The 72089-nt window shown below is 44.2% G+C and overlaps 2 protein-coding genes across 2 annotated transcripts; both read right to left on the minus strand.

Annotated features, from left to right (window-relative positions):
* Positions 1–13776: 13776 nt before the first annotated feature.
* On the minus strand, positions 13777–22982 carry LOC138769624 (nicotinamide N-methyltransferase-like). Its single transcript, XM_069948217.1, has 3 exons — positions 22796–22982; positions 19688–19895; positions 13777–14309 (listed from the first exon to the last, which is right to left on the minus strand). The coding sequence occupies exons 1-3, from the start codon at positions 22944–22946 to the stop codon at positions 13895–13897; spliced, it is 774 nt and encodes a 257-aa protein (XP_069804318.1). The 5' UTR covers positions 22947–22982; the 3' UTR covers positions 13777–13894.
* A 15211-nt stretch (positions 22983–38193) lies between these two features.
* Positions 38194–41943, minus strand: LOC138769665 (nicotinamide N-methyltransferase-like). The gene is made up of 3 exons (XM_069948273.1): positions 41738–41943; positions 40754–40961; positions 38194–38711 (listed from the first exon to the last, which is right to left on the minus strand). The coding sequence occupies exons 1-3, from the start codon at positions 41886–41888 to the stop codon at positions 38297–38299; spliced, it is 774 nt and encodes a 257-aa protein (XP_069804374.1). The 5' UTR covers positions 41889–41943; the 3' UTR covers positions 38194–38296.
* Between the last annotated feature and the right edge of the window lie 30146 nt (positions 41944–72089).

Below are 72089 nucleotides of genomic sequence, written 5' to 3' on the forward strand. Positions count from 1 at the left end.
TCCAACACCACTCCAGGCTACCGTTGCAAGTGCCCAAGTGAACCTAGACCTACACAGCTACCATACCACTGTACCAACTGACCCGGCAGGGAAAAAAACACCAACCCCTCCGCTCCTCAAAGGGCATGATATGTGTTTGTGAGTTGGCTTATGCTTCTGATCTTAGAAGACATTAGCAATAGTTTCACTCTGGCTTGCTCACACTTCCTATCACACATCCCTTTATAAGAGTTTCCTGGTTTGTTCAGTTCAGAAAGCAGTACGTTTGAGTTGAGGGAACAGAGTTCCGTCAGGAGAGTTCCAGTTCCAGTGTTAGAGACTACAACAACTATGCACTGCTATACTCAAACTTGGGGTAACCAGAGATATAGGAACCACCCTTGCATGCGTTGTGGATCTTCACTTCAGGACAGTCACTAGAGATGAGCAAACCTGCCGAGGTTCAGGTTCGTATGAACCTGAACTCTCGGCGTCTGATTCCCGCTGTCTGCAGCCTCCGTAAAGAGGGTGGATACAGGCGGGGGACCGCCTGGAAAACTGGGATACGAACCCGAACCTCGGCAGGTTCGCTCATCTCTAACAGTCATCCCCTGGAGAGAAAGGCAGGGGGACTGATCCACAGTAGAGTACAGCTGTGTTGGAGCAGAACAGGTAAGTATACCGCACTGTTGTGGCCCCTGCAGCACCGTAGATTTGTACTTTATGCCAGACAACCCCTTTAAGGTGTATTGTTTGGTACCAATGTATAGAAATACTGTGTGTGTGTAGGCTTATGCTTCTGATCTTTGAAGACCCTAACAATGCTCCCATCAGGCCATCTTCTGATTTAACTATGACTATGTTGTGGTCCCACTTGGCCTAAAACCAGCCCTGCGTAAGTCCTAATACTGAGTGAACACTTTAGAGTTGCAATAGACAATATTGAAAGACATTGGCAGGATGGTCTATAAATAACACTGGTGAATGTGCTCTGTATGTGCCTCTGTATATTTTACGTCTTGCACACTGTGGTTGGTTTGATTGCCAGAAATACTTTTATTGGAGAAGACTTTCTAAAAGTCCATGAACATGTAAGAAGTAAATAAATGATTGTTAAAAAAAAAGATGTCTGTACACTTCTATCATCTGCCTCCTTGTGACCTGTAGCAATACATACATATGTACATATAAATCACAAGAACTATTAACTACCTGCTTACTTATGATGAGATGAGAGAAGACAACATAGTATAACCCATCAGCCTCCAGCAGTAACAGATGATTATAGTAGTAACAGTCACGTAACCTGTCATCTGTCTCTTATTGCTTTTTTTTTTTACTTATTTCAGTTATTATAGTAATTACATATTCTATCAAGATCCCATCAGTTTAAAAGATAGTAACATCCCTTTAAAGAAGTGTTTCAATCTAATAAAGTTATTCCTTATCAACCGGATTGGGAGAACCCTCCATAATCACCTACTTGTAGGGGTTTTCGTTAGATGGGAAAACCTCTTTAGGAATATAACATGTTTTTATTTAACGCAATCTGTTTGGAAAACTGCAGCCTCTAAAGCAGTCAGTGTAAATCAGATGTAAAACTGCACTGAGCCCTAATACACATTACAAAAATGCACCAAGTGGCTAATAAAAGGCAAGCGCCAGAGTATAAACAGCAATCACCCATCCCACTTTATAAGTTTTACCTAGCAGCTTCTACAGTGTCAGACTGGGGCACCTTAGGCCCACCAGGGAATTTACTTCTAGGGGCCCACTCTACATACACCAGATATAACCAGCACCAAATCTTTCACATTACTATAGCGACTTTGCATAGTGCTGTGTATGTGACCAGCGATGCTAGCTCACTGCTAGTAATTAGTCAGCAGGTTTAGGTACAAAAGGGGAAAAGCACATAACTCAGAGGTGTATGCGGAAGTGCTGGGGGATTACATGTCATCCTGGAGGGAGGGCCCACTCTTGCTCAGGGGCCGGTTGGGGGGTAGGACCCACCGGGGGATTCCCCTGCTCCCTTGTGAGCCAGTCCAAGCCTCTATCTATCTATCTATCTATCTATCTATCTATCTATCTATCTATCTATCTATCTATCTTACAATATAAAATAAAGGGATAGAAAAAAAAAGCCTAACTTCTTCTCTTTGTAAACAGGATCCTTTTCAAATCTGATAAGGTGTCTGAGAATTGTACAAGGATATATGGACATGTATCAGAGAAAAAAAAATTCAGCTGCTCATTTGGCGTACATGTAGTTGTAAACTGTTATACAGGAAAACAGGAACATTCTTGTTTTGTTTTCAAAAATAGCGCCATATACCTTCACTGGTTGTGTGTGTTATTGCAGCCTAATGCCATTCCTTTTTGTGTGGCTAAGCTGCAATACAAGCTACAATCTGTGTACAACTGTGCTATCAGTTACATCACTTTAAGGTTTTCTGGTGCAGGGATGCCAGTGCCACAGTCCTTTTTTTTAACCCGTGGCGCCGGTCTATTCCCGGGCACTGGCCCGGCTTGAAGCACTGGTGGCAGGCCCACCGACCCCCAGTGTGATGAAACCGCCTCCCTTCTGTGACATGGCTACTTTATATTCAATGGAGCTAGGTCACATAGGGGTGAACAGATCATCACTCTGGGGGTGAGCGGGCCCGCCTCCATTGCTTCAGGTCAGGCCGGTGCCCGGCATCCCCACATCAGCGCCATGTAGAAACCTTTAAGGATGTATCTGTTTGTACATTCGCATTAATAATGATCCCTAGTCCTGGAAACCCTTTTAAGAAGGTTTACTATACTTTCACTGATTGAAAGGTTAATTGCTAGGAAATGCAATCAGTGATCTCATCATAGTTGGTAAGGTTGTTAGTTCGACCAAAGGAGGAGATAGATGAAGAGATGGAGGACGGATGGATGAGTAGAATGCAACCCGGGAGGGGAAATTCATAAAATAAAGGAGGAGGAAAAAGAGAAGATGAGGAAGAGGGGAGAATAATGTGGAGGAGGAAGAGAGAAAGGACAAGAGCGAAAGGTAAGAGGAGAAAGTGGGAAATGAGAAATCGAATGTGGATGATGAAGTGGAAGATGGAGAGAAGAATTGAATCGAAATGTGGATAGGAGGGGGGTTAGGAGGGGGAGACATGGTGTGTGTGTGTGGAGGGGGGGGAGAAGATGAATACAATCATGGGAAAGAGTAGAGGAAGGAGAAGATGGACAGGAGGTAAATAGTATGAATAGGATGAAAAAGTGGAGGAAAATGGGAAGAGGATGAGGGAAAGAAGTAGGAGTAGGGGAAGGCCGAAATAAGGGGGTAACAGTAGTAGAGAGGGAAGAACAGAATGAAACCGACAGGAAGTGGATAAAGGTGTAAAATGATACGGAGAAGGAGGTCACAGTCGTTTAAATTTTAAATTCTTTATAGTATACCCTTCTAATTGGTTTAAAACATTACACAGATGTCTAGAAGCTCTGTCCCCTCTTTGCCGTCCATGACAGTATTTTGACTTCTCTACTATCTGCTCTCTACCTTCATGTCCATTTTCTCTCTCTCCATGAATGAATCGCCAAGAAAAGTAACAAAATACAGAGAAAATATGAAATGTGAGAAATCAATATTTGTGTATCAAGAATGGGGTACAGTCTGTTTGATGAGTTCTAAGATGGTCCAACCACCAGATACTGACACAATTATTCTGCTTCATTGAAGTTGGACATTTGCACATTGGTCATAGATCTCTACTTTCCCTTGTGAGCTGCGATGAATATGAGTCCTTCATGGTTAATAAGATCACTTTCTGCCTTCCTTGTGTGGACCTCACAATGGTCAATAGTTTCCCTGAAGGGTCACAGGAACAACGAGAAACCCCAGAGGAGGGTCAGCGCAGGTAAACGATGCTTGATAAAGATCTGTTACCCAATATACAGACCGAAACGCGTTGCAGCAACAAAAAGAATACTGAGTCATACCACTGTGCAATGGTTTGTTTGTGACCGTGCCAACATCCTGGACTTTTATCTGCGCTGACCCTCCTCCGGGGTTCCTCGTGGTTCCTGTGACACTTCTGGGACACTCTCCTGCATCTCCATACCCACCGCTGGTAGCTGATTACCCGAGGGACAGCTGCGGTTCATGGTCCAAGTGACACCATACGCCTACAGTAGAGTTGTGCCTATATCCTGCCCAACTCCACAAGGTGAGTGCCGCTATCTACCTTTTGATGAGACACACTGATTCACTATTTTATTGCACTAGGAGGCGCCCCTCTCTTGCTTTATTTCTCAATGGTCAATAGTGGAACCTTCATCGGTTAGAGCTTATCTTACATGAGCTTCATCATACTTCAAGACATGGTACGTCTCCTTCCCGACCGTCAGATTTGTTGTATCTTTAACACCACATAAAATAAAGTGTCCTCATGGTTTCAACAACTTTTAAAATTTCCTGAGATTCTGGTTAAAGTAAACCTACAGTGATCCCACAGTCTGCCTGGCATAAGATCTTTGGATCTGTAAGATTTTCCTTCTTAAGATCACATCCGCTTTATGGTAGTCTTATGTCTTTCCCCAGACTCAGATCACTGCAAATAGGATGAGGAGAGTTCAAGGACAATAGCAACCTCACATGTAAGTCACAGGGATTCAGGTGACAGTCATCTGCTGTAGACACCCATGGGACTCATGGGACTTCTGCTAGATGTGAGAAAAAGATATTATAACACGGCCCGATGACTTGGTATAAACAAGCTAAATCTGCTAGATTGGCGGTTGCTTACTGAGCCAATAAATGGCAAGGGCTGCAGGGACATTGTTAGTAATGTCAATGCAGCCCTTGTAAAATAATAAACTTATACATACCTCTCTGCGCTCCCTGATGTCCTGATTGGCCCACTCCTTCACTGTAAGTCTAGCGCACTGCTGTTTCCTGCATAGGACCAGGACTCCTGTCAAATTGACAAGGGTCCCTACTTTATATGGGGTTCTCCCTTTAAATCCTGAGCTAGACTTGTGACTGCTACAGCTTCGAGCCCAGCTTCTGCTGTGAGTATACCCTGTGAGCAGGGCCAGATTAGGGTTGTTTGGACCTCTAATTCCCTCCCCCCCCAAAAAAATATACATACAGCCATCCATACAAATGGCTGCCTTAATGTCTTAATGTAGGGGATTTAATACCTACCCCTCCTCACTCCTGGCTGTATGGCTCAGCATTTTCATCTGTTCTGCTGAAAAAAACTATTGCTTGCAATAAATACATTAGTGTGAACCTGGCCCTACCTACAGAAGGACGCCATGTAGGAGCAGGCTCAGATCCTGAACCTGCTCCATACCTCTCTAGTGTGCATTAGTTATATGTACAGCAGATGTCACCCAGGAATAGAAACACATACATACATATAACCACACACACAAACATAGTCATACACATACACACTCACACATACATACATACATACAACCCCAATCACATACATGCAACCTCACTCACATACATACATACATACATACACTACCATTCAAAAGTTTGGGGTCACATTGAAATGTCCTTATTTTTTAAGGAAAAGCACTGTGCTTTTCAATGAAGATAACTTTAAACTAATTCTAACTTTAAACAAATACACTCTATACTTTGCTTATGTGGTAAATGACTATTCTAGCTGCAATTGTCTGGTTTTTGATGCAATATCTACTTAGGTGTATAGAGGCCCATTTCCAGCAACTATCACTCCAGTGTTCTAATGGTACAATGTGTTTGCTCATTGGCTCAGAAGGCTAATTGATGATTAGAAAACCCTTGTGCAATCATGTTCACACATCTGAAAACAGTCTAGCTCGTTACAGAAGCTACAAAACTGACCTTCCTTTGAGCAGATTGTGTTTCTGGAGCTTCACATTTGTGGGGTCAATTAAACGCTCAAAATGTCCAGAAAAAGATAACTTTCATCTGAAACTCGACTGTCTATTCTTGTTCTTAGAAATGAAGGCTATTCCATGCGAGAAATTGCTAAGAAATTGAAGATTTCCTACAACGGTGTGTACTAATCTCTTCAGAGGACAGCACAAACAGGCTCTAACCAGAGTAGAAAAAGAAGTGGGAGGCAAGTTTGGATCACAAAGAAGAACGTTTGTGAGGCGCAGAACAGATGAAAAGATGCTGGAAGAATGCCTGACGCCATCTGTTAAGCATGGTGGAGGTAATGTGATGGTCTGGGGTTGCTTTGGTGCTGGCAAGGTGAGAGATTTGTACAGGGTAAGGCTATGTTCACACTATGTATCGGTGCGGCTGTATTGCAGGCTGTAAATCATCGGCCGTATTTTTCCGGTTCATGCGTACGCTGGAAAGTATACTATATACGGCTGAACAGTGCACACTATGTATGAGCCTACGGCCCGATCGTAAACGGACCCGTAAAAAATGAAGAAACCATTGTTTGCGGCTGGAACTGTGCAAATTCACGGCCATGGATTGACAGGTGGTCCGTACGGAGTACTTCAAAAATAGCCAGCAATAATGCTGAATGCCGATGCCTCTAATAGTTAATATATTAAATTAATAAAACACATTTTCTTTGTAATAAAGTTCCTTTCGTTGTTCAATAATTTAATTCTAACGAATCCATCATTGTGCAATTAAATATAATGTTAAAATAAATATATATATATAAATAAATGTATATTTATATATATATTTATTTTTTGACAGTATATTTAATTGCACAATGATGGATTCGTTAGAATTAAATTATTGAACAACGAAACTGATTTTATTACAACAAAAATGTGTTTTAATAATTAAATATTAATTAGTACAGGAAGCTCCATTAATTCATATTGCCGGCAATAGAGCATTCTGTACTAATCATCACTTTACTTTAAATAAAACATCAAATGTTTTTTCTTATTATGTTATCACAATAGCATTATTAGAAGAAACATTTTGAATTATATGTGCGCTCAGCTGATTGGCTGATTGGCTGATTGGCTGAGCGCACATATAATTAGTGGGTCCGCAGCACAGTGACTTCATTGTGCTGCGGACCAGCGAAGAGGACACATCGGGGTGAGTATAAGCACTGCACCCATCCCAGTAAGGAAGGGGGGGTCACTTAACCCCTTCCTTGCTGGGATGGGTGCAGTCTGACATCAGTCTGGCCCCCAAGGGGTTAAGGGGGATGCAATACATCCTCGCTTAACCCCTTGGGGGCCAGACTGTAAGCAGCGATCTGTAAAGATGCTGCATACTGTAAGGAGCACAACACCGCTCACAATGACGGGTGTTGTGCTCCTGTTTGTGTGTTTTTTGTCTGTTTCTCCCTTTTTGTTTTTTAGATATCGGTATCCTGTGGATTACGTCGGATTCTGTGGACTACGACGATGACCAGCGGTTGTTTGGTGTTTTTTTTTTTTAAATAAAATGGTCAATGAAGGGTGTGGGGGTGTTTTTATTTGAATAAAAAAAAATTTTTCACTTGTGTGTTGTCTTTATTTCTTTACTTTATAGACTTAGTAGTGGAAGCCGTCTAATAGACAGAATCCATTACTAAGTCAGGGCCTAGTGTTAGCCGGTATAAAATGGCTAACACTAACCCCCCATTATTACCCAATGCCACCAGGGGTACTGGGAAGAGCAATTGGTGCTCCCTGACTGGGGCGGCAGCAGGCTGGTAAGATTTAGGCTGGGGAGGGCCTAAACCAATGGCTTTTCCCACCCTGGTGTTACCAGGCTGCTGTCGCTTGGTTTTTAACCCGGCTGGTTATAAAAATAAAGGGGACCCTATGCGTTTTTTAAATTCTTTATTTATTTTAAAAAAAAAACCGCATAGGGTCCCCCCTATTTTTATAACCAGCCGGGTTAAAAACCAAGCGACAGCAGCCTGGTAACACCAGGGTGGGAAGAGCCATTGGTTTAGGCCCTCCCCAGCCTAAATCTTACCAGCCTGCTGCCGCCCGGTCCAGGAGCGCCAATTTTGACGCTTCGGGACCACTGGTACCGGCTCTTCCCAGTACCCCTGATGGCATTGGGTACTGGGGTAATAATGGGGGGGGTTAGTGTTAGTCATTTTATACCGGCTAACACTAGGCCCTGACTTAGTAATGGATTCCGTCTATTAGACGGCTTCCACTACTAAGTCTTTAAAGTAAAGAAATAAAGACAACACACAAGTGAAAATTTTTTTTTTATTCAAATAAAAACACCAAACAACCGCTAGTCATCGACGTAGTCCATGGAATCCGACGTAATCCACAGGATATCGATATCTGAAAAACAAAAAGGGAGAAACACACAAAAAACACACAAACAGGAGCACAACACCCGTCATTGTGAGCGGTGTTGTGCTCCTTACAGTATGCAGCATCTTTACAGATTGCTGCTTACAGTCTGGTCCCCCAAGGGGTTAAGGGAGGATGTATTGCATCCCCCTTAACCCCTTGGGGGCAAGACTGATGTGAGACTGCACCCATCCCAGCTAGGAAGCGGTTAAGTGACCCCCCTTCCTTACTGGGATGGGTGCAGTTCTGGGGAGGGGGTGGGGAGAGCTCTATACTCACCATCTGATGTCCCGATGTTGCCTCTTCGCTGGTCCGCAGCACAATGAAGTCACTGTACTGCGGATCGGCTCTTTATATGTGCGCTCAGCCGATCAGCCAATCAGCTGAGCGCACATATAATTCAAAATGTTTCTTCTAATAATGCTAATGTCATAACATAATAAGAAGAAACATTTGATGTTTTAATTAAAGTAAAGTGATGATTAGTACAGAAAGCTCTATTGCCGGGAATATGAATTAACGGCTTAATAAAACACATTTTTTTTTGTAATAAAATCAGTTTCGTTGTTCAATAATTTAATTTAAACGAATCCATACTTGTGCAATATACATTTATTTATATATATATTTATTTATTTTAACAGTATATTTAATTGCAAAATGATGGATTCGTTTAAATTTAATTATTGAACAACAAAAGGGACTTTATTACAACGAAAATGTGTTTTATTAATTAAATATATTAACCATGAGAGACATCGGCATTACTGCAGAGGATCGCAAACCGCGGTAATAGCGATTCCTGTAATACTGTTTCCCTGCTTTCCCAGATGCATCCAGAGGTGTTTGCATCACTTTCTAAAGATTTTATTTGTTATTTTTAGTTGAACCAGATTTCCAAGTAAATGACCGCATGTCTATTTTTTCCCACGGCCGTAGTTTCAGCCGCACATTTCCACTCACATAATAATTACAGCTGCACAGATACATAGTGTGAACATAGCCATAAAGGGATTCTGAATAAGGAAGGCTATCACTCTGCACCGCCATGCCATACCCAGTGGACAGCGCTTGATTGGAGCCAATTTCATCCTACAACAGGACAATGACCCTAAACACACCTCCAAATTGTGCAAGAACTATTACAGCAGAAGCAGCAGCTGGTATTCTATCATAGGTAATGGAGTGGCCAGCGCAGTCACCAGATCTGAACCCCATTGAGCTGTTGTGGGAGCAGCTGGACCGTATGGTACGCCAGAAGTGCCCATCCAACCAATCCAACTTGTGGGAGCTGCTTCTAGAAGCGTGGGGTGCAATTTCTCCAGCTTACCCCAACAGATTAATAGCTAGAATGCCAAAGGTGTGCAATGCTGGAATTGCTGCAAAAGGTGGATTCTCTGACGAAAGCAAAGTGTGATGTAAGAACAATGTTATTTCAAATACAAATCATTATTTCTAACCTTGTCAATGTCTTGGCTCTATTTTCTATTCATTTCACAACATATGGTGGCGAATAAGTGTGACTTTTCATGGAAAACACTAAATTGTTTGGGTGACCCCAAACTTTTGAACGGTAGTGTACATGCAATCTCACTCACACATACATAGAAGAACGGACAAACATGAACAGAGAGCTTGATAAAGGTGGCAGTACGTCGCCGATACGCCGAGGCTATATCAGCTATCTACAGTCTATCTTGAACTCACACATACATGCACCCTCACTCACACATACATGCACCCTCAGTCACTCATACATACATGCACCCTCACTCACACATACATGCACCCTCAGTCACTCATACATACATGCACCCTCACTCACACATACATGCACCCTCACTCACATACATACATACATACACCCTCACTCACACATACATGCACCCTCAGTCACTCATACATACATGCACCCTCACTAACACATACCTGCACCCTCACTCACACATACATGCACCCTCACTAACACATACATGCACCCTCACTAACACATACATGCACCCTCACTCATACATACATGCACCCTCACTCACACATACATGCACCCTCACTCACTCATACATACATGCACCCTCACTCACACATACATGCACCCTCACTAACACATACATGCACCCTCACTAACACATACATGCACCCTCACTCACACATACATGAACCCTCACTCACACATACATGAACCCTCACTCACACATACATGCACCCTCAGTCACTCACACATACATGCACCCTCAGTCACTCATACATACATGCACCCTCACTAACACATACCTGCACCCTCACTCACACATACATGAACCCTCACTCACACATACATGCACCCTCAGTCACTCACACATACATGCACCCTCAGTCACTCATACATACATGCACCCTCACTCACACATACATGCACCCTCACTCACTCATACATACATGCACCCTCACTAACACATACATGCACCCCATGGTTCCCATTAAAGAGTAATCTAAACAAGGCTGAAGTCGGTTTCTTATTCAGAGGATTTTTCTTTTTCCTATTTCAGCCATTATTCTTACAGAAAATGTATAATATTCATAACCTACCCGTAAGTGAGCTGCCCTGAGGGGATTGGTGATAAACATGGCCAAAAGGACCCCAGGGTTGGCATAAAAATGGGCATCAAAGTAAAAACACAAAATTATGATTTAAAAATAAAATTGATTTTGGGCCACTTTGGACCCCGCATCACACTGATACTACACAGAGAGGGGGTACCCCGCATCACACTGATACTACACAGAGAGGGGGTACCCCGCATCACACTGATACTACACAGAGAGGGACCCCGCATCACACTGATACTACACAGAGAGGGGGTACCCCGCATCACACCGATACTACACAGAGAGGGACCCCGCATCACACTGATACTACACAGAGAGGGACCCCGCATCACACTGATACTACACAGAGAGGGGGTACCCCGCATCACACTGATACTACACAGAGAGGGACTCCGCATCACACTGATACTACACAGAGAGAGGGACCCCGAATCACACTGATACTACACAGAGAGGGGGTACCCCGCATCAGACTGATACTACACAGAGAGGGGGTACCCCGCATCACACTGATACTACACAGAGAGAGGGACCCCGCATCAGACTGATACTACACAGAGAGGGGGTGCCCCGCATCAGACTGATACTACACAGAGAGGGACCCCGCATCACACTGATACTACACAGAGAGGGGGTACCCTGCATCACACTGATACTACACAGAGAGGGGGTACCCTGCATCACACTGATACTACACAGAGGGACCACGCATCACACTGATACTACACAGAGAGGGACCCTGCATCACACTGATACTACACAGAGAGGGACCCCGCATCACACTGATACTACACAGAGAGGGGGGACCCCACATCACACCGATACTACACAGAGAGGGATTCCCCGCATTAAATTAAATGAAAACTGACTGTTAGGACTAGGAATAACCGCTCAGGCCCATTGCTGGGGGCACGACGACGGCGTCCATAGCAGCCGGACTGCTGTGCATGTTTTTCACTTACTCTGCTCTGCTACTCCTTGTTGAAGCGGTGGCCAGGGTGCTCTCCCCTGGCCGATCAGCATAAGCTGTAGTAGGTTTCACTAATTGTTGATTGACAGCTGACACACCAGTCAGCTGTCAGTACCTGGGCAGGACCTGGAGCCTCAACCCCTATCACTCCTGGGGGCTGGGACTACAGGTTGCATAAGTAACCTCCTCTGTCTTCCAGCCCCTGCCTGTGAAAGTGCCTAGTTCACTAGTGTATCTGGAGCAAGTGTTTTCCCTGCTTTGTATTTCTGGTAACTTGACTTTTGGCTTCTGACTTATTGACTACCCCTTGGACACGTTTTGTACTGCACTGCTCGACTGTTACTGACCCGGATTCCTGACCTTGCTCTCATTGTGTTTTGTCTGTCTTGTTTCGTTTAGTGTTGCACTTTAGTAGAGCAGGGACTGCCGTCCAGTTGTCCGTTTGCCACCTAGGGCATCTGAGGCAAGCAGGTAGGGGCAGCGGGGCGGGTGCCAGCTTCAGGGCTCACCTGTCCTTGTGTCTCCCTGTCCCTATCCTGACACTGACAGTTTTCAACACTGAATTTGAAAGAAATAAAACATCTACTAATGCAGTGTCCCAGAACAGCCCTTCTCATGCTCATACTTTTATTATAAATAGTTCTGTTCTGGAAAGCTATGGTCCACTGCAAACTGCGTGTATTGTGTCACCCTTCTCAGTATTCAGGTCTGCTATTTCATTCATTTATTGCATGTGTATTCAGGTATCAGTGTCTAATGGTATTTTGTTGTCTCCTAGTGTTCAAGGATGGTACTCCTCATGTATATTTTCCTGTATATGCCTAATGGTGTGATGATGCAATGGCTGGATGTCATGTGACTGTGCCCTGCTTCCATGGTAACACCAATGGTCATCGAGCTTTTGGCTGGGGTTACCATGTGACTTCCTGTCCTACCTCAGTGTATTCCCTACCATCAAGGGGATAGGTTGAGTTAGTCCTCTCTCCCTGCTAAGAGAGAGGCCTGCGTGTGCTCTGCTGCTCCAGTCCACTGGCTGTGTTCCTGTCTCAAGTGTCTCATCTGGGTGTCGATTCTTCAGTCATTCTTCAGTTCCTCTCATCATCATCTTCTCTAATCATCAACAGCAAGTATTTCATTCAAGTCTCATTCCACCCAGCATCTCAGCTTCAGTATCACTACTACTCCCATCATTCAGCACGCTACTCTCACAGCCTATTGCAGCATCACACATTATTCTGCTTTATTCAAGTTTGCCTTATTCCCGGTTGCATCCGAAGAGACTGTTACTACTAGTTACCACCGTTACAATAAATATACAACTACCGTTGTTTCTGAACCTTGGCATTGGTGTGATCATTGGTGCCCTGACTAAGGACAACGAAGAATCGCATGCCCAGTATTCCCGCATGGTCAGGAGCCCGGTTTCCAGCTGTAGCACCCTCGTGCCTACACCGTGACCACATTATCCTACAGCTGCCCCGATTCCTGCACCCTCTCAACATCTCCACTGCGGAGTGGCCCTCAGGGGCCAGGGCATAGCGCTAACATTTTCAATACAATTCATGATCATTATAACTGACAGTACTTTCAATCGAACGCGGAATTGGCCCGGCCATAGAATGGTTTCTATGGAGCCGGCAGGTACAGGTACGTAAACAGGTACGAGCCACAGAATCCGCCGGAACTTCCGTAGTGTGAACCCACCTAAGAAGAGATTCTAGAAGCATTACCCTCTATAATAAATCTCAGGATGAGTTCATAATGAAATGTCTTTCCAGCTGATTGTCAGGAGAACTAGTTGTCTGCACCTCGCCCGTAAACTACTGGTAGCCTATCCCGTGGGCAGGCAAGTTGTTTTTTCATCCTGGACAACACCTGTAACATACTATAAAACTAAGGATGAAAAGGACAAAAGGAATAAGAAAAGTTTGCCTTTTAAAAAATAAATTATTAGTAGACGCCAAAAGTGAGCTCAGACATTTATTGGAGCATCATATCATAATATAATGGTTCGATAATTATATTTATTGATTCTATCTCCAAGTGGATATGATTTTCTGGTACATTTTTCTGGACCTTTTCTGGTTATTGTTTATGAGCTGTGAGGGTCATCATTGAGGTGTAGTCAGTCAGATCACTCTTTGCCGCCCTTGGGAAAACCTCACAGTCGTCTATGATGAACCCTTGTTTGATGAGAGCCTCTTTGACAAAGTTCTCGTCATATGTCAACACATGAAACTTCTCCTTACCGACCATGTAATATGATCCATTTAAGACCCCAAGTAATATCAGGTAGCCTCCAGGTTTTAGAAAGTTTACAATCTTCTTCAGGTTGTTGACATAATCTTCATGGTTTTGGCTGATGACATCAAGCAGCCATGCGCTGATCACACAGTCGGCTTTTGGTAGATCCAGTGGATCTATGAGATTATTTTTTTGAAGGTTACATTTCACGATCTGCTTAATTGCCAACTTCAGCTTCAATTCTTTCTGTTCATTGCTGAAAATGATTAGATATTCTAAATATATTTCAAGTTCTTTCATTGGATCGTAAAAAAATACAAAGTCCCAGAGTGAGTCTGTGCATTAACCCCTTAACGACCGCGGGCGTATATTTACGCCCTGCGGTCGTTAAGGACCCGGGTGCTGCTTGTAGCCCGGGACCGCAGGTATTAGCGGGCATGGTCCGATCGCCGTGCCCGCTAATACAGTAATCGGATGCAGCTGTCAAAGTTGACAGCTGCATCCGATTACCGTTTGCAGCGCCATCCCTGGTGTCTAGTGGGGAGATCGCTCCTCTGGGACAACGATCTCCGTTACTGAAGCCGGCCGGGGACCGCTCCAAGATGGTGCCGTCCTCGACTCAGCACTCGTTTACTTCCGGCTGCAGCAGCCGGAAGTAAACGAGTGCCTATCTCATGGATCTCAATGAGAGATCAATGCACTTATACTAGAAGTCCCCCAGGGGGGCTTCCAGTATATGTGTAAAAGTTAAAAAAAAGGGTTGTTATTAATAAAAAGCCCCCTCCCCTAATAAAAGTCAGAATCACCCCCCTTTTCCCAGGTTATTAATAAAAGTAAATAAATAAACAAACATAATTGCTATCGCCGCGTGCGTAATCGCCCGAACTATTAATTATTCACATTTCTGATCTCACACGGTAAACGGCGTAAGCGCAAAAAAATCCCAAAGTGCAAAATTGGTCGCATCAAATCCAGAAAAATGTTAATAAAAAGCGATCAAAAAGTCGCATATGCGCAATCAAGGTACCGATAGAAAGAACACATCATGGCGCAAAAAATGACACCTCACACAGCCCCATAGACCAAAGGATAAAAGCGCTATAAGCCTGGGAATAGAGCGATTTTAAGGAACGTATATTTGTAAACAATGGTTTTAATTTTTTACAGGCCATCAGATACAAGAAAAGTTATTCATGTTATAAAATAATCTGGGTGTAATGGTGGAGGGGGAAGAGGAAAAGGCCAATCTACTAAATACATTCTTCTCTACTGTATTCACAGAGGAGAATCCCATAACAGACGATATGACTAGGGATAATGTTAATCCTCCCATAAATCTCACCTGCCTAACACAACAAGAAGTGGGGAAACGCCTTAAAAATATTAAAATCCATAAGTCACCGGGCCCAGAAGGTATCCATCCTAGAGTTTTGCAAGAATTAAATACTGTGTTAGACAGACCGTTATTCCTATTATTTAAAGATTCTATTACGACAGGGATTCTTCCACAGGACTGGCGCATAGCTAATGTGGTACCAATATTCAAGAAGGGGTCAAGGAGCGATCCTGGAAACTACAGGCCCGTAAGTCTAACATCTATAGTAGGTAAAGTATTTGAGGGGATTGTAAGAGATGCTATACTGGAGTATCTTAATGAAAATAATCTTATGACTCAGCACCAGCATGGATTTATGAGGGATCGGTCCTGTCAGACTAATCTGATCGGCTTCTATGAAGAGGTAAGTTATAGACTGGACCTGGGGGAGGCTGTGGATGTTGTGTATCTGGACTTTTCAAAGGCATTTGATACTGTGCCGCATGAAAGGTTGGTCTACAAAATGAGGATGCTGGGACTCGGGGAAAACGTATGCAAATGGGTAAGTAACTGGTTGTGTGATAGAAAACAGAGGGTGGTCATTGATGGAACATATTCAGATTGGGTTTTAGTTACTAGTGGGGTACCACAGGGGTCAGTGTTGGGTCCACTTCTTTTTAATATTTTTATTAATGATCTTGTAGAGGGGCTACAGAGCAGAATCTCCATTTTTGCAGATGATACTAAACTGGGTAAAGTAATCAGTACAGAGGAGGATAATATCATATTACAGAGGGATTTGGAGAAGCTAGAGGCTTGGGCCGAGAAATGGCAAATGAAGTTTAATGTGGATAAATGTAAGGTTATGCATTTGGGCCATAGAAATAATAAGTACAGTTATGTGCTAAATAATAAAACACTGGGTAAAACTACTTCCGAAAAGGACCTGGGGGTATTGGTGGACAGTAAACTCAACTTTAGTGATCAGTGCCAGGCAGCAGCTGCCAAGGCTAATAAAATAATGGGATGCATCAAAAGAGGTATAGATGCTAAAGATGAGAACATAGTTTTGCCTCTTTATAAATCACTGGTCAGACCACACTTGGAATACTGTGTACAGTTTTGGGCACCGGTATATAAGAAGGACACAGCTGACCTAGAGCGGGTGCAGAGGAGGGCAACAAAGGTCATTAAGGGAATGGGTGGGTTACAGTACCAGGACAGGTTATCACGCTTGGGGTTATTTACGCTAGAAAAAAGACGTCTTAGGGGCGATCTGATCACAATGTACAAATATATGAATGGACAGTACAGAGATTTTTGTAGTGGTCTTTTTACTCCTAGGTCTGTAACAATGACAAGGGGGCATCCTCTACGTCTAGAGGAAAGAAGATTTCATCATCAGCATCGACGCGGGTTCTTTACTGTACGAGCGGTAAGACTGTGGAACTCTCTGCCACATGATGTTGTCATGGCTGATTCAGTAAATAAGTTCAAGGGAGGCCTGGATGCTTTTCTTGAACAATATAATATTACAAGTTATGGGCATTAGATTTCTGGTGATACGTTGATCCGGGGATTGTTCTGGTTGCCATTACAGTCGGGGGAGGGGGGAGGGGGGGGGGGGAGTTTCTCCCTGTGGTGGGGCGTTTGTCTTCTGCCTCATAGGGGTTTTTCGCCTTCCTGGATCAACACAGTAGGATTTTCCTAGGTTGAACCTGATGGACTCTTGTCTTCTTTCAACCTTATTTACTATGTTACTATGTTACTATGTAATTGTAACGACTTGTGGAACATATATAGCAAGTCAGTTTTACCCCAGGGTGAACGGTGTAAAAACACATATCCACTAAAAACACAAAATGTGGTTTTTTTTTTCAATTTCACCACACATTGAATTTTTTCCTGCTTTTGCAGTGTACTTTATGCAAAAATTCAGCCTGTCATTGCAAAGGACAATTGGTGGCGCGAAAAATAAGGGCTCATGTGGGTTTCTAGGTGAAAAAATGCAACTGCTATGGCCTTTTATGCACAAGGAGGAAAAAACGAAAACGCAAAAATCAAAATTGCCCCGGTCCTTAAGGGGTTAAAGATATTACTTGATACATAGCTATGAAGAAGAAGCTGCCAACATCTTTCTCATTTCTCTGTCATCACGTCCTGCTCTGCATCTATTAGCTGAAGCTTCACCTCACAGACGTCATGTTCCTTTCGCCACCATCATACACTCTGCATGGAAGGGTACGTGCACACTGAGCAATTCTTGTGGATTCTGCAAGGAATTGAAGAGGAAAGATTTCTGCTTGAAATTCCTCTCCTTTTCTGCACTGGCAGAAAAGGAGAGGAATACGGGTGGGTTCACACTACGGAATCCGCGCAGATAAGTAAGGATTCTTTTGCTCGTACCAGTTAACGGCCGCGTGCATAGATACCATTCTGTGGCCTGAACAATTCTGCTGTCTGCCGAAAGAATTGACAAGTCATTTCTTTTGGCGCAAGGTGGAATCTTCCCGGCCATAGAATGGTGTCTACGGAGCCGGCAGATGTGCGCTCGGCCGTCCGCCGTAACTTATTTGCACACATTTCGTAGTGTGAACCAGCCCTTTGAGCAGAATTCAAGCAGAATTTAAGCCCCCTTGACTTCTATAGGATTCCTCTAGCGGAATCCAGACAGAAATTTCCACTGTGTGCACTAATGCGCGGAAATACAATAGAAAATAATGGGAGCCAAGACTGTTCATTTTTTACGGGTGGAATTTCGAACAGATTCTGTGTGCCTTTTGATGCGGAATCCACTTGAAATTCCATAAGAATTGCTCAGTGTGCACAAACCCTAATACAGAGAGTAGTCTTCCGCTTCCTTCGGCTTTTTAGTCCAAATGTAGTAAGCAGCAGAAATGGAGCAGAGAACTTTCAAGTGTTAGGACACGTTCACCCACAGCGGGTTTGAATGGGTCCCAGTACTGTGAATTTGAATGGGTCCCATACCCCTTTAACCTCTGCGCCGCCGGCCGAAAGCATGCCTGTCCGCAGCCCGCAGCCCCGGCCCCCCGTCCACTCGCACTGCCTGCCGCTGCGAGCATACATTACCAGCCTGGTGCCGCGGCTCGATTCAGGCTCCCGACTCCCCTCGCTCCTCTTCAGCCAATCAGGGCTGCCGTGCACTGATTGGCTGAAGAGGAGTGAAGGGAGCCGGGAGCTTCACACAGCCGCGGCACCGAGCTGGTAATGTATGCTCGGGACGGCAGGCGGTGCGGGCGGATGGGGCTGCGGGCTGTGGATGGGCAGGCTTTCGGCCGGCGGCGCAGGGGTTAGAGGGGCCGGGTCCTATACACGCAGCGGATCTGCTGCGTGTATGGGACCCATTCAAATTCACAGTACTGGATCCGCAGCGGATTTTGCTGCTAACTCGCAGTGTCAAATCCGCTGCGGATCCGGGAGGTGTGAACGTACCTTTAAAGGGGTTTTCCTATAAAGAAATTTATATTATAAAACTGAATGTCTGTCTGTCATGCTCTATAGAAATTTAAACTCCTCAGCCACTTGACCCCAAATTTGGCATTTGGGTTCATTTTGTGCCTGGGAAACTTTATGTATAGGTTCTGACCTTGTCGGATGTTCACAGAAATCTCCATTGTTCTCTGTGATCATCCATTACTACAGCCTGTGCTCTAGAGGCATTAAAACAGCTGAACAGTGTGGAGGAGGTTTATTGTGCTGTCTTACAGTAAGATTTCATTTGTTTTCCAAATCAACCATTTAGAGCTCAGCTTTGATTTTGTCAGAGCAGTATGAGAAATGAAAGCTGAGCTGTCATTGGTTGCTATTGAGAACAAATAAACGCCTAACTAAGACAGCACCATATATTTTCCTCTATGGCCCCCAAATTGGCACATAAGTACATTGGGTGTCCAGGAAGACTTTTGTAAGTGCAAACCTTTCTGTAAGTAATGAGTTTTCTAGAATTTTTTTTTTATATTAGTATTATTATTTTTATTTTTTTTACTTTCTAGATTACTTTATTTAGCCCTAGGGAAGGGAGTAATCGAGGGGTCAAGTATAAATAATATGAGCTCAAACCATTTTGCCAACTTCTACACAGTCCAGGATGATGCAGCTATATTCTTAGGTGCTTCGGACCTGTAGTGTTAAGAGTTCCTGGGAACATTGTATTTGAGAAATAATCGAATAAAAATGATAATTGCCTGGGTATATGAGCCTGGCAGCTCCATTTTACCAGTTTCTACCGCTAGGAAAATAAAAAAAAAAAAAATCCATTACAGCCATTATAAAGAATAATATTGGAAATTTTACTTTACCTTTTTCCTTCAAGCTGTTTGACAATGTCTCTTGCGTGTGACCAGTCAAAACCTCCGGTTCGATCATAGCGCCACTTGTTCAGTTCCATGATGCATCTTTCCTTAAACCTCATGATAATGATATCGTTGAAAAATTCACAAACCGTATAAAGATGGTGAATGATCGGACCCATGCTGAAATCCATGAGAACAGTTCCTGTAATGTGGCCTTTAAAGGAAACTTACATTAACATAAACTGGACTCTGTGTGTAGGACATGCTTATAAGCATGACAATGCTCATTTCTTAGAATAATATATAAATTGATGTCATTTTATCTCTTTGCTTAGATTATCTGTAATCTCACCAATAATCCAGGAGAAAAATAGGGAGAGGGGAGCAGGAGCTGTGGGGCAGCATGGTATGCTGGAACCCTAGTGAATGTAAGTTGAGCAGTAATGCATACAGTGTATGTACTGCTACTTACCAAGGGTATATGAAGGATTTTCTCTAAAGGGAAGGGAAAGATTGAAAAATATTAAATAATACCTCTACACCAGAACCTTATATTACCTCGATAGTGACCTGGTAATTACCTGTTTTACCAAAAGTATTGCAGTAAGAGATAAACGAACTTAGAGTAAATTCTGCCTGTTCCAGATGAGTGCTGGAGATGTAAAGGATCTATTAACCCTTTGAAGACCAAGCCCAAAATGACCCAGTGGACCGCACAAATTTTCATTTTTGCTTTTTCTTTTTTCCTCTTCCCCTTTCTAAGAACTCTAGCACTTTAATCTACAGGGCCATGTAAGGGCTTTTTTTCCCAGGAATAGGTGTACTTTGTAATGGCGTCTGTCATTCTACCATAACATGTATGATGAATCCCAAAAATATCATTTATAAAAATATAAATTGGTGAAATTGAAAAAAAGAATGCAATATGGTAACTTTTGGGGGGTTCCTATGTCTACGTAATGTAATATACAGTACAGTAAAAGTATTCTATAGGTCAGTCCAAACACAACCATACGCAGGTTACACAGATTCTCTAATGTTATATATATTTTTTTTATGAAATCTGTCTTTTTTTTTTGCAATTAATTATAAATAAAGTGGCCCTATTGTGACTCTTATAACGGTTTTAGTTTTTCCCTCACGGGGCTGTATGGGGTTTAATTTTTTTGCGCCATGATCTCTAGTTTTTATTAATACCATATTTGTGTAGCTCGGACGTTTTGATCACTTTTTATTAATTTGTTTTTATATATAATGTAACAAAAAAAATACCTCTTTTTGTTTACACCCTTCGCAATGACGATTGTTATATTTTATTAGATCAGACAATAACGCACACTACGGTATATAATATGTTCATTTATTTATTTTTATGTGTTTTATTTATATAATGGGAAAGGGGGGGGTGATTTTAACTTTTATTGGGGGAGGGGCTTTGAAGTATTTTTAAAAACATTTTTGCTTTTTTTTTTTTTTTTTACACATTTTAAGTCCCCCTGGGGGACTTAAACATGCAATCAACAGTTTGAATACACTGTAAAATGCTATGCTATAGGCATAGCATTGATAAGTGTAATAGGCGCTCTTCTAATTAAGCCTGCCTGTGACAGCAACAGAGTGCCGATCGGACGGCATGGAGGAAGGTAAGAGACCTCCAGCGGTCCGTTAAATTGATTGGGATCCCCACAGTCACACTGCGGGGGTCCCGATTGGTAAGTGACAGGGGCTGCCCCTGTCACTTACACTTAAACGCTGCAATCACAGCGTTTAAGGGGTTAATGGCAGTCTGCAGTCTGTCATTAATGGTGAGGGCCGGGCTGCTCGCTGCAGCCGGCCCCAACCTGCTATGAAGCGCACTCCGCTTCGAAGTGTGCTTCATAGCAGCATAGACACCCAGGACGTACAGTTACGCCCTGGGTTGCCTGGTGACAGACTTCCAGGCCGTAACTGTACGTCCAGGGTCGTCTAGGGGTTAAAAAAAATAAATAAATATATATATATATATATATATATATATATATATCTTAAATATGACATTACATTCCTGCATGGTGAATGGCATAAAAAACCCGCTATGGCTCTTAGAAGGTGGGGAAGAACATTGCATTAATTTGACCCAGACATCCGTGCAACGATGGCCTTGGTCATGAAGGGGTTAAATAGTAAAAATTTGTTCTGTGAAAAAAACCTTCAATAAACATATGTTTAAAAAAAAAAATTCTGTCAAACATGAATCTGAACCTTCGGCTGCTCATTGCTTTAGTGTGCAGGATGACAGTCCCACGTTTCCTAGGGCTGTATCCATCTTTTTTAGGTCGTTCCTTAGACTGCATCCATGTTTTCCAGGCAAATTCGAGCTTCTGTCGAACCCAAACTTAGGCTGAATCCACACTGCGTTTCTGCTGTCCATTTAAAGTAAAGTTGGACTCCCTACTCCTTTTCAGTGCTCAGAAGCAATGTGTACAAAGCATGCAACGCCGCTCACTTTACATTCTTAGGCTATGTTCACCCGACGTATCTTTTGTATAAATCACGGCTGTTGTTGCCGATTTGCAACAACGGCCGTGATTAGTACAAAAGATACATTGCCATAGAAGTCAGAGGAATCCTGGCTGGAGCGTATACACATAGGATACACTATGTTTGGGATTCCAACCGGCCGTACGAAAAACTGACATGTCAGTTTTGTGCGGCCACTATTCACTGAACAGCAGCCGCACAAACCTGTCAGTTCATACTGTGGAGAGTGCGGCTCCAGCCACACTCTCCATTGTGTTTAAAGGTGAATTGGGATGCAGGCGCCCGTGCGTGCACCCACATCCCAATTCAACAGAAATGAAGTTCATCCGGCTGGTACTGCAGCACCGGACGGGATGATGTTCACTGTCATTGGCCGTTCTGTGACCCGGCCAGGTCACAGATCGGCCGGTGTTTCACGTAGTGTTAACCCAGCCTTAGGGGTGCAAAACCTGATCCGTCAGATTTTTCACCCCTGAAAATTTGGCACCTTAGGGCAACTTCTCCAACCTCTTCCATATGTTGAGCTTATAAATGTAAGAAAATAGGGAGAAAGAATTGAAAAAGTCACATTTCCATCACATTATGAATACATACCTCTGATTAGAGTCTGGTGAAGCTTCTGCAGGGGATTTTTCAATCCATCTTCCCCAAAGGCCATATCAGGCTTACTGGAAAAGTATGTATCAAGAAGTGTCCTCGTATCAAAGTCTTGGACATGATAGAGGTTTTTAGAGATGGAAGTCATCTTGTAGGAGATAATCTGCCTCTTCCTTAAGCTTAGCTCTATGGTCTATACATAAGCGTGCTGGAGATGTCCTATTTATTCAGTTTCTTACACACGTCACACACCAGTATAAATATACTCATCTTTATTTTCTGACCCTCGTGGTCTGGTCTTCAAACCTTGTGACAGACCTCGTGTCAGACAAGGTAACAAAAAGTTGACACATGTACTAACGTATTATGCAAAAATACTAATTTAAAATGTAAATTGCCAAGCTTATTGACTTTTCCATGTTTGATACCTCAAGTATCATGTAGACATATCAAGTGATAATTCACTCTTTATAAAGAAAGGTTCCACACAACTAGAAGGTACTTTTATAAAAGGTTGCTCCAATATTAGGGCCTCCTGCCTGTTCCTGGTCCTGTCTGTGAAGAGACAGGCCACTCTGTCTGGCCAAGATGGTACAGCACTGTGGACGGCGATTGACTGAGCTGTCACTTTACAGACAGGTTCATAAACAACTGCGGGGAAAAGCCAGGAGGACAGGGGGAGTGTGGACAGGTAAGTATAATCTTTTTTTATTTTATTCTCCACAGTCATCAGCTGTTGATCGGCTCCATGGCTGATTGTTGCCTTTATTACACGGTACAATAAGTGCCCGAATCGGCCTGATTGGGCAGATAATTGGTCTGTGTAAAAGGAAACTAAATTGATATACTTCTGAAGAAATAAACCTGTGTGTGCCCCCAGTTGTCTTCTAAAAATTAAGACAAGAACTTAAACGAGTATTCCAGGAAAAAACAACTTTCTCCTATCCTCCCCCTATCCCTGTGTGTGTGGGTGGGGGCCCACCGCTGTACCCCCGGCGATCTTCGTATCGGACCCTGGCTTCTGGGTATGGCACATGGCCCACGGCTTTATTCATTCCTATAGAGCTACGGAAAGAGCCTTGTACGCCCGAAGAATGCCATACTCGGCTCTTTCCATTGGCTCCATAGGAACGAATAGAGTCGCGGCTCTATTCATTAGACAGAAGCCAGGGCCTGATATGGGACCTGAGGGGTACAGAGGTTGGACCCCCCACGATCTCCTACTTTTCCTGTGGATAGGGGAAAAGTAATTTTTGCCTCTTTAACAGAAAGCCGGTCTATAATTAGGCCCCACCCCCTTTTCCCCAGCCGGATTCACTAGGAGCCCACGCCTTTTAGTAAATCCGACCAGCTGCGTGCAAGATCATGGATCATGATTTCCACCATGATAAATGTGGTGTGGCCACGCCTTCTCCCTACCTTGATTGTTCCCCGAATACCCCCTGCCCGCCCATCAGGTGAGCGGGGGATACAGCAGGCATACGCCAGGAATACTCCCTGGCATTAAATCCCAGACACCACCTTCATAAATGTCCCCTAAAATGTTATCTTCTGACATATATGATGGAAAAATTTCAATCGTTCAATATGAAAACAAACATACATGCAAACAGACAAACAAACAAACATTCAAATATAACCCAGCTGCTTGTACCCCAAGGGTTTTTTGAACTTAATGGGTGCATGTATTATGTAGCAGGAAGATTCACTACAAAGAGACCCCACATATTCTGTTGTAAATTCCTTTGGGATGAAGCAATCTGAACCAAGGAAATAACTTGCGTGTAATGTGTAATCAATAATTTGCATCACGTATGTTGCTGAAACTGATCTCTGTTTTTCTATGGTCACATTTAGATTTTCTGTGTTCCTCAACATATTGACAAGAAGAAATACTTGAGAGAAGAATACTTGTGCCCGTGTCTCGACCTGAATGTCGCTAAACCACCTTCTGCCCTGCAGTGTTGGACTACCCGTCCTACAAGGGTGACACATGCCCCAGTCTTGGTTACCTGAGTTAAACAAAGTGTCCGAGTATGTCCCAGTGTCACTTGCGCTGCAAGATAAAGTACGAAGACCTTGGTTATGATTACTTTGCTCTATCCGGGTCAGTTCCTCTCTTTTAGGATACTGCCCTGCACTGTTTTTAAAGATTCACAGAGTGGGCTGGGGTAATCTCTGACTTGTCCTCCCTTAGCTGTTTAGCACTGCATAATGTTTGTAAGTGTAGCTTTTAGAAAGAAAGTCTCTATGTTCTCCATATGTATCTGTTCACTATCACACACTAGACTAGACTGCACTGTGCCCTAAGGGTTGTATGTTGTGTATGTATAGAGTGCAGGGATAGGTAGAAAAAAAAGAGCATCTCTCATTGGTTGGCACAGACCATGTGGCACAAAAAACAGTAACCCTATAGTGACTACAGCTGTGCAAGACATAACGGAATCTGAACATAACACTGACACCTCGAGGTAAAACTAGAGAATACAACTTCAGGGATAACTTTCTGACCAGTGCCTAAAGCACTTAACTGTGGGACACCACACAAGCATATGAGGGGGATAGCAGCAATTTGACGTTGGAGGTTTACCTTCAAATCTTCCAAAGTGTGAGGCTAATTCTAATAGATTTTGCTTTTGAGCATACCCCAAAGGAAGATGTCTGGGGGTGTCAGATCAGCCGGCGATGATAGTCTTGCTTTGAGCTTCAAATGATGGTGAGATGATACACTTGCAATTGTGACCTGTGACATTTTTGTATGGAGAAGGGATCTTGGTTCTAGTTCCTGTACCATCTTCTCAGTAGCACTCAGTAGGATATTTCTTGCTAAATTCACTCATTCTATTATTCTTTAAAAGAATAACCTGTTCAGAGCCATTTTTCGGATGCAAATATGCACTTATTGACTTGAGGGGCAGTTAATGTCCCCCAAAGCTATGCAGTTAGTTTCTGGGAAGCTTTTTCCCCTTCCTGGCCAAAACAAGGACAACCAGTGACCTCATTCTCTGTCTCAGGACAGGACTGTTAGTAGCAATAGCCCCAAAGCTCTACCCTCATCATTGTGTAACCCCTGCTGCAGAGGTACTGTTAACTAAAGGGTTTTACAGCTGCAGACACTGGTGCTGAGGGAAGTTGGACTACATATCCCAAGAACACTAGCTCCTTTCTGTTCTCTGTATTATCACTATTGTTTCACCACTAGAGGACTCCCTTATGCTGAGTTGTAATCTGTTCAATCCCAGGTTATTACTTTATCCAGACTATATCTTCTGTGATCCCCCCGTTCCCTTAATAAATCTGTTAATCTGTTACCCCTTCTCTGGACTGAGTGTGTATGTGAGCTTGGCAGGGATTTCCCAAGTCGATCCCTGGCAGAAGGAAGGCAACCTTCTGCGTACCCAAAGAGCTGCAGTCAAGATTTGGGTGGAGGCACTGCGCTATAGTGAGGTGAGAACTACATTACCACACACCCTGTCTACAAAGGTTGACCCAAAGGGGTGTTACAATTGGCATAATTCAGGTCTCATTTCCTGGCATAGAGAAGGAGGGGTTGGGGTGCAGGCATTTAGCCAGGTGGGAGGGGGAATGGACTATCAGAGCACACTATTCATGTCCATGCCTGTTTAGACCTCACTGCGGCCCTCTGCCTGTAAAATACAGCCAACACTGTTCCTTTTGCTCATGATTCAGGGCCCGAATTGTTTGTTTCCTTTGCACCAGTCTGAACTCTGTCTAAAGGTGCGTTTACACGTAACGATTATTGTGCGAATTTGTGTGATAACGATCGAATTCGAACGATAATCGTACGTGTAAACGCAGCGAACGATCAAACGACGAACCAGGAATCGTTCATTTTGATCTTTCAACATGTTATCAAATCGTCGTTCGTCATTCGCAAAATATTCGCAGATCGTTCCGTGTGAACAGTCGTTCGCCGATTTAACCAATGTGTGAGATAGGCTTAAGCGATCGCAAAACGATTTTCCGTACGATATATAGTACTGTCTAAACGCTGACCGTTATGAAAAAAATCGTTACTCTGACATCGTTAATCGTACGATCGGGCCAATTATCGTTACGTGTAAATGCACCATTACTCTAGCATGCTCTGTGGGGATTAAAAGGTTTCCACCACACCCATCTAGGGTTCTGCTAGCCTAGTCCTGGGCTTCAGAAAGTTTAGTCTGAGTGGTGATGGACAGTTACCTTCACCACTCATTTTTATTACGTCAGTGTTCTGTGTGGCTGGTCCAACCATGCTCTGGACCGGGACTTAACATCTCATAAGAAATCCAGAATTTATATTAGATTGAATTACTTGGACCTCTTTGCCTGTCATTCTGACCTCTGTTTTTGCCTGCTGTTTTTGTACTGTTCTGCTATCTCTGGTTTGACCTGTATCTGCCTGACTATTCTTTGTTGTATTTGTCCGTCTTGTCTCCTTCTGTGTTTCACCTTACAGATGCCAAGTTGATGCTTGTGGCCTAGTGCAAGACCAGCAAGTAGGCAGGGACAGTATTGGGGGGCCTAAAGCTAAGGCTCACACTGTCTGTCTGTGCCTGTCTATGATACAGGTCCCGAGTCCCTTGCAACATTGCAAATATTACTGTGAAATGAAGTCTGGGATGCGCACAGGGATGCGCTCCCCGGGTCCCGCATGCTCCAGCTTTACAGCGGCTTGTCTCAGCTGACAGGCCACTCAGCCAATCACTGGCCGCGGCGGTCCCGGTGGTCCCGGCCTGTGATTGGCCGAGCGGCCTGTCAGCTGACACAAGCCGCTGTGAAGCCGGAGCACACGGGACCCGGGGAGAAGCACAGAGGAAGAGGAGCCCTGCGACCTGGATAGGTATGTATTCCTCTTTGCATATTGTCAGCGTCGGCCACACACCGTTATTACGGTCGGCGCCCGGCGATTATAGGTCAGAACCTATATCAACGATCAGACGATGACAACGATCATCGGCTGATCGTTGTCTTTATTACACGGAACAATAATCGCCCAGATGGGGCCATAGTACCCTTACACTGCCGTCTGTTTCCTGCAACAGATCTGATTGAGTGACGTACACAGCTGTAATAATGACAGTAACACTTTACAGGGAATGTGGGGTTTTTTTTGTTTTTTTTTTTACAACTGATTAGAGCCAGATACTGAAGAATGCTTTTTTTCTAATCTGTTTGCATCTAACCTTGTTTGTATCTGACCTTTTGTATTTGTTTTCTTTTCTTTTAGTACATTATTATGGGGCAGCCAATGTACCTGAGCATTTAGTTCATGATTTATGACAAGCCTTATAGACACAGTGAACATCTCCAGGGCATAATTTTTATGTGGGACACATATGCATGCTCTGTGACCTCTTTGACCTGTGCACAGGGAGTGGGAAGCTGTGCTTATATTGTCTTTGCTTTCTGTTAGTGTCACCTTTTGCTGTCAATTTATAAAGATCACTTTACCGCAGCCTCTTTTTATCATCACAGAAAGCAGAGAAAGTCTCAATTTAGTTTCAAAGCTAGTAGTTAGAATGGAAATGTTTTCAGGTTTATCATATAATATTGATAGTAGAATGTAAAATTAGAAAAAAAAAGCACCAAAATTTTTAAAGAAATATGGTCTGATGATACATTCCCTTAAAGGGGTATTCCAACTTAAAACTATCCCCCAAAAAATGGATTCAAGCTCCGTACACCCAGTGATCTCCAGATAAGCCCCCGACTCATTTGCTTTAAATAGAGCCACAGGTATGGCACGTGACCCGCGGCTCTATTCATTCTCTATGTAGCCGCCAGAAAGAGCTGAGTACAGCACTCGTCTCTTTCTGGCTGCTTCATAGAAAATGAATAGAGATACGGGTCATTTGCCATATCTACGGTTTATTCAAACGCTGATCTGAAGATAGGGGACAGGGGGAACAAGTTACTTTTCCAAGACTTTTTGAGCACTTCTGGTTTTTTATCACTGGAAAGTCTCTGTTTATGCCTGACCTTAAATCCACCTACTACTTGCATAAAATAAAGACAACTAAAGTTTTAAATTTCATGGTTAATTTATTGTGTTTTATTTTAAATTTTATATGTGAAAATCAATTTTCATTCTGTAATCATGCATTATTTAAGAATACATGTAAAGGAAATGCATAAAGGGGTATTCCCATTTGGGGTAGTTATTCCCTATCTACAGTATGCACAGTATAGGGCATCCCTGCTGAGTGAAGCTGAAGTCCGCACATGCAGGGGCGTAACTAAAGGCTGATGGGCCCTGGTGCAAAATTTTAGCTTGGGGGCCCCCCCATCTCACCGCATCAGGCAAAGTCCTATCTAACGTTATATCCAATTACTCTAATGTGCCACCATGTTCTAATGCACTGCCACTGCCTCCACCTCATGTACTGCATTACTGCCCCCTATAATTAACCCTTTGAGGACCAGGCCCAAAATGACCCAGTGGACCGCGCAAATTTTGATCTTAGTGTTTCCGTTTTTCCCTCCTCCCCTTCTAAGAGCTCCAGCACTCTAAGTTTTCTATCTACAGGGCCATGTAATAGCTTATTTGTTACAGGAATAGTTGTACTTTGTAATGGCGTCATTCATTTTACCATAACATGTATGATGGAATCCCAAATATATTATTTATGAAGATATAAATTGGTGAAATCGCAAAAAAGAATGCAATATGGTAACGTTTGGGGGGTTCCTGTGTCTACGTAATGCACTATATGGTAAAAGCGACATGATACCATTATTCTATAGGTCAGTCCGAACACAACCATATGCAGGTTTACACAGATTCTCTAATTTTATAAAATTTTTTAAATGAAATCCTTTTTTTTGTCAATTAATTATAAATAAAATGGGCCTATTGTGACGCTTATAACGGTTTTATTTTTTCACCTACGGGGCTGTATGGGGTGTAATTTTTTCCGCCATGATCTCTAGTTTTTATTAATACCATATTTGTGAAGATCAGACGTTTTGATCACTTTTTATTAATTTTTTTATATATAATGTAACATAAAATCGGTAATCCGCGCACTTTTTTCCCTCTTTTCGTGTACGTCGTTTACCGTTCGCAATGACGCTTGTTATATTTTAATAGATCGGACAATTACGCACGTTACGGTATATTATATGTTTATCTATTTATTTATTTTTATATGTTTTATTTATATAATGGGAAAGGGGGGTGATTTCAACTTTTATTGGGGGAGGGGTTTTGGGGTAGTGTGTTAGTGTTTTTAACTTTTTTTTTTTTTACACATTTGAAGTCCCTTTGGGGGACTTTTACATACATTTGTTTGATTTCCACACTGATGAATGCTATGCCATAGGCATAGCATTGATCAGTGTTATCGGCGATCTGCTCATTGAGCCTGACTGTGCAGGCTCAGTGTAGCAGATCGCCGATCGGACCGCATGGAGGCAGGTAAGAGACCTCCGGCAGTCCGGCGTCCGGCGTCACACTGCGGGGGTCCCGATCGGTAAGTGACAGGGGACTCCCCCTGTCACTTACACTTAAACGCCGCGGTCGCGCCGCGATCGCGGCGTTGAGGAGTTAATGACACGCGGCAGCGCGATCGCTGCAGCGTGTCATTACCGGTGAGGTCCCGGCTGCTGATTGCAGCCGGCCCCCACCTGCTGTGAAGCGCGCTCCGCTCCGGAGCGCGCTTCATAGCGGGAGAAACACCCAGGGCGTACAGTTACGCCCTAGGTCGTCTGGGGACAGACTTTCATGGCGTAACTATACGCCCTGGGTCGTCTAGGGGTTAATGGACTGTACTGTGTCATTGTCTAATCATTGTATTCCAATCTTTGACTCTCCAGCTGAAAAACTACAACTCTCATCATGAACTGCCAGTTGGAAACGGTGGGGGTTGTAGTGCTGCAACCTGAAGAGCCACATGCTGCAAAACTACAACTCCCATAATAATTATACCACTAATTCCACCTGGATAGCAAGGAAAACACCAAATTATTCCTGTCTTGAACACAGGTTAAATCCAGTACACCTTTTTTAACATCAACACCTCTTAAACATTTTTTATACAAAAAGAACCATATTGAGGCTAGTTTACAAATTAAAAACAGATACTTTATTGTAAAATAACAACATACAAAAATACTTGCAATAATAGAATAGACCAGCAGATGGCAGTATACAAACAAACGAGTAAATTGGTAAACACTCTTATTATTATAACATCTGGGGTGGTGTTAACTATTCTAAAAACTCTTTATATATAGGATAGTATGTATAATGTCACCGTCGTCCACATTGGGACTAGTAGTACCGGCTTACTAACCCCAAAATACATTAACATCAAGTAATCCTGAACACTCACCCATCTCTTGTTTGTTGTGTATCTGCCACCAAGCACCCCTCAACGACGTTTCGCGTTGGTTTCGCTTCCTCAGGAGGGTATAACTTAACCCCCGTCTAATCCCACTATTTATATGGTGCCGCTGATGACATCGGCGCCAAGCGCCGGGTCGCACGAGTCACACATCACTTCCGCTTCCGGCACTCCGCGCTGGAACGCATATCCGCTGTGTGGAACGCACACGGACATGCGCACTGCGCCTCTTGAGACCGCTTTGGAAGGATGCCCGTACCTGAATCCCGGTTCTTGGCGCACCACCATTGGAGCCAAAAATAGGTAGGAAATAATCCATGTTACTCTCACATCTACCTAGATCTACCCCCGGATGTTGTAAGAACCTAACATGAACCACGGATACCTAATCTCAATATACCAATATACAAATGAATAATGAATCACCTAATCAAATAAATAATAATGAAAAAAGAAATAATAACAACAAATAAATATATAGATCATATAGACGGGGGTTAAGTTATACCCTCCTGAGGAAGCGAAACCAACGCGAAACGTCGTTGAGGGGTGCTTGGTGGCAGATACACAACAAACAAGAGATGGGTGAGTGTTCAGGACTACTTGATGTTAATGTATTTTGGGGTTAGTAAGCCGGTACTACTAGTCCCAATGTGGACGACGGTGACATTATACATACTATCCTATATATAAAGAGTTTTTAGAATAGTTAACACCACCCCAGATGTTATAATAATAAGAGTGTTTACCAATTTACTCGTTTGTTTGTATACTGCCATCTGCTGGTCTATTCTATTATTGCAAGTATTTTTGTATGTTGTTATTTTACAATAAAGTATCTGTTTTTAATTTGTAAACTAGCCTCAATATGGTTCTTTTTGTATAAAAAAAACTCCCATAATAAACTCAGCAGGGCACGATGAAGTTTGAACTTCTGCAACCTGGATAAGTCACCTGATGTCACCTGCAGTCCTATGTAACATCACAGATAACACAGTGATATCCCTCTGAGTACAGATAATGTAGTATATGTCACCTGCAGTCCTATGTAACAGCACAGATAACACAGTGATATCTCTCTGAGTACAGATAATGTAGTAGTCACCTGCAGTCCTATGTAACACCACAGATAACACAGTGATATCTCTCTGAGTACAGATAATGTAGTAGTCACCTGCAGTCCTATGTAACACCACAGATAACACAGTGGTATCTCTGAGTACAGATAATGTAGGAGATGTCACCTGCAGTCCTATGTAACACCACAGATAACACAGTGATATATCTAAGTACAGATAATGTAGTAGCTGTCACCTGCAGTCCTATGTAACACTACAGATAATACAGTGATATCTCTGAGTACAGATAATGTAGATGTCACCCACAATCCTCTTCTCCTCTCCTCCGTGGTGTAAGTGGCTCCCGCAGGGTTGAGGCTCCTCCCCCACCGGATCACAACATTGCTGTACTCTCTGATGTTACTTGGGGGAGGGGCCTCAACGCTGAAGAGAGGAGGATTGCAGCACAAGCTGGAGCTCAACGCGGTAAAGATACGGCCATAGGACACAGCTTGGGCGGCCAGCGCAGATGTCTGGAGGACAGGCGCTGGTACTTGCTGTCATCTGATTAGGTAAGAGGCCCAATCAGATGACAGCATGTGCCAGCGGGCGCAGCGGGACAGATTAGTGCAGTGCTTCCCAACCTTTTCCACCTCGGGGCACCCCTTGGAAAAAAAAATTAGCTCGGGGCACCCCTACTAAATAATGTTCTACAAAATAAGAAAACTGTCGTACAGTGACTCACAGGTGACGTCTTCTTTGATCTGAGGCGTCACTTTCCCTTTTCCTCTCCATCCAGTCCAGTCCTCCATGATGATTTCTTCCAGATACATTTCATATCTTCAGAACCTGCGAGACAAACAATTTAGGCTCCGCACATTTCTAGCAGCTTCCTTTCCTTTCTCCCTCCTGTCGGCTCCCATAGTAACTGCGCTGTGTGGTGTAATGTGCAGTAAAGTGAGTAGGAATGTGGGATGCCCCCTGTATGTAGGATCCCCTGCTGTGCCCCCATGATCTAATAATGCCCCTAGAGGTGCCCCCATGATCTAATAATGCCCCCCAGAGGTGGTCCCCATGATCTAATAATGCCCCCAGAGGTGCCCCAATGAACTAATAATGCCCCCAGAGGTGCCCCCATGATCTAATAATGCCCCTAGAGGTGCCCCCATGATCTAATAATGCCCCCCAGAGGTGGCCCCCATGATCTAATAATGCCCCCAGAGGTGCCCCAATGAACTAATAATGCCCCCAGAGGTGCCCCCATGATCTAATAATGCCCCCCAGAGGTGGCCCCCATGAGCTAATAATGCCCCCAGAGGTGCCCCAATGAACTAATAATGCCCCCAGAGGTGCCCCCATAAACTAATAATGCCTCCAGGGGTGCCCCCATGAGCTAATAATGCCCCCAGAGGTGCCCCCATGAGCTAATAATGCGCCCAGAGGTGGCCCCCATGAACTAATAATGCCCCCAGAGGTGCCCCCATGAGCTAATAATGCCCCCAGAGGTGCCCACATGAGCTAATAATGCCCCCAGAGGTGGCCCCCATGAACTAATAATTCCCCCAGAGGAGCCCCCATGAACTAATAATTCCCCCAGAGGAGCCCCCTATGAACTAATAATGCCCCCAGAGGTGCCCCCATGAACTAATAATGCCCCCCAGAGGTGCCCCATGAACTAATAATGCCCCCAGAGGTGCCCCTATGAACTAATAATGCCCCCAGATGTGCCCCCATGAACTAATAATGCCCCCAGAGGTGCCCCATGAACTAATAATGCCCCAGAAGTGCCCCTATGAACTAATAATGCCCCCAGAGGTGCCCCCATGAGCTAATAATGCCCCCCAGAGGTTCGCCCATGAACTAATAATGCCCCCAGAGGTTCCCCCATGAACTAATAATGCCCCAGATGTGCCCCCATGAGCTAATAATGCCCCCAGAGGTGCCCCCATGAACTAATAATGCCCCCAGAGGTGGCCCCCATGAACTAATAATGCCCCCAGAGGTGCCCCCATGAGCTAATAATGCCCCCAGAGGTGCCCACATGAGCTAATAATGCCCCCAGAGGTTCCCCCATGAACTAATAATGCCCCCAGAGGTGCCCCTATGAACTAATAATTCCCCCAGAGGAGCCCCCTATGAACTAATAATGCCCCCAGAGGTGCCCCCATGAACTAATAATGCCCCCCAGAGGTGCCCCATGAACTAATAATGCCCCCAGAGGTACCCCTATGAACTAATAATGCCCCCAGATGTGCCCCCATGAACTAATAATGCCCCCAGAGGTGCCCCCATGAGCTAATAATGCCCCCCAGAGGTGCCCCCCATGAACTAATAATGCCCCCAGAGGTTCCCCCATGAACTAATAATGCCCCAGATGTGCCCCCATGAGCTAATAATGCCCCCAGAGGTGCCCCCATGAACTAATAATGCCCCCAGAGGTGCCCCCATAAGCTAATAATGCCCCCAGAGGTGCCCCCATATACTAATAATGCCCCCAGAGGTGCCCCCCATGAACTAATAATGCCCCCAGAGGTGCCCCCATGAGCTAATAATGCCCCCAGAGGTGCCCCTATGAACTAATAATGCCACCAGAGGTGCCTCCTGTGAACTAATAATGCCCCCAGAGGTGCCCCTATGAACTAATAATGCCCCCAGAGGTGGCCCCCATGAACTAATAATGCCTCCAGAGGTGGCCCCCATGAACTAATAATGACCCCAGAGGTGCCCCCATGTACTAATAATGCCCCCAGAGGTGCCCCTATGAGCTAATATTGCCCCCAGAGGTGCCCCCATGAACTAATAATGCCCCCAGAGGTGCCCCCATGAGCTAATAATGCCCCCAGAGGTGCCCCCATGAGCTAATAATGCCCCCAGAGGTTCCCCATGAACTAACAATGCCCCCAGAGGTTCCCCCATGAGCTATTAATGCCCCCAGAGGTGCCCCAATGAACTAATAATGCCCCCAGAGGTGCCCCCATAAACTAATAATGCCTCCAGGGGTGCCCCCATGAGCTAATAATGCCCCCAGAGGTGCCCCCATGAGCTAATAATGCGCCCAGAGGTGGCCCCCATGAACTAATAATGCCCCCAGAGGTGCCCCCATGAGCTAATAATGCCCCCAGAGGTGCCCACATGAGCTAATAATGCCCCCAGAGGTTCCCCCATGAACTAATAATGCCCCCAGAGGTGCCCCCATGAACTAATAATTCCCCCAGAGGAGCCCCCTATGAACTAATAATGCCCCCAGAGGTGCCCCCATGAACTAATAATGCCCCCCAGAGGTGCCCCATGAACTAATAATGCCCCCAGAGGTGCCCCTATGAACTAATAATGCCCCCAGATGTGCCCCCATGAACTAATAATGCCCCCAGAGGTGCCCCCATGAACTAATAATGCCCCCAGAGGTGCCCCTATGAACTAATAATGCCCCCAGAGGTGCCCCCATTAGCTAATAATGCCCCCCAGAGGTTCGCCCATGAACTAATAATGCCCCCAGAGGTTCCCCCATGAACTAATAATGCCCCAGATGTGCCCCCATGAGCTAATAATGCCCCCAGAGGTGCCCCCATGAACTAATAATGTCCCCAGAGGTGCCCCCATAAGCTAATAATGCCCCCAGAGGTGCCCCCATATACTAATAATGCCCCCAGAGGTGCCCCCCATGAACTAATAATGCCCCCAGAGGTGCCCCCATGAGCTAATAATGCCCCCAGAGGTGCCCCTATGAACTAATAATGCCACCAGAGGTGCCTCCTGTGAACTAATAATGCCCCCAGAGGTGCCCCTATGAACTAATAATGCCCCCAGAGGTGGCCCCCATGAACTAATAATGTCCCCAGAGGTGGCCCCCATGAACTAATAATGCCCCCAGAGGTGCCCCCATGTACTAATAATGCCCCCAGAGGTGCCCCTATGAGCTAATATTGCCCCCAGAGGTGCCCCCATGAACTAATAATGCCCCCAGAGGTGCCCCCATGAGCTAATAATGCCCCCAGAGGTTCCCCATGAACTAACAATGCCCCCAGAGGTTCCCCCATGAGCTATTAATGCCCCCAGAGGTGTCCCTATGGACTAATCATGCCCCCAGAGGTGCCCCCATGAGCTAATAATGCCCCCAGAGGTGCCACCATGAACTAATAATGCCCCCAGAGGTGCCCCCATGAGCTAATAATGCCCCCAGAGGTGCCCCCATGAGCTAATAATGCCCCCAGAGGTTCCCCATGAACTAACAATGCCCCCAGAGGTTCCCCCATGAGCTATTAATGCCCCCAGAGGTGTCCCTATGGACTAATAATGCCCCCAGAGGTGCCCCCATGAGCTAATAATGCCCCCAGAGGGGCCCCCATGAACTAATAATGCCCCCAGATGTGCCCCCATGAACTAATAATGCCCCCAGAGGTGCCCCTATGAGCTAATAATGCCCCCAGAGGTGCCCCCATGAACTAATAATGCCCCCAGAGGTGCCCCCTATGAGCTAATAATGCCCCCAGAGGTGCCCCAATGAACTAATAAAGCCCCCAGAGGTGCCCCCTATGAACTAATAATGCCCCCAGAGGTGCCCCTATGAACTAATAATGCCCCCAGAGGTTCCCCCATGAGCTAATAATGCCCCCAGAGGTGCCCCCATGAGCTATTAATGCCCCCAGAGGTGTCCCTATGGACTAATAATGCCCCCAGAGGTGCCCCCATGAGCTAATAATGCCCCCAGAGTGGCCCCCATGAACTAATAATGCCCCCATAGGTGCCCCCATGAACTAATAATGCCCCTAGAGGTGCCCCTATGAGCTAATAATGCCCCCAGAGGTGCCGCCATGAACTAATAAAGCCCCCAGAGGTGCCACCTATGAACTAATAATGCCCCCAGAGGTGCCCCTATGAACTAATAATGCCCCCAGAGTTGCCCCTATGAACTAATAATGCCCCCAGAGGTGCCCCCTGTGAACTAATAATGCCCCCAGAGGTGCCCCCATGAGCTAATAATGCCCCCAGAGGTTTCCCCATGAACTAATAATGCCCACAGAGGTTCCCCCTATAAACTAATAATGCTCCCAGAGGTGCCCCTATGAACTAATAATGCCCCCTATGAACTAATAATGCCACCAGAGGTGCCCCCCATGAACTAATAATGCCCCCAGAGGTTCCCCCATGAACTAATTATGCCCCCAGAGGTTCCCCCATGAACAAATAATGCCCCCAGAGGTGCCCCTATGTACTAATAATGCCCCCAGAGGTGCCCCCATGTACTAATAATGCCCCCAGAGGTGCCCCCATGTACTAATAATGCCCCCAGAGGAGCCCCTGTTAACTAATAATGCCCCCAGAGGTGCCCCCATGTACTAATAATGCCCCCAGAGTTGCCCTTCATGAACTAATAATGCCCCCAGAGGTGCCCCTAAAAAAACAAACATCCTACTCACCTAATCCACGCTGTGCAGGCAGAAGCTCTCCTCCTCTTCTGGCTCCATCTTTTGAGCCACAGGGTTGGGACCTCCGGCAGGCGTGATGACGTCACATCATCACGCCTGCCGGAGAGGTCACGTCCCGGCCTCCCATAGGCTGCTGGGAGGGAATGTAGGAGCAGGACGCTGACAGCTCCTGCTCCTGCCTTCTGCTCGCTTTAATGTTCAGCCCACTCACTGTGCGGGCGGAACATCAAAGCGATCTGTGCATCCCGAGAAGCTGCGCGGTCGCAGCTTCTCGGGATGCTTAAAGAGACAAGTGGCAAGGGGGGCCGTGTGGGCCCCCCTAGCGTAGGGGCCTGATTGCCATGGCGACCGCTGTGACCCCTATAGCTACGCCATAGCGCACATGCACACCATAGCTCCATTCATTCTTTATGGAGTTAAAAGATGCATTCAGCTCTCTTTGACGGCTCCTTAGAGAACGACTGAAGCGGGATCAACGGGACCATGCATGCGCAGCCTGCAGCTCCATTCAGCTGGGATTTAAGGGTCCCCCTTTTTAAGATTGTGATCTCTTTTTAAAATTTGATTGCACTGAAGTGTAACTTTATTGCAGTAAATATGATTGGCAATAGATTATGGGAGGTTGGGTGCCATATAAAAGCTTTGCCAGTGACTGCTGACGGTTCAAGCAGCCTTCTTGACAGCAGTGACGGCGATAAATTGCTTGTAATCGGTCATGTCACATTGTATTTTACTGTCTAACACTTTCCAAGTCTCAATCTTAAATCCCTCATTGGTCAGATTCTTCCTTAGAAAGCTTTCATCGTAGGTAAAGACACAGAGTCTCTCTTTACCGACTGTGTAATATGTGGTATTTAAACACCCAATATAAATTAGCAGCCCTCCGGGTCTAAGGAGCTTTGTTGTTTTTCGGAAACCTTTGATGTACTCATTTTGGTCTTTACAGGTCACATCCAGTAGCCATGCCGTGATCACACAGTCCGCTGGTTGAAGCAGGGCCAGGTCCAAAGGATTATCTATCTGGAGGTCAAATGTCATGATCTTCTCAATGGAGTTCTTCAATTTTCCTTCAGTATCACTAAAAAAAAGTGAGGAGACATTTTTTTTTTTCCCAAAAACTGAATACATTTTCAGACCCTAAAAAGATACTCTTTACACTCTGTCAGTCCGCAGGGGACACAAAAAAGTTTCCAAAACATTGTTTTATCAACTTCAGTCGTTCTGCCCTGTATGGGGTAAGGTTGAGCTTTAAAAACTCCCTCAATGCATTGTTGCCAAATGTTCAGGTTCATTCTGTGACCCGGCCAGATCACAGAACGGCCAGTGTTTGTGAAGATCATCCCGGCCGGTAGTGCAGTATCGGGCGGATGATCTTCCTATGTGCTGAATTGTGATGCGGGCGTATCTGTGTGCTCCTGGATCCCAATTCACCATAGCCGACAATGGAGCGTTTTACCTTACTTGTCTTAATAATTAGAACTAAGTCTTAATAATCTGATCTAAGGCTATATGTATTAATGGCTTATCCTAAGGATAATCCATCGGTGTTGAGATCCTGGTGAACCCTCAAAACCAACAAGAAACCAGAGAAAAGATGGCACAGGGAGAAACTATGGGACTATGCATTTAGATCAAGTGTATTTGCCTTGGGAGATATTTATGGCTGTAAAAAAAAAAAGTAACTCTTGACTATAAGAGTATACAACATAGCTCTCCCCCTGATCGAAAAAAACTTGTCACCTATCGGTAGCTTCCCGGTGAATGAATGTTTAAATCCTTTATAGGTAAAATCAACTGATGAGCTATCCACAGGATCCAGAGGATCGGCTCATTAGTCTCTGATTAGCAAACACAGAGCATGCATGTCGATCATCTGCTTGACCTTAGTTTATCTCTTCTCATTGAATGGCGGTGGCAACTAGAGATGAGCGTACCTCGAGCATGCTCGAGTCCATCCGAAGTTGGATAAAGCCCTAAGGCTATGTGGAAAACATGGATATAGTCATTGGCTGTTTTCATGTTTTCCAGACAACCTTAGAGCTTTATCCAAGTTCAGCAGCCCCAGCTAATCAAATGCCGATAGTTCGGGTTCGGATGGACTCGAACCCGAACCCGGTCTGCTCATCTCTAGTGGCAACCTATAACTGCAGCTCAGCTCTGATTCACTTGACTGGGACCTGAACTGCAGTTACACATCACCGCTGCTCCACAGTGAATAGAGACAAACTCCATTTACTGCGTAGAGCGGGCACCAAACTGTTGATTTCTGCATGTTCCAGGTGTTTGCAAAACCACTGTCTATAAATGGGTAACCTCTATTTATTAGAGACGATTTTCTGGCTTGGCTGTTAATGCCTGTTGTTTATCAAAAGGACTGAGCATTAACAGTATTTTTTTTTTTACATATGGGGGAGGTGATAATAATATAGACTATACTTACCTACTCTGTTCCCATGGCATATAAGACCGACCGTTCTGTGACCCGGCCGGGTCATGGAGCAGCCGGTCTCTGAAAAGATCATCCCGGCCGGTCCTGCAGCACCCTTACCGCACACAATGAAGCAAGCGGCTGCATTGTATGAAATGACAGAGCTTTCTGCAGCCGCTATTCACTGAATAGCGGCCGAAGAAAACTGACATGTCAGTTGTTTGCGGCACCGTATGCGATCCCTGCCGGAGCATATACTATGTGTATACGCTCCGGATGGGATCCTATAGAAGAGCATGCGGCGTTCCTAGGCGTACAAAGTACGGCCATTGTTGCCTCAAATTCTCTGCTGGTCACCACCACTTCTTGGTTCCAGTGATTGGCTAAACAGGAACCAAGAAGTGGCAGTAATGATCAACACCTGTAGAGTATGCGGCAGGTGTATTTTTTTGTATTTTTTTAACATTACCCCAGACATATATAAGAAAAAAATATGTCCTCAACCACTTAATTTTACAGGTAAGCTACCTCCAATTGAAAACACAAAATGGCATTCTATTTTCTGTTGGATCCAGAGCTAACTAGCATATCTTTTTTTCCCAACGGAATATTGCATGGCCTATAATTCTCCTCTTGACATATAACACCCCCCCCAAATCTCCCCTGGTGGATTGTCTTTAATGGTATCTTACCAGGTGCCTTTAAGTTCATTTACTAAATTACTTGTAAAACTCCAATCGAAGACATCAGAGTCTGCGTTCAGCCACTTGGTCAGTTCCGTAATTAAGCCTCCATTCAACTTCAGTATAGTAATCTCTGGGTAATAATCGCAGATGGTATAGAGCTGATGGATAATAGAGCCAACACTTATATCATAGGCAGTTTTTCCTTTAAATTTACCTGCAGGCAAAGAATTGAAGATTCCACAGATCACCTTTATGCTTTATTGTATGACATCTATAAGTAGGCCATGTTCGCACAACGTATCTTTTGCACAAATCACAGCTGTTGTTGTAATTTGGCCGTGATTTATACAAAACATACGTTGTATTTAAATTAATGCAATATCGGCCGGAGCATATACATATGGGGGGGATTTATCATCGTAAAAAGTTCTATTTTCTGAGTAAAATGGGCAGATGCAAAATAATTTTTTCGTAAAAGCCTGTTTTGCGAATAAAATGTTTGCATCAGCCCAGTTTACGCTGTTTGCGCCAGGGGGGCGGGGTGTGGGTGGAAAGGGGGGCGCGGGCGCTAGGTCCGCTCAATTTGTGATTTTGCACATGGAAAAATGATAAGGAAACCTACACCAGCCCAGAGCTGGCATAGGTTTACCTCCGTGCGCTCAGAATTTCTGTACAGGCAGTGCGTCTTTACATAAATCTGCGTACTGTCGGCACTGTGGGAACATTTTTAAGCCCGGGGGGAAAAAAAAACGCTGGTCTTAATAAACGTCCCCCATAGTATATGCTCCAGCCGGGATTCTTTCTGGCAGCACGAAAAACCCAATCCCAATTCAACAGAAAAGAAGATCATCATTGGGATGATCTTCTCTGACACATGCCATTCTGTGACACCACCGGGCCACAGAACAGTCGGTCTCATACGTCATGTGAACATGGCCATAAAATGTATGTCTACAGATAAAATTTTTACCCAAAAAAGTAAATACAGACCTGAAGCCAATGCATCGTGTAGACTCCTTATCAAGAAATTTATAGTCTCCTCCACAAATACGGTTTTACTGCTGGTTGAAAAGTAAGTCTGTAGAAATGTCCTGTTGTTCAGGATATCCACATCACAGACTGCTTGCTTTATCGTTTCCATTTTTTTGTCTCCAAGGTTTCCTATACTAGGAGCTGGTGTGTTGTAAATGTAGGGGTGGTGAGGTTGCTTTTATATCCAGCATGAAGTATGGTAATATGTTCCATTAGTATTTAGGCTCAGTAATTAAATATGTTTACATTAAATAAATTAATTTACTATATTTATTACTGTTGTCCTACTATAGTCTTATGATGAGATCTGTAACCTAATCATGCATTGTGATGGCACCAAGAAATGACAAAATACACAAGAAGAAAAAAAAGGAGATCTTTGCTAGTAAAATGTTCCTTTGTCTACTAGACTTTGTGTAAGGGGCCTATTACACAAGCCGACTACGGTCCTATCATTTTAGTAAATGAGCGCCAATCTGCTAGATTGGCGCTCGTTTACTGGACCTAGTAGATAGCCCGATAATTGGGCAGTAAGGGCTGCATGGACATCGTTAGCAATGTCCATGCAGCCCTTGCCCAAACTCCTAATACCTTACCTCTCCCCGCTCCCGGTCTTCTCTCCTGAGCTCCGCAGCTTCCCAATCCCGGCAGCAGCAGCGCCGCTGACAGGCCGCTTAGCCAATCACAGGCTGGTACCGCCTTGGATCGCCAGAGAGAAGACTGGGAGTGGGGAGAGGCAAGTTATCAGGTGTTTGGGCAATTGTCAGCCATCGGCTGCACATTGCTTTTACATGTAGCAATGCGCGATCAGCGCCCGATGATTTCAGGTCTATAACTAAACCAACGATCAGCCGATGATCGTTTCTTCGGCTGATCATTGGCTCTATTACACAGAGCGATAATCAACCTGTTTCAGCCAAATCACTCCGTGTAATAGGACCCTAAGGGCTGGGTTAGTTATTCTCATTGCTCACAATTCATGGTGGATTGAAAAATTTACCGACCATTAAGGGATGTACTAGAAAATTATGAATGAAGTATGACAAAGACAACCATCAAACTCGTACCAAGCAGTTGTGGGTAGTCCTGAATCAAGACCATACCTGGCATTCACAATTTATGATAAACTACAATCATCTGCTATGGAAGGACGTCTTGTATGGCAATAAGAAGTCATGAAAGGAGGCCAAAAGGTGACTGCATGCATCAATAAGAAAGTTATAAAAGGAGACCACACACAGCTATAAGAAGAAAAATTTACAAAGAGGCCTCCCATTGCTATAAGCAAAGGTAGAAAATAGGGCATATTCATGTCTATCTTTCGTCTAAGGGGTGCTAATACATGACAATTTAAAATAGATTTAATTTCCCTTTGCAACAGTATATGGTGCTTGTCTGTTCTTACTGACTTGTTAACCTCTAATAGACCTGAAAAAGTTAGGGGATATCCAACATTAGAAAAACGTGGCCGCTTTCTTCCAGAGACAAAACAGCTCTTGTCTCCAGTTCAGGTGTGATTTCCAGTGGATATTGGTGAATGAGCCCCCAGTGAGGTATTAAAATGGACACGGTGTTCACTGTGACTTTCTATAATGCACACTCAGCACCCAGTGACTTGGTGTAATGAACAGCAGTCACCCAGTTACTTGGTATACTGGACAATGGCTTCACTGCTCCCACAGACCCCTCCCCCTAATCCACCCTCCTTTTCTGTTCCTGTCTCTGTGTATTTCTCTCCCTCCCTCCTCTCCTTTCTGTCCCTATCTCTCTCTATTTCTCTCCTTCCTCTCCTCTCTGTCCCTATCTCTCTCTGCTTCTCTCCTTCCTCTCCTCTCTGTCCCTATCTCTCTCTGATTCTCTCCCTGCTCTAACTGCCTGCTGCAACCTGCTCGCCACTATACACAGCCGACTGGCCGCCTGCAGGAAGCCAATCACCTTATATAGAGGGGGAGGGGCGGTGCTCATATCACAGTGGGGTTTGCAGCTGATTGGACGAGCACAAGGGATTATGGAGAATCTCTTGCTCCCGCCAAAAGACAGTTCTGTAAGCTAACATGTGTGGCCACCATGTTTAGTGAATTTGCAAAGCTAATCTGGCAAATTTGCAAAGTGGAATTCGTCAGATTTGCTACGCTCATTTCTAATGGCAATTACAAAAACTAAAGACCACAACACAAATTTGAGCCCCATAGATGGAAAAATAAAAAAAAGTCAGAGGGGTTAGTACAGAGCAATTTTACTCCAATTATTTTTCAGAAAATGTTTTAAAGTTTTAAAAGTAGTAAAATAAAACAAAATAATCAGAGAGTGTATGAGGAGCCAAGAAGCATGTGAGTCAATACAAGGTGCCGGGAGCAACCCGAGCTACATAACTAACAATATTACCATATTATTATCGTTAGACCCATCAGCTGGTTAGGGAACATCATTACTCTTCTGTCATCTGAACTTGGATAAATATTAAGTAGAACAAAGGAAAATACGAGAAAATTCAATTTTAGATCAAGTCAAGTACTAGAAATGTTCTAATTCAGAAGCAACAAGTTAGATCGCATCCACATAAACTTGGTCCTGTTAAATCCTATAAAGGTAGATGAACCCTCAGTTGAATATGGTTTGAAGTGTGTTGTGATCTATGATTAAATTGTTTATAGTGGTAAGATAACGCAAGAGCTGCTTCAATTTTTGAGAACCTCACATCAATCTATTCTAAGCACTTCTTCAGTGAGAACTCCCACGATTGGCTGAGAAGGCCCTTCCTGCTTGTCGAAAAGTAAGTAGGAACCCCTTAACGCTCTTTGCCACACAAGTATGGTGCAGGAATTGTGGGGTAGTATGGTACAAACCCCTATCAGCAGCCTGTACTCACCAATAATGACTGACATCAGCAATTACAATGATGCCAGTCAATAAACCATTTAAATGCATTCATCAATAGCAATCAAGACATTTAAATACCTTACTTACGAGTTATGTATCTCCAGTGCTGCATTGGGACCTCTGCAATGTTATGGGGTGCCAGTTGGTTACTATGGTAGTTGGAGGCCTCTTCTAGGCTCCTGCACCAGCAATGGTGACTCTGAACACAAGGCAAATGAGAACTAAAGACGAAAGACAGCATGCAAGACAGATTGGGCAGCAGAGACAGCAGGCTGGCAGCAAAAGAGAACAAGTAAAAGCAGAGAGCGGGCAGAAGAGTATGCAGCAGCAGAGAACGCCAGATGAGGGCAGACAGCAGGAGAAAAGTAGTAGGCAGTAGGGGACAGAAGGTAAGACGCCAAACAACTAGAGAGAAAAGGCAGAACAGAATGGACAACTGGAGACAGCAACCAGCAAAAGAGAATGGGCAAAAGGCAAAAAAAGTAACAAAAAACAAAAAAAAACCATATCTTCGCCAAATGGGAGACAGGCAAATTCTACAGATCACAGCACAACGAGCCCCCCCCCCTAGGCCCCATAGACAGAAAAAGTGGGTCAGAGAGGGGCCAGAATACAGCGATTTTACTCAAATTATTTTATGAGATTTAAATTGGGCTAGTACAATGTTCTAGTAAGATTTCTAACCTTATAAACTCCAAAATGAGTGTGTGTGCGATGAGCCAAGAAGAATTAAAGTCAATATAAGTAGATGTACTTAACTGACACTATTAACATATCACAATCATCAGACCCGTCACCTGGTTAGGGAACATCATTACTCTTCTATCATCTGAACTTGGATAAATATTATGAAGAACAAAGGTAAATACTGGAAAGTTTTTAATTCAAGTCAAAGTTCTAGAAAACATTCTTACTCCCCCGACTTAAAAGACTCTTCACAAGTTATGGTGCACCCACCCAAAGCTGGTCCCGTTGAAGACCAGAAAGGTAGATGAATCTTTTGTTCTGAATTTGTGGTGTGATCTATGGTTACACTCAAGTAACAAACCTACAACATTAAAACTAGGCGCCAAAGGCAATAAACCGTTCATCGTGTTGAGATAAAACAAGAGCTGCTTCTTAAAGGCTGGAAGAACTACTATAATGTCCCTTTGGTGTTGTGTGGTGATATGCTGAGGGTTTGTGTTGCTGAGTGGTGTAGTGCAACCTTAGGGCTCACCTTCTGAAACCTTCCTGTCACGGTGGGGTCGGAGGGTGCAGGGGCCCTTGTCTTCTTCAGCATACACACAGGGACATATAATTTTTAATAAAAGTCTTCACACAATAGCGGTGAAAGTATATTAAGACTTTACTTGAAGGATAACTATGTACAATCCAATACAGGGGCATCTGATGATGGTAAACTGTTGGCTTGATCAGAGTCCTTTGCTTCAGGGGTCGGGTTACCTTGGTTACTATAGCTTAGACTTGGTGGATAAATAGGGTTTAAAGTAGACAGACCTGTTCCAGGGACTTTGCGGTTTTCCAGCCTTTATAAGGTATGTGTGAATAGGTACTTGAACTACTGAAGAGACTTGACGCTGTCAACACTCACTATCATGTAGGAGGAAGACGCATGGACACACTGACTTGGAAGCCAGGGAGATGTGGACGGTGAATGGGAGACTCTCTATCACTTCACCAATCTGACAGCAGGCACTAATAAATACAGAGGATGTCCTGCTGAGACTTTGAAGACACATATTAGTCTTTATGGCTGACTGGAAACAGGTAAGGGGGTTGAAGATGGAGTCTGACAGGATTACTGAGGGGACATAGGGAGGTTAGATGTGACTCTGGCAATGCCAGACTACCAACTGTCACTGAGGAGACCGCACAGCCCTTCTGGGTAAAAGGTGGGCGGAGCTAGATTTCCATTGTCCAATCACTAGAGTGTGATAGTTTGCAGGGGAGGAGCACTGATCAAGCTCAACACTTGTCTCATTAGAGATTAATACATAACAACATATTGAATAAATATATGACAGAAAACACTATCTCCATAAGAGAGTTAGGAAAAAGCAACAAATACATAGGTCCCAATACAGACTGTCTAAGGTTGCCAATAGCAACAATACATCTCCAGATGCCTGACAATAAATACCTTTCTGGGCCATTACACTGCTACAGAGGAACGTTTCGTACTTATTGTTCTCACTAGTTTGACCTCAAATTAAAGTAGGGTGGCCTTAAAATCAGTGCCTATACTTTTTGGGAACCTCACATTAATCAAAATTCTAAGCACATCTACAAGGAAAACTCCCATTATTGGCCGAGAAAGTGCTTCCTACATGCCGAAACGTAAGCAGAAAGCAATTTTCAGTTGGGACTTGCCGGCTTGTACTCGGTCACAGGTGAGCAGGAGAATCCACCTGTGGGCCACTGAGCTGAACAGCCCCCTCTCATCTCTAGTTTTAAATGGTACCTGTCACTATAGTCCACAACCCGAGTTCAACATAAAGTTGTAGCTGATTCCAGAAGATCAGGTTGCCTTGGAACATGACATGCCTTCGGACTTCTATGCATGAGTCCTATTCTAATAATGAAGCTTATGCGTAGAACTTGTCGGTCATGGAATGTTTCCACAACAAGCTGATCTTCTGGCATATGCTGTGTCTGCACACCTAACTTGTGAAATTTACTATAGCTATAGCTACCTTGTAACAGAGACACAGCAAATAACTGGGTCTCTGTGGCTTACTGATGTGTATGTGGCAAGATGGCAAGACATCAGGTGTCATCTTTCTTCTTACATCCTGTGTCATCATAGTGGCTGACCCTTCTCGTTCCCTGGGCCCTGGTTGACACTCTGGCTTTGATGGTGATGGTGATGATGATGATGAGATATTCCCTATATTTATGGGGGCACACCCTAACGACTCAATGGATGGTAAAGTAATCAACAAACTCACCGTGCTGGCAAAAGTGCTTATCTCCCGTTATTGGATGGGAGTATCGCCACTTTCCTTCCAAGAGTGGGAAGCATTGGTAGAGAGAGTCTACAAATATAAAAGATCTCTTGCCAAAAGACAATCTGGCAGAGCGTTAGTTGGGCTGAGTGGGAGAGTGGGAGGGTATTGTGAGAGGAAATGCAGGTAATGTATGGTTCCTTAGTCCTTGATTTTTTTTTTTCCTCTCCTCCGTGGGGTGGGTGTGTGGTGGGGTGTGGGCATCATGAACTAAAGGGGCAGTCGGATGGCGCTTCGGTCAGGTGCTATTGGATCTGCCTCAGTTGCAGTTCAACTTGAATATCAATGCAGTCTTACTGTGATGTCCTCCTTTTTTTATGTATTCTGTATTTTACTCTGGCCGGGTGCAAGGAGCGTTCTGACGGCATCCCTAGCTACCGGCTGGCCAGGTTGCTAGTTGTGCTGCAGCTCCTTTCTTTGTTGTTGCCACGGCCGGGGCTTCACCGCCCCTGGCTGATTGGCTCAGCTGTGTGGTATTAGTGCTGTACTGACTGGCGGCCGGCACCGCCAGTCAGCTTTGTTATACAGTATGGTTGGGGTTGGATTCTCATCTCCAATCATGGCCTGGGGCTTGGACTCCAGTCTCAATGTTGGCGGATCGTGGTCTTTCAACATGTCAGTGATGGTCTGCTGCAGACAGTCTGCTGCAGACCACCGCAGCAGACCACACTCACTTCAACGGGCATAGCACCGTGCACTTTATCAATGTTTTCTTTTTGCTGCTGTATAAAATAATCATGTTTCCGTAACTAATGATCATGTTCCGGTGATCTCTGTGGTGATCTCTGTCATCTGTGCAAACCTGTGACTTTAATGCTAATGATTTTTAGTGATATGTATTTGTATTATGTTTGTTTTGTGATTCTTCCATAAAGGTAGAATTATTTATGATTACTTTCGTGTGAGCTATCAATTGTCGTAGGAATTTACTGACTTCAACGGGCGGCCCGGACAATCTTAGGATCGTCTGAGCAGCCCCTGCTCCGTGAGGCCTCTCTTGCTGCTCCCTGCTCAATGTCTGTGTGTGTAATAGCACATGCAGCAAGCGGAGGACCAGGAGGGAAGCAAGCACTGACCTGACAGGTCGGTGCTCTCTTCCTCCTTATTATTGTGCCATGTAATACTGCCTTTAAGGTCTACAGAGAAACTAATGACTAGAGATGAGCAAACCTGGAGCATGCTCGAGTTGATCCAAACCCGAACTTTCAGCATTTGATTAGCGGTGGCTGCTGAACTTGGATAAAGCCTTAAGGCTATCTGGAAAACATGGATATAGTCATTGGCTGTATCCATGTTTTCCAGACAACCTTAGAGCTTTATCCAAGTTCAGCAGCCCCAGCTAATCAAATACCAAACGTTCGGGTTCGGATGGACTCGAATCCGAACCCGGTTCGTTCATCTCTAATAATGACCAATTCCACACAATGTGCCAAGAGCAAAATTGTAGATCTACCGAACAATATTGTCTTATCCTGATCATCAGACCCATTGTCTGGTTAGGGAAGACACTGCTGTTATCTGAGATAAATATTTTGATTAGAGATGAGCGAACCTGGAGCATGCTCGAGTCGATCCGAACCCGAACTTTCGGTATTTGATTAGCAGGGGCTGCTGAACTTGGATAAAGCCCTAAGGCTATGTGAAAAACATGGATATAGTCATTGGCTGTATCCATGTTTTCCAGACAACCTTAGAGCTTTATCCAAGTTCAGCAGCCCCAGATAATCAAATGCCGAACGTTCGGGTTCGGATCAACTCGAACCCGAACCCGGTTCGCTCATCTCTAATTTTGATGAACAAAGATAAATATAGGAAATATAGACAAATATAGATAAATGAAAGCAGCAGGACTCAAAAAAACACAGGTGAAGAGGGTGCCAGCAGTAACACCTGATGCCAAGGTGTATATAAAATAAGTCCAGATAAACGGTAGCACTCTGACATGGCTAGGCGATGTGATTTTACCTGCATCCACCGTGACCTGTGGGACTGCACCTATATATACAGATGGTCTGGAAGGAAGAAAGGAATGGAAACTCTCACTCACACAATGATATTTTCCAGGAACTCTGACGCATATGTTACATTTACAATACTTGAATACACTGCGCATAAGTGTATAGGTTTTCCCCAACTTATGTTACTGATACGTACATCAGATGTCTGTCTGTGATTTTTAAGTTGTAAGCAGGCTGCTAACTCTCAATTAGGAACCATCCTATCCTGGGGAAAGTCTGATTTTATAAAGTCAGATAAAACAAAAGTTAAACTTATCACACTCCAAGGTAAATTGTTGTGGTTAATTAATGCATGCAAATAGTGCGACGTTTCCGCTCAATCCACATGAGCTTTTCTCAAGCAGTAATATATATATATATATATATATATATATATATATATATATATATAAATATATATATATATATATATATATATATATATATATATATTTATTTATTTTTTTAAATAATCCTAAAATATTGCAGTTTTTATTCTCACCGCTAGATTTTGCTCTTGAGAATTTATTGACTTGAGTTATGTGTCACCTTTTAAACGCTCCAGGGCAGTAGTATGGACATTTATTCACCTCCATCGGGCATTTGTCCCTGAACTTAAAAATTGAATCCCTTAAAAAAAAATCACAGGCTAGGGATGATGCGTTGGCTGAAGCAACTTATGCTGATATCAGAGAGTTTTCTCCTGTATATGACCTACAAATAAAGACTCAAGATTCAATGATGCAACAAGGGTTCAGTGATGCCTGTAAAACCTGTAGTTTTGCTCATGTGCAATATACAGTATAATTAGATGAATTTTTATTGATTTTTTTTATAAATCATGTTTATGTATTAAATAAATAATATTGATTGTTATACATTTGTTGTCCTGCATATTGTGTGATCCTTATTGGATCTTTTTTTTTTCTTCAGGTTTTGGCATCAGAAAAAAATAATTTAAAAAGAAAACATAATTTTAGCTTTTTTTAAACTGAATTCCCCTTGAAGGCTAAATTGAGATTGCAATGGGTACTGGAGGGAGCGATACCACTTGTATTATTTATATTGTTTTCTTTTTCTATATAATAAAGCAACATGTACCACAAAAAGATTTTTTTTAAATGATACTAACAGTTTATTTAAAACCAATGTACCATCAGTACATTCACTTTACGTTTTGCACGTTATTAGAACGGTGCCAGCGTGGGGAAGGTGGTGCCTTGGTCCTTTTCTTGAACCGCTGCCCAGTTCCTGTGCAAGGCGCCGGTCTATAACTGAGCACTGTCCCACCCCCAGTAGGAGGGAACCCCACCCCTCAATGATGCAGCTCCACTCCTACTGTGTTAAACAAATTTGGTTTCATTACTGAACTAAGCATGCATTTTACTTTATCAGTGCTTGCACTCCACTCCTACTGTGTTATACAAGTTGGGTTTCATTACTGAACTGAGTGTGCACCTTACATAATCAGTGGTCGCACTCCACTCCTGTCCTGAAAAAAAATATTGATATTACACCGCCGATCCACCAAGGTCCACTGCTGTCCATGGCAGGAATTGGATGACTGACAGGCTGATTAACATTTTTTCATTAAAATTTTGATTTTCCGATTTTTGACACTTTTACCACAACCTGCTTTAACAAATCCGCCCTTCTGTATTAGTCCCAGGACTGTAGCTACTATAGTTTTGGCTACTTAAATGAAATTTATTCCTGAATCGAATCTTAACGAGTTTGGAAGATTGCAAAATGAATTCCTGCCTGCTTCACTCATCTCTAATTATAATAAACTCTTAATGATCTTACTGCCACTATACCCTAAAGGAACATGGTGTATCCACATATTCCTAATGCAACTTCCTAGATTAGAGATAACCCCTTAGATGCTGCAACATTAGGTTATCATGGAAGAGAATAACCAACATGCCATGAGTCCAGGTGTGTTTACTTAGATTTTATTTTTTGTGTAAAGACTCAAAGTTTGTAAACCAAATCAAGGAAATGGACACAAATATTAAACTCGGTCATTAATATTTTTTAAGGAGAATAGATACATATTGGGGTGGAAAATAGATGTGCACCTTTAGCTTCTAGTATCTAATATGATTCTTTGGTGCAGCAATAACTGCATCTATATTTTCCAGGTAATATTGGATTTGTCCTGCATATCCGCTTGGATGAATTTTAGCCCTTTCCTCTCATTATGTTGGTCCATGTTCTCCCATGGACTGCTCACTTCAGGTCCTTCTGCAACATTTTTAATGTATTAAAGTAAAGACTTTAAGTCCATTTTAAACCTTTAACTTTATTCTTTTGTATCCATTCTTTGGTAGAATGACCAGATCTCAGGTAGTTTATTGGAAACTACTGGTAAAGAGACAAAAAAAAACCCAAATTGCAGACCCTTCAATCAGGTATAGATCCAGTTGTCAAGCAATGTAACTGATTGTAAAGCAAGGAAAGTTATAAATGGAATAATAGTCATTATTATGGGAAAATATTAAAGAAAGAAGATTATAAGGATTTATTAGATCTCACATGAAATGTGAAAGGTGGAAGGTGATGACAATTGGAGAATAAAGAATGGAGAAGAGTGTAACTCGAGCAGACTTGAGTCTGATCATGCAGAATTTAAATACTGGTGGCTGAAGAAAAAGGGAGTCATGGAAAACATGGATATAGCTGTGACCTATGTCTGTATGTCTGTATCCATCCAAATTCTTCAGCCACCGATTGCCAGGGCTGGGATAAACAGACAACAGAGGAACGTGAGCCCTGAGCTTACCTCAACCTCTGTCCCTGCCTATTGCTCCACCCACGCTAGACCGTGGGGCGACAACCAGGATGACTGCGATATACACTTACTAGGGTGCAGGGGATGGGAGACAAGAGACAGACAAACACACACATAAGCATGGTTATCTCATCTCAGGGGAGAGAGATTACATATGATTGTATCTATAACGAATGATGGAGGATAATGGAACCCAATAGATCAGGAATGGGGAACCTTTGGCCCTCAAGCTGTTGCAAAACTACAATGCTCATCATACCTGGAGTAAAAACTGCTTAGCTTTACTTCTCTCTGTGAGCTACCACAAATGCAATGCCCGTATAATCGAGCAAATCACTTTTTGCCCTTCTGTCAATGATCTCCAAATGATCGATTGTAAACCCTTCCGCAGTGAGAACCTCTTGCATAAAGTTCTCATCACATGTGACTACATCAAACTTGTGTTCACCAATCATAAAATAAGAAGCATTTATAAACCCAAACATTATCAGGTGACCTCCGTTTTTTAAAAAACTTTATTATCTTTTTTAGATTTTTGATGTAATCTTCTTTATCCTCGCTGATGGTTTCAAGAAGAGAGGCAGAGATCAGACAGTCGGCCTGTGGAACAACCAATGGATCTATGAGATTCTCTTTCTTGGCGTCACATCTCACCACATGGCTAATCATCTTCTTCAGTTTTAAATCTTTCTGCTCTTGATAATCACTAAAAAATTAATAGAAAAATCAATCATTAAACTTAGAATTATGAGTTTTAAAAGAGAAGTACTGAAACGATGAAACGATCATCGGCTGATCGTTCCTTTAAGTCCATACCTAAAATTGATGATTTCCCAAACAGTAAATACTTTACCTCTCCACGCCCCTGGTCTTCTCCTGCGTCCTGTATGCATCTCGGCACTACATGCTGCAGCTTCAGATTGGCTTGTCTGAGCGTAAAACGCAGAATAAGATCGGGAACGGGGACAGGTAAAGTATTGACTGTTTGGGTTAGGGCTGCATGGACATCGCTAACGATATTCGCCCAGCCCTTGCTAAACAATTATGGGGACCAGTAAATGAGTGTCGATTTAGCAGATTGGCGCTCGTTTACAATATTGATCAGGCCGTCATAATAGGGCTTGTGTAGTAGGACCTTTACCCCTTAAGATCACAGAATGGTACTGGGAAGGCTGGTGAAGCGAGGGTCTTCCTCTTTCTAAGGTCGGTAACATCGGAATTAAAATTGCTAATTTAATTTATTCTACTTCGGCATTTATAGATCAGCTCTAGATTTCTTTGGCTTCTTATTTGGCTCATTGTAAATAAATATTCCAAATATTCTAAATTTTATCATGTTATACACATGGAGGAGGGATCAATGATGGCATACTCGTACCCTTTTTCCTCTGAACCTGCGGCAGCAGGTATAGATTTGGATCATGATTATACCATGATAAATAAGGCGCGGGAGGAGGCCCCCGACTATATCCCCCGGCCACCTGCCCACCTTTCCAAGTGCCCCCGAGCTCCCGTTTCCCAGGGGGATATGGCAAGCATACACAAGAGGAAGGGGCAAATCTGCACTTTCCCCCTGGCGTATGACAATGGCAGACCCTTTATAAATGTCCTCTATTCTCTTCATTTCACACAATTCACAATAACAAGTCACATGAAAAAATGTATTTGATTTTTTTTATATTGAACCTTTTTCCTTTAACCTCCTTAATCATAGTTGAGGTGTGTGACCAGTCATAAGCTCCAGTGCGGTCGTGTCGCCATTTTTCCAGCTCCATCGCACATCTGTCACTGAACTTCAAGACAATAATTTCCTTAAAAAAATCACAGGCTGAATACAGATGATGGATAAAAGAAGCAAAGCTGATATCAGTGAGAATTCTCCCCTTAACACAGCCTGCAAGTAAAGAATACAAACTAAAATTTCACACTTGAGCTCAGATGATTACATTGGAAAATACTAGTGATGAGCGAGTACTAAATTGCTCTGGTGCTCGATACTCGAGGTGAATATTTCCCGATGCTCGGGTGCTCGTTTCGTGTAACGAACCCCCATTGAAGTCAATGGAAAACTCAAGCATTTTTTCAGGGGACCAAAGTTCTGCACAGGGAAGGTTGCCTGAAAACCTGGAAACCTCAGAAAATGATGGAAACACCATGGAAATAGACAGGAAACAGCAGGGGCAGCATGCATGGATGCCTCTGAGGCTGTCTAATCGCAACATTATGCCAAATTATGGGCTCATGGCTCTCTCCCCCATGTTCCTTTACCTCCTCCCTCGCTCCAACTTCTGTTCACTGTTGGGCCAGTAATCTCCTGAGTTGATTGATGTCTATCTGGGCTCAAAGTACAGCCTTGGACACACTGATGCAGTAGCTGTATTTCGCTGATCCCCGTCTCTCTCCCTGTTAAACGACTCCCCCTCCTTCTCGGCTCTCTCCTTACTGCACAGCCAGCAGACCTCCATGTGATTGATGGCTGTCAGGGGGTGAAGACGCACAGCACTGCATACACTGTTAGTAGCCGTGCTTTTCTGATTCCACCTCCTTTTTCCTGCATCGGAGCCCTCACAGCACAGTGAGGATAGGTATAGCTGAACTACAGATCCCAGCCAGCCAAGAGAATGTCAGCAACAGGACAAATTGACTACTGACAGCAGATTTGGGGGTAGTCGTATAGAGTATGTGTGTAACTGGTGCTTTTTTTAAGGCACAACGCCCACAGGACACAGCACAGTGAGGATAGGTATAGCTAAACTGCAGATCCCAGCCAGCCAAGAGAATCTCAGCAACAGGACAAATTGACAACTGACAGTTGCACTACAAGTCTAAGCCAGCAGCCAAGAGTAGTTTAAAAAAAAAGGTTTTAAAAATTTTAAGCCCTTAGAAGGACTGTTGGGTTCTTTGTGTCAGATTCCTGCCTAACTGCACACTAATTCCCTGCCTAACACTCTCCCTGACATACAGCAGGTCTCTCCCTAATCTCTTCCAGCCTGCGTCTGAAGCGAACATCGCGGGACCTGATTCTTATATGCCCAGGTCATCTGATCTGGCCAGTCAATCGATGCTATTGACATGTGATGCTACGAGCTCCCAAAACCTCTCCTGCATGATGATTGGCTGAGAAAAAAGCCGCCAAACATGCAGGAAGAGGAAGATGCCATTATCTTGAGTATTGCGAGATGCTCGTCCAAGTAACTAGTAGAGATGATCGAACAACGGAAAATCTTGTTGAACCTTCCGCATTTGATTCCCGATGCCTTCCTGGTCCGTGGGGAAGGAGGAGACAGCCCGAATACCGCCTGGAATTCCCTATTACCTAGGCTGAATCCCCGAATTCCAGGTGGTACCCAGGTTGTCTCCTCCTTACCCACGGACTGGGAAAACATCGAAAGTCAAGGTTCGAAAAGGTTCGGGTTCGATCGAACCTAAGATTTTCCGATGTTCGATCATCTCTGGTAACAAGCACCATTGTGTACCCAAATACTCGAATGAGTAACAAGCTCAGACAAGCATGCTCGCTCATCACTAAAAAATACTCATTTTAAACAAAGGGTATCAGGAGTTGTGAACAGGACCAGAATTAGACGTAAAACTAGCCTAAAGAACCAACAAAAGTTTAATAAAGAAAAAAGGATATGGATGTACAACAACAGAGGGACAATACAGAAATCAGAAGGATCAAAGGAAATCAGAGCTTATTTTAAAGTGTCACTGACTCAGCAGAGAGCAGAGAACAAAGGATTACACAGTGGGAGCTGTGTGAAAGCCGGTATTCAGAGGCCAGAGAGGTCCGTGCTGACTTCAGAGGAGATAGCCTGGTGATGTAGCTGTAAATTAACTCTTTGTTGTGATTTTTTTGATGCCTCGTCTCCCTCGACCCCTCCCCTCTCCATAGAAAACCATGAAAACAGAGGGGAGAGCTTAAAACTGCTTTTTCATGTTAAAATGCATTTTTTTTTTAAATTTGACATAAAATCCATACACCCATTCTTCCTAATGCCACATGTAGGTTTCACGTACCTGAACTAAAAATATTGTAAAGTTTTTTCCATGGGGGTTTTCAGTAAATCATCTTTAAACATAACATCTGGTTTATTGGATAAATAGATATCAAGTATTTTTCTTGTGTCAAAGTTAGTCTCGTGGTAGAGTTTGTGACATCTGGAAGCCATGGTTAAAGAGATGGTCAACCACGTCTTTGTCTGAGGTCTTAGTTTTCTTTTCTGCTTCAGTCATTTTATACTATTCTTTCTACTGTACACCCCCAGGTGAGACAAGTCTATGAAAATATCAGATCATAAAAATCGCCCATGTGATAAGGATATGAGACCTTACGAGTGCCTTGTGATCTTGACATCTCTACCTGGAGCAAACATTTGTTTAATAATTGTGCCTTAAGCCAATCACGGGTTATTCTGCATACTGTGGCAACCTAAATTTATATTTTCAATTAAACCTTCAGAGATTGTGGCACGTAGCCCATAGACATAAATTATAATCCTACAATATAGGTTACAGTCCACTGGCAGCTTCAAATCGGCCTGTCTGAGCGCAAAGCGCAGAAGAAGACCAAGAATGTACAGCCCTTGCTAAACAAGGGCCGTGTAATAGGCGCAGTAAACGAGCGTCGATCAGCGCTCCTTTTCAATATTGAAGAGTCTGTCATAATAGGGCTTGTGTCGTAGGACCTTTACCCCTTAAGATCACACAATGGTACTGGGAAGGTGGGTGGAGTAAGGGTCTTCCTCTTTCTAAGCTTAACCCCTTAAGGTCAAAGACAATTTTCGTTTTCGCTCTTTTGCTTTTTCCATTTTATGTTTAAAAGACCATAGTGCTTGCAGTTTTTCACCTAGAGACTTATATGAGCGCTTATTTTTTGCGAAACCAATTGTACTTTGCAATGACAGGCATTATTTTTCCATAATCATTTGCGCTGTAAAATTGAAAAAAAAAAAAAAGAATTTGTTTTGATTTCGGGGAGTTTTGCATTTACGCCGCTCGCCCTATGGTAAAACTGACTTGTTATGCATGTTCCTCAAGTTGTTACAATTACAACGATATGTAACATAACTTTTATTGTATCTGATGGCTTTTAAAAAATTCAAACCATTGTTAACAAATATATGTTCCTTAAAATCGCTCTATTCCCAGGCTTATAGCGCTTTTATCCTTTGGTCTATGGGGCTGTGTGAGGTGTAATTTTTTGCGCCATAATGTGTTCTTTCTATCGGTACGTTGATTGCGCATATATGACTTTTTGATCACTTTTTATTACATTTTTTCTGGATTTGATGCGACCAAAAATGCGCAATTTTGCACTTTGGGATTTTTTTGCGCTGACGCCGTTTACCGTGTGAGATCAGAAATGTGATTAATTAATAGTTCGGGTGATTATGTGCGCGGCGATAGCAAATATGTTTATTTATTAATTTATATTTATAAAATGGGAAAAGGGGGGTGATTTGGACTTTTATTAGGGGAGGGTGTTTTTTATTAATAAAAACACTTTTTTACTTTTTTTTTTACATGAACTAGAAGTCCCCCTGGGGGACTTATATATACACAGCACTGATCTCTCATACAGATCAATGCTGTGTATATACACAGCAAAGATCGATTAGATCGGTCATAGATTGCTTTGGCCTGCTGCAGGCCACAGCAATCTATTGCCGAGCCGGGATCAGCATGATTGCGACGCTAAAGCCCGGCTAGACACTAGACACCAAGGATGTTGTGTATAAAGCACTTCAATGCAGCTGTCAGGTTTGACAGCTGCATTTAGAGGCTTAATTAGCCGGCGCGGCAAGGGGACCTGCTCCGGCTAATAGAGGCACTGCCTGGCTGCAGATTGCAGCCGGGAGCGGTGCCGTTCAGAGCGGGGTCCCAGCAGGACCCAGCTCTGAACACTTCCCGCGGCACCCCCTCGCTAAGGGTTTAAACTTCATACTTTGGAAGTAACATCGGAATTGAAATTGCTAATTTAATTACTTTGGCATTTCTTTGGCTTCTTATTTGTCTCATTGTAAATAAATTAAATAAATATTCTAAATATTCTTAATGAAAATTTCTAAATCTCATCATATTATACACATGGGGGGATTTATCAAGACTGGAGTACTCATACCCCTTTTCCCCGGCAGAATTCACTAAGAGGCGTCTTACCTTGCGCCTGGCATACCATATCTACACCTGATTCCATGGCAAATGAGGCGTGGGAGGAGGCCATGCCACCTGCTTGTCTTGCCTGACGGCATGGCTTATAGGTGTAGCACACTGACCACTGGTCATACACGTACATAGTAATCCATTTCATTTCAATTTATGCTAAACATGGTTTGACATCTCCCTCATAATTTCCAAGTCGCACATGGTCAGTGCCAATGACTTTAAAGTCAAAGGTTCACCTGGAGGACAGTCCAAGTAATGCTTAGGGCTTTAATGGGCTTCATTAAGCTTCAGTAGGTACTGTAGTACCTAGAGTAGGGATTACCTACAGAAGGAATGCTAGAAGGAATGTAGAAGGAACGCTTCTACATGGGGAGCAGAGACAGTGGTGCCTAAAAATTTGTGAACCCTTCAGGCACTACACTGCCTATAAAGCACTTCGTCACTATCTGCACTAGGCGGCAGCAGGCAACTGGGAGGCGGTCCCTGGCCTGTATATGTGCAACAAAAAAACAAGACAAGACGTACAAATGCAATAAGAATAGTCAGCAATTCAGGTCAGAACAATCGGGAAGCAAGGTACAGAATTGAAATCTAGTAAGACATAAATGAGGTTCACACTACGTTTTTGCAATCTGTTTTTTTCATCCGTTTTTTGCAAAAAAAGGATGAAAAAAACTGATACATTTTTGTGCATCCGTTTTGATCCGTTTTTCTATTTACTTCCATTGTAAAAAAAACGGATCAAAACGGATCCGTTTTTTTTAAACGGACACAAAAGTAAAAAAAACGGATCTGTTTTGATCCGTTTTTTTTACAATGGAATTCAATGGAAAAACTGATCAAAACGGATGCACACAAATGCATCCGTTTTTTTCATCCGTTTTTTGCAAAAATGCAGTGTAAACCTAGCCATAGTCATAGGTCAGAGGGTAAGGCCAGGACAGGCGGCAAACAAGAGTAGTCAAGATGCAAGGCAGAAAACAGGTGGCAAACAATACAGATGTCAGGGAGGTGTAACCAGCAAGGAGTATAAAGGCTGGGGGTGTTATATAGGAGGCCAGGGGTCTGGTCCAGAATGTAAGGAAGACCTGCCAGTCACAGAAATAACCAAAGATTAACCGTGAAGTGGCCAGACAGAACTGTCAGTGTTCGGACTAACACAAAACACAGAACAAGTACAAAATAAAACCAAAAGCTCCATAACGGTTATGCTCTGTGACCCGAGGACCCAACAGGTATAGTCCTTTACAGATACATTTCACACAATGTGTTAGAATTAGATTGTAAATATACAATTTTTTGCCGTTTTCTTACTTTTACAAAGAACTCAGGAGAGTTTACACAATTTTTCCTCAGTATGGTAGTACTCTATATGTGACCATTTACTCCTCTTTGGACATATGACAGGGCTCAGAGAGAAGGAGCACCATTTTGCATTCTTAGCACAAATTTGCTAGAACCATTTTTGTCCTCCCCCTTTTTTGTCCCCTTATCCCTTCTCTTCCTTCTTTGCTATAAATATTGATATTGAGAGGTAGTCAACGGTTTATTTTATTAGAGTATTTATTATAGTATAATAGAAAGGCGTTGGCTGGGGTTCCGGAGGATCCCTTCTCAGGTAGGAACGGAGATACAGTGGTGCCTTGGATTACGTGCTTGTAATCCAAATTATTCTTAAACCAAAGCACATTTTCCCATAAGAAATCAATGAAATGCAAACAATTGGCTCCACTCCCCCAAAATATATTTATTTTTTATTTCTGAATAACATATAAAACTGATGAAACAAACAATGAGAAACAGCTGCACAAGTTACTGTACAGTATAACCATCAGCATGTGGAGTATAATGTATAGTATATGCATAAACCTGAAAAAACAGCAGCAGTTTGTAGATACAGGATGGGACTGCAGATTCCTATTATGCAGTAGTGTAGTACAACAGGCTAGAATGTCTGGCTGTCTGTGTGGTCACGTGACAGCAATGGGGAAGGGTGTGTGTTCAGTATGGACCAATCAGGAAGTAAGAATCACAGAGCTGTGAAGGAGGACAGTGACAGAAACTTTTTCTATACAGCAGTGTGAATGGCTGAGTGTAAGTGGAGGCACTTTATAGCAGCAGTGTGTATAGCTGAGTGTAAGTGCAGACACATTATAGCAGCAGTGTGTATAGCTGAGTGTAAGTGCAGACATATTATAGCAGCAGTGTGTATAGCTGAGTGTACGTGCAGGCACATTATAGCAGCAGTGTGTATAGCTCATTGTAAGTGCAGGCATATTATATCAGGAATGGAGAGGATGGGAAACACAAGGGCTGACAGAGACTGCAGGGAGCATGAAGGAATAAGCAGGACAGATGTGGGCACATAAATGCAGCAGGGAGACAGAGGTTACAGCTATGAAGAGATTACCTCCACAGTCCTGTCCCCTGATGCAAGCCCCAGCCTGAAGTGGATCTGCTATGATTTGGAAGGTGAGGGAGACTTCCTGGGTCAGAGCACAGGGCTGTAGACCGCGCTATGCAGACCATGGCCCTCCTCCACTCCCCCTTCCATCCAGTACAGGGAGCTCTCAAACCAAAGCAATGCTCTTAAACCAAGTCACAATTTTGAAAACCTCTTCTTGCAAAACACTCTTAATCCAAGTTACTCTTAAACCAAGGGACCACTGTATATGGATGTTTGCTTCTGGAAATATGAAAAAATTCTAAGAATATGAATGGAAGACAGTAGAAAGGAAGGTAGGTTAAGGGGGGGGGATGGTTAATAGAGGGAAAGATTTGGATGATTTTTACGTAAATATTTGGTATAAAATGAAAAATAAAGAATTAAAAAAAAAAAATCTTTTTCCTATCATATTTCTATCCACACTTGCTAGTTTGCCTGTTTAAATATGTTGCTTTCAAATCGTTATACACAATGTAGATTTTTGATTCTAGCATGCCACATATCTGCATTTTTTTAGATGGCATGCTATTGTTTGCTCCTATTGTTCTTTTCACATGCTGCCTGGTGTTTCTTTTTCTACATTCCATAAAATCCAATAAAAAAAAAATAAAAAAAAATTACATAGTTTACTTTCTATGTTTTTTATGGATAGAATTACAATTTGGAAAGGAATTTATAGAAATTGACCTCCAATTTCTTGCACAGATACCACAATGTGTTGCATCTTGAGCCACCATGTGTAGTAACTTGACCTAGACAACCAAGAATTACTTCTAGCGCTCAGTAAGAAGAATAGGCAACAGAAAATTCTCCAAGGCTAAAGAGAATCAGTCAGCTGCTATTCAGGTTCTAAACTGATGACACTGTTAGTTAATGTAGCTTTTAGGGCGGGGAGACACATGGTACCTGTCATACTGTATAGTTAATAAAAGTAGAAAATACTTTTATTCTCCAATGGTACATCTCAAAAAGCTTTTCTAGGTCCCTGAAGTGCTGAGGTCTAGAACATTTCCTTGCTTCCCTTCCTAAACCATAGAATACTTAAAGCGACACTGTACCCACAATCTGCCCCCCAAACCACTTGTACCGTCTAATAGCCACTTTTAATCCAAGATCTGTCCTGGGGTCCGTTCAGCAGGCAGGTGATGCAGTTATTGTCCTTAAAAAACAACTTTTAAACTTGCAGCCATGTGTCAAATTGGTGTGGCCTAGAGTGTCTGTGCCCAGGCTTGCACCACCCCTCCGTCCCTCCTACCCGCCCTCCTCATAATTAAGAATGCCCCTGGGCAGGATTTCTTCTAATTACCATTTGTCTAAAAACTGCACATGTGCACCACACGTGTTCCACCACATGTGAAGTGTTCAGACAGATGATGATTAAGAGAAATCCTGCACAGGGCGGCGGTGCAGGCCTAGGGCACGGCTACTTTAGGCCACACTAAATTGCCACAGGGCTGCAAGTTTTTTTAGGACAAAAACTGCATCACCTGTCGAATGGACCCCAGGACAGATCAGAGAAACGGCAACCGGACAAAGATATACAAATAAAAAAGCATGTATGCCGCTAAATGTGAATAGGAGAAAACTTTTTTTTATTAAATAAATTTTTATGCTACTTATGTTTATGTCCTATTCACATTTAGCGGTATACATGCGTTTTTATTAGGGATCAGCGAACTTTTGAAAAGTTCGGTTTGGTTTGATCCGGCAAACTTTCGTGAAGTTCGGATTCGTACGAACCGAACCTAAAACGAACCTTGCTCTAACGGCTAAATAATTGCAGCTACAATAGTGGGAGTCTGATAGGGTATAGTTTCGTTTAGTTGTAATTGCTATTACAATGAAAAAAGTGGAAAAAATCAAAGTGCAAAAAAAAACAATAAAAAAATAATAATAAAAATAATAATAATAGTAATAATAATAATGATAAAATATAGTGAATAAAAGTGCAAAAATAGTGGAAATTTAAAAAAAAAATAAAAAAAAAAAGCTGAGGAGGAGGCGGCTGCAGCAGCAGTTGATTGCACCCAGCCCAGTATTGTTGAGAAGAGACAAGTTGAGGAGCAGGAGGAGGCAGCAGTTAATTGCTCTCAGGCTAGTATTGTTGAGAAGAGACAAGTTGAGCAGCAGGAGGAGGCAGCAGTTGATTGCTCGCCTTTCAGGCCAGTATTGTTGAGAAGAGACAAGTTAGGCAGCAGGAGGAGGCAGCAGTTGATTGCTCGCCTCTCAGGCCAGTATTGTTGAGAAGAGACAAGTTGAGCAGCAGGAGGAGGCAGCAGTTGATTGCTCTCAGGCCAGTATTGTTGAGAACAGACAAGTTGAGGAGCAGGAGGAGACAGCACTTGATTGCACCCAGGCCAGTATTTTTTTTTTTAAACTTTTTTGTTGCGGCTAAACGGGGTTGACAGCACCCAGCAAAGCAGAAACGGACAGGTTTTGTGGGGCGCTGACTTAGCAAAACACTCTATGGAGGGCTTCAATGACTTTTGCAGCTATAGGTTACTTCACCTATAACAGCTTATGAGAAACAAACCTTTTTTGTTGCGGCTAAACGGAGTTGAAGGCACCCAGCAAACCAGGAACAGACAGGTTTTGTGGGGCGCTGACTTAGCAAAACACTCTATGGAGGGCTTCAATAACTTTTGCTGCTATAGGTTACTTCACCTATAACAGCTTAATTTTTTTTAAACTTTTTTGCTTGTGGCTAAACAGGGTTGACGGCAGCCAGCAGAGCAACAACGTGTAGCGTGTACTCTCAGTCACGGGATAGGAGCTGGTTCAATGCTACCTGCCCTGACTGTTTTCTCACTTTTCTCTCCCTTTTCTTTTTTTTATCTCCCTAACTCTCCCTAGATCTCACTATTTATTCAGATGCCTATCTCTCCCTATGTCTTGATTTCTCATTCTCTTTCCCTATGTATCCGCTTATCTTCTATATCCAGCTTTCCCTGGATCTTGCTATTTTTTTCCTCTTCCTCTCTCCTGCTTCTCTGACCAACACTTTCTATTCCTTCTCTATCTCTCCTTCTCTATCTATCTAGTTGTTTGGCTATCTATCTCTTTTCCCCTCACTATCTGATATGGAGCTCCTCTCTCTGTGAACTCTGGCCACACACTGAGAAGCAGCTGGTGTGCACAGGCACTTCCAGAAAACCAGGATACAAGGCATTATAGGAGTAATAATCCCTTGTACCCTGGTCTATTCTGTGAAAAAATTTTGCGTTGCCGTTGTTATTTTTGCAAAGTTCGTAACAAATCTGGTTCGTAACGGTTTGGTTCACTCATCCCTAATTTTTATTTTATATCTGGGTCTGGTTGCACTTTCATCTTATGAGGAAGTCATATGTGTAAGAGGATGGCATACACTATATAGCTGCACTTAGCCACAGATTGTACACGACAACCTCCAAAAACTAGTGTGACCAGTATATATTTTCTTATTTCTTCATTTCTTAGTGCAACCACATCCAAGCTCACTGCTAATTGTCCTGTGTAAGAGTTGGAATACACCGTATAGCACCACTTACTGTACACACAGATTTTATACAACTATCTTCAAAAGTAGTCTGAGTAATATATTTTCTTGGCTTGCTGCGATCTGTAATGCAGCTATCTCAGTCTTGACTGTCCAGTGTCCATAAAATGGTGAACCCCAGGGGTAAGGGTCGAGGACGAGGGCGTGGGGTTCCAAGCGATGCAGTGGGCAGAGGCCGTGGTTCTGGGCAGGGTGGCACAGCAGCACCCATTGAGGAGGAAGCAGTGGCACACGTCAGACATTCACTACCTAGCTTCTTATCGCAACTTACAGGGCCTCAGGATACACCGCTATTAAAACCGCAGCAGTGTGAACAGGTGATCACGTGGATATCGGATAATGTGTCCAGTAACTTATCCACCACCCAGTCTTCCATGCAGTCCACCCACACTACCCAAGGGAGTGGAACCCTTGCTTCAGCAGCTCAGCCTTCTTGCCCACAGCCTGGCCCCTCCAGGGGAAGAAGGGATTCAGATCCACCACCACCACCATGCTCCCAGGAACTCTTTTCTGGACCCTTCTCTGAGCCTAAACAACCCAAGCAATCGATCTGTCCCGATGCCCAAACTATGCAGGTCACATAGTCAGTGGGTGACAAGAGTGGGGAGTTGCAAGCGGGGTTGGAAGAGGTGTCTCATGATGACGATGAGACCCGGTTTTCAGACAGTGAGGTTGTTGTCAAGGATGGAACTCAAAGTGGAGAGCAGAGTGAGGAATTGGAGAAAGAGCTGTTGGATGAGGACGAGGTGACTGACCCGAGCTGGGGGAATAGGCCTAGTGAAGAGGGGGAGGCAAGTTCAGTCATAGGACCGGTTAGAACAGGGGTGGGCAGAGGGAGAAGCAGCGCCAGAGAAAGTAGATCCAGGGCCGTCTTAACAGCATTATGGGCCCCTGGGCAGAGGTGCGAATTGCCCCCCCATCCCGTGGCCGTCGCCATCAAAACCCTCCCATTTTTGCATATAGTGCCCCACATAGTAGCCAATGCCCCCATATAGTGCCCCACATAGTAGCCAATGCCCCCATATAGTGCCCCACATAGTAGCCAATGCCCCCATATAGTGCCCCCATAGTAGCCAGTGCCCCCTGACAAACAGAAAAACAACAAACCAGTTACTCACCCGTCCGCGGCCCCAGCAGCTGATGTCTCCCGGCAGCACGCACTCTCGCCATCCTCCAGGCATAAGCAGCGGGGTACAGAGAGACTGCCTGTGCCGGAAGTGTCCTGCAGCCTCTATCATGAATGATAGAGGCTGCACGACACATCCGGGACACAGGCAGCGTCTCTGTACCCCACTGCCTGTGCCCGGAGGATGACGGGAGTGCGCTGCCGGGAGACATCAGCTGCTGGGGGCGGCGGACAGGTGAGTTCCGGGACCGCCCGCCCAGCCCGCCCCTTCTATAGCCGCTTAGCTGAGCCGATCAGAAGCCCAGGAAAGTGCTGCTCATTGCACTTTCCTGGGCTTATGATCGGCTCAGCTGAGCGGCGATAGAAGGGGCGGGCTGGGCGGGCGGAGGGGGTCGCTCAGGACCGCTAATATGCATAGCGAGCGGTTATAGAGTGGGCGGGCGGGACGGTTTCCTTGTGGTGCTCGGCACTGCTTGGGAGCAGTCTTCGCTTTATAGGATGCACTTAGTTTTTCCTCCCACTTTGGGAGGAAAAAAAGTGCGTCTTATAAAGCAAAAATACGGGTATGTCACAGCGGGCAGGGGCCCCCTAGGACGCAAAAGCCCCCGGGCAGCCGCCTACCATGCCCAATGGGTAAGACGACCCTGAGTAGATCAGCAACTGTTTTACGGAGTCAAACTCCCGTGGCCAGGCCTAGATGTTCGCAAGTCTGGAGGCTCTTTAAAGAGTGCTAAACACCCCATTCAGTGGAAACAAGGCCGTTGAGTTACTGCAAGTCATACCCCTGCTCCTTCCCCTGTGTCACGTGCTGGCTCTGTCAGTCCCCCCGCCCAGGCCCCAGGCATGAGCACCTCCCGCCCTTTACCCCTTCATCTCCACTATGCTCCACACCCTCCAGCAAGGTGTCCAAGCACAGTGTTCAACTGTCCCTAAAACAGACCTTTGAATGGAAGCACAAATACACTGCCACTCACCCACATGCACAAGCCCTAAATGTGCACATAGGTAAACTGCTGAGCCTGGAGATGCTGCCCTATCGGCTGGTAGAGACAGAGACTTTTAGGAACCTCTGTACTCTATTGTGTCAAGCCTGATTTTTGGGAGGTTCCACACCTGCCTTATCTACCTTGTTCACTGAGTTCTCACCGCCATGCTGTGTCAGGCATAATTTTTGGGAGGTTCCACGCCTGCCTCATCTAAAGGCCTGTAAAGGGGGGAGAAGAGAAGCAGTCAGCTTGTCAGGCACTGACAGGGGAACACTCTTCAAGGCCTTTGACCTTCAAAGTGACCTTTAGGCCTTTGACCATGGTCACATGGGCCTTGCCCACCTTGGTCTGGGTCAGCACTATTGTCTTGAGGTTGACCACCAGGCTGTGTCACAGAATTTGACATAATGGTGCGATTAGGCAGCCTCAGAGGCATCCATGCATGCTGCCCCTGCTGTTTCCTGTCCATTTCCGTGGTGTTTCCATTATTTTTTGAGGTTGACAGATTTTCACACAACCTTACCTGTGCCGAGCTTAGGTCCCCCGAAAAAATGCTCGAGTTTTCCGTTGACTTTAATGGGGTTCGTTACTCAAAACAAGCACCCGAGTATCGGGAGATATTCGTCTCCAATAGCGAGCACCCAAGCATTTTAGTACTCGCTCATCACTAAAAGATGTTTTTTTTCCGCTGGAGTTGCCCTTTAAGATCTGGAAATAGTAGGTAGTTAGACTTTGTATTGATAGTGCTCTGCTGACAGCCAGTGGTTTTTTAGAAAAGGTGCACTTTATTTAAGCAGTTTGCAGTTTACTATGCTCAAAGGTAAATGCACCTACTTTGTTCACAGTTTTTTAACTGAACTGGAGAGCAAACTAAGTTGTTAACCCAGCATTTGATTGAGATTATTCTCAATGTTGTTTTGCCAACTAGGTGATTTAGGAAGTTTACAGTATTATCTCAATATTAACCACTTGGGTGAGCTGTTATAGGGTAAGAACACAGAAGCGATCAAGATGACCGTTACTTGTTTTGCTCCCTCTTCTGTATAATGGTGCCCACTGCTATTTTATTATAGAGTGAATTTCCCCCTTGTCTACTTACTATTTTAGTATTTTATAGTGGTTGCTGGCCTCAGGGAGCTTTATGGTTCACAGCTCTTTATGTGGGGCTGTAATATGGAGGGGGCTTTTGTTCCAATATAGCTGGCCGTTATTCTTACACTACAGTGCAAAGTCAGTCTGCCGCATCTACTCCTCTATCTCCGGACAGACTCACCGGCTCTCTTGCGGTCCCGATGTAGCCGCTGTCACCCTCCTCAGTCCGTTGCTGCCACCCGGCACCGTTTGGGGTTGCAAGACAATGAGTGCTCCTCTCTCTCTGATTTAGCCCGTATCCTTCCACCAAGCAGCGTCCCCAGCTGTTCCCGCTTGCCCGTCTCTTTCCTCACCTAAATCCAGGGCAGTTTCTAGGCCATTTTGGCTACAGGGCGAATCTGAAAAAAAGTGCCCCCCCCCCTTCCCATTGATAACGGCCGATTGAGATCTGGGGGGTGTTGGCGTGAGAAGCTATCGATCACTGCTGAGTGAATTGTGAGGTCCAGGTAGAGAGGTGCAGAGTGCCCCTGCCTGGAACATGTGTCCTGGATTCCTGGGAAGGCTAATGTTGGGGGACACTTAAGGCCCTATTACATGTAATAGAAGACAACGATCAGCCAACATGCCCAATGTCAGCTGATTTTTTTCTTTCAACAGCCTGAAACACTAATGATCAACCTGGCAATGATCTGCTGCCGTTACTCCGTGTAATAGGAGTGGTGGCAGCAGTCCGCCGATGTCTCCTATGGGCTGCCTGGACAATCTGACGATTGCCCAGGCAGCTCTCCGCAGCCCCCACAGCTCTTACCCGCTCCTCCTTGCTTGCTGTTGGTATGTGGAACCTGACAGGTTGGCGCTCACTTGCTCACCACTTTGTCCCATGTAATAGGGGCTTTACAGAAGGAACCAGTGAGAAGCGACAGGGTTACCCGCTCCCATCCTGGACTGATCTGTATCTGTCACCACAGCAACAACTACAACTCTCAGAATGCCCTGCACTTATAAAGCTCTCTGGGAGGCTGGGAGTTATAGCTTCAACTTCAGCATATTCTGAGAGCCGTGGCCTGTCAGTAAATGTTGGGAGTTGTAGTGTTTTCAGCTGTTGTAGTTAGAGGGTCCTGGGTGCATTGGGTTATCATGATTTAAGCCTGCAAGCAGGTGTAAATCATGGCAAAAATTCTCGCTGCGGATCCCTGCCATGTAAAGTCTATGGGCAGACAGTATGTTGGGAGACCACCCCCCTTAACCCCTGGCCGGTCGGAGCTTATATATTACCTGCTCTGCAATCCGGCTTGCTTCGGGGGTTCCCGGCTGCACGTCCCGCTCAGCCAATCAGTGTGCTGCGTCGAGGCATCCCGCTGGGAGTATGTCTGCTCATAGACTTTAAAAGACAGGGATCTGCAGCGGATCTGTCCTGTGTGAAGGCACCCTTAGGTTAGCTTCACCCGTACTGTATCGCTGCAGATTTGAGGGTGCAGATTTGATGCTCTGTTCATTCATTTACTCAAATCTACTGCGGATCCACAGCAGAAAATCCGCTGTGATACAGTACTGTGAAGCTACCCTTAAAGCAAATCTGTACCGACATGTACCAGAAGTAATTTTATTGCTGCAGCGCAGCAGGATGTCGATATGGTGGGGCCTAAAGCCAGAGCCGGTCTTGGCATTTCTGGGGCCCCAAGCGAAGTCATGTCCGCCCCCCCCTCCAGTAGTCCTCTTATAACCCTCCTACCACCATACAGAGATTACATATTGCCTCAAAACTGCTCCGAACAAAACAGGAAGATATCACCAATGATACCATTACATAATACTGCCACACCATGACCCCTATCACTACAGACCCTATAACAGAGTGCAGTAACATCCAGTGAATTACAGAAGGCGTCTTCTCTGATCAGCGTCTTTTACTTCTTTTTCTTTCTCTCTCCATCCAGCGTTGGCCACCTTGAAGTCTTCTCCCAGCTGTAAACCTCTCTCCAGAATCTGTCAGAGAAACATTTTAGGCTCCAACACATTCAGTAATTAGGTCCCCTGTACCCCTATATAGTAGTTACACCCCTCTATGCCCCTACATAGTAGTTACACCGCTCAGTGCCCTCACTTAATAATTAGGCATATTCTGTGCCCCAGTATAGTAGTAAGATATATAGGCACCTCTGTGCAGTCCCAATGTAAAATAGACCGCTGTGTGCTGTCCTCAGTAGTATATACTCCTTGTGCGCTGCCGCCAGTAGTATATACCGCTTGTGTGCTGCCCCAAGTATTATATACTCCTTGTGTGCTACTCCCAGTAGTATATAGACTTCTGTGTGCTCCCCCAGTAGTATATACCCCTTGTGTGCTGCCCCAGTAGTATATAGACCCCCTGTGTGCTCCCCTAGTTATATATAGACCCTCTGTGTGCTCCCCCACTTATATATAGACCCACTCTGTGCTGCCCCCAGTTATATATAGACCCCCTGTGTGCTCCCCCAGTTATATATAGACCCCCTGTGTTCTCCCCACTATACTATATAGACCCCCTGTGTGCTCTCCCAGTCTTATATACCCCCTGTGCGCTGCCCCCTATTGTATATACCCCTGTGTGCTCCCCCCAGTTGTATATACCCCGTGTGCTCCCCCACTAGTATATAGCCCCCCTGTGTGCTCCCCCACTTGTATATAGCCCCCCTGTGTGCTCCCCCCGTTTATATAGCCCCCCCGTGTGCTCCCTCCGTTCATACAGACCCTGTGTGCTTCCCCCATTTATATAGACCCCCTGTGCTGTCCCATAAGTATATAGACCCCCTGTGCGCTTCCCCCCACCCCATTTATATAGATCCCCTGTGCTCTCCCGTAAGTATACAGACCCCCTGTGCGTTTCCCTACTGTTTATATATACCCTCTGTGCGCTCCCCCCCTCTGTTTATATAGCCTCCCTGTGCGCTCACCCCCCCACCCCCATTTATATAAACCCCCACTGTGTGCACCCCCTCCCATATAGTGTATAACACACAAAAAAAAACACATACTCACCTGGGTTCGGGCATCTCCTATTCTCTTCACTCTTGTGGCCGCAGGAAGTTTCTCCCTGCGGTCACAAGAGGCCGCTCTCCCGTTGTCATGGCACCGGCGCTCCAGTGATGCCTCAAGCGCCGGCACCAGGGACACAGAGCGGCCTATTGTGACGGCAGGGAAAACACTTCCTGCGGCCACAAGAGTGACAGACAGGGAGGGAGCCAATGGCTCTCACCCTGTCAGTGCTGCTGCTGCCTGTAACTATGTGCGCTCTTTATGAGCGCACATAGTTACAGTTAAGATCGCAGCAGCGGGACAGCGGTCTTGGGCACCAGAGCAGGGCTCCTTGGATGTCGGGGGCCCCACGCAATTGCGTGGGATGCTTGGTGCCCAAGACCGCTACTGCCTAAAGCATACTTGCCCAGTGGGGAGGGAGATGCTGCAGGCTCTGGGCACGGATGCTTTAGGCCCCACCATATTGACATCCCGCTGTGCTGCAGCAATAAAATTACTTTTTCGCCAAAATACTGTCACTGGGAGAAAGGCCGACCCGAACTGGTGGTACTGGTGTGGTGGCTACATGGCGATACAGAGTTGCTTTAACATGTATTCCTAAGGATGTTCATTCCCCTATGACCATATAAAAGGCCCAGCAATCAGCTAACAGGCGAACAAACGCTCGCTTGTTTGCTGACTGGATCTTTTGGGTGGTTGTATAAATTATTATCGGTTGCACTTCTTCCTGTATATACAGGGGATATGCAGCCAATAGTAATGTATTTAGATGGCTGCACTACAGATACAGCAGCCTGGCTGCACATGACTGCATAATGGGCCATGTTAAAGGGGTCCTTACAATAGAGAAATGGGTCCTGTACTGTGAATATCACCTCTCTGGCTCCTTTAATTTCTCCTTATCAGACACTTATTTATTGCAGCAAAGAGATTAAGGTTTAACCCTTACATTGCCTGCACAGGTTACTGATTCATAGGAAGGCAGGGTAAGGGTTAAACTCTCAGCAATAATTACAAGTGTCTGAAGTTACTGATAAGGAGAAAGTTAAAGGGGTAGTCCACCCCAAAAAAATTTCTTTCAAATCAACTGGTGCCATAAAGTGCCAGAGATTTGTAATTCACTTCTATTAAAAAATCTTAAGTCTTCCAGTACTTATTAGCTGCTGTATGTCCAGCAGGAAGTGGTGTTTTCTTTCCTGTCTGACCCAGTGCTCTCTGTTGCCTCCTCTGTCCATGTCAGGAACTGTCCAAAGCAGGAGCAAA

The sequence above is a fragment of the Dendropsophus ebraccatus genome, chromosome 12 (genome assembly GCF_027789765.1).
Source record: "Dendropsophus ebraccatus isolate aDenEbr1 chromosome 12, aDenEbr1.pat, whole genome shotgun sequence".
Classification (NCBI taxonomy): domain Eukaryota; kingdom Metazoa; phylum Chordata; class Amphibia; order Anura; family Hylidae; genus Dendropsophus; species Dendropsophus ebraccatus.

Bases quoted from the DNA above. Each gene is read 5' to 3' on its own strand.
- LOC138769624 (XM_069948217.1), bottom strand. From the start codon at position 22,946: ATGACTTCCATCTCTAAAAACCTCTATCATGTCCAAGACTTTGATACG. The intron at 19,896-22,795 runs GTATGTATTCAT...TTTCCTTTAAAG, and splicing joins TCACCAGACTCTAATCAGAG to GCCACATTACAGGAACTGTT. The intron at 14,310-19,687 runs GTAAAGTAAAAT...AATCATTTTCAG, and splicing joins AAACAGCTTGAAGGAAAAAG to CAATGAACAGAAAGAATTGA.
- LOC138769665 (XM_069948273.1), bottom strand. From the start codon at position 41,888: ATGGAAACGATAAAGCAAGCAGTCTGTGATGTGGATATCCTGAACAAC. The intron at 40,962-41,737 runs GTCTGTATTTAC...CTTTGCCTGCAG, and splicing joins ACACGATGCATTGGCTTCAG to GTAAATTTAAAGGAAAAACT. The intron at 38,712-40,753 runs GTAAGATACCAT...ACTTTTTTTTAG, and splicing joins AATGAACTTAAAGGCACCTG to TGATACTGAAGGAAAATTGA.